The 72,089-nt window shown below is 40.2% G+C and overlaps 4 protein-coding genes and 1 pseudogene across 4 annotated transcripts; 4 read left to right on the top strand and 1 right to left on the bottom strand.

Moving 5' to 3' along the window:
- Nucleotides 1–209: 209 nt before the first annotated feature.
- Nucleotides 210–5,283, top strand: LOC139480530 (fucolectin-like; annotated as a pseudogene).
- Nucleotides 5,284–11,268: 5,985 nt separating this feature from the next.
- LOC139479356 (uncharacterized) lies at nucleotides 11,269–22,338 on the top strand. The gene is made up of 3 exons (XM_071262213.1): nucleotides 11,269–11,608; nucleotides 20,822–21,061; nucleotides 22,052–22,338. Exons 1-3 carry the CDS (start codon nucleotides 11,269–11,271, stop codon nucleotides 22,336–22,338), a joined length of 867 nt encoding a protein of 288 aa, XP_071118314.1.
- Nucleotides 22,339–28,241: 5,903 nt separating this feature from the next.
- LOC139480357 (fucolectin-like) lies at nucleotides 28,242–31,720 on the top strand. The gene is made up of 4 exons (XM_071263420.1): nucleotides 28,242–28,311; nucleotides 29,301–29,534; nucleotides 29,896–30,132; nucleotides 30,831–31,720. The coding sequence occupies exons 1-4, from the start codon at nucleotides 28,242–28,244 to the stop codon at nucleotides 31,118–31,120; spliced, it is 831 nt and encodes a 276-aa protein (XP_071119521.1). The 3' UTR covers nucleotides 31,121–31,720.
- A 5,548-nt stretch (nucleotides 31,721–37,268) lies between these two features.
- On the top strand, nucleotides 37,269–47,710 carry LOC139480134 (cystathionine gamma-lyase-like). Its single transcript, XM_071263162.1, has 11 exons — nucleotides 37,269–37,424; nucleotides 38,975–39,056; nucleotides 41,755–41,850; nucleotides 42,171–42,280; nucleotides 42,626–42,760; nucleotides 43,306–43,363; nucleotides 43,844–43,921; nucleotides 44,593–44,745; nucleotides 45,410–45,531; nucleotides 45,728–45,780; nucleotides 47,258–47,710. The coding sequence occupies exons 1-11, from the start codon at nucleotides 37,269–37,271 to the stop codon at nucleotides 47,403–47,405; spliced, it is 1,191 nt and encodes a 396-aa protein (XP_071119263.1). The 3' UTR covers nucleotides 47,406–47,710.
- An 8,849-nt stretch (nucleotides 47,711–56,559) lies between these two features.
- On the bottom strand, nucleotides 56,560–67,921 carry LOC139480041 (probable pterin-4-alpha-carbinolamine dehydratase). Its single transcript, XM_071263021.1, has 4 exons — nucleotides 67,826–67,921; nucleotides 65,203–65,340; nucleotides 63,637–63,717; nucleotides 56,560–59,605 (listed from the first exon to the last, which is right to left on the bottom strand). The coding sequence occupies exons 1-4, from the start codon at nucleotides 67,907–67,909 to the stop codon at nucleotides 59,504–59,506; spliced, it is 405 nt and encodes a 134-aa protein (XP_071119122.1). The 5' UTR covers nucleotides 67,910–67,921; the 3' UTR covers nucleotides 56,560–59,503.
- Nucleotides 67,922–72,089: the final 4,168 nt, after the last annotated feature.

Below are 72,089 nucleotides of genomic sequence, written 5' to 3'. Positions count from 1 at the left end.
TGTATGTATGTATGTATGTATGTATGTATGTATGTATGTATGTATGTATGTATGTATGTATGTATGTATGTATGTATGTATGTAGAATTAAAAAAAAGACAGAACGTTGTACTGGACCAGTGACGTATCAATACCAAGACTGCGTTACCTTGGAAGTGCGTCAAAACAAAACTAACTTTCCTTATCACTTTGTGTAGGCAGAGGATGGTCGGAACAAGAAGGATGCATGTTTCACCGCTGTTGTGCTGTGAAATATTGGGATTCATCCTTCACTATTTTCCTTCTGTCTACGGTAAGTCCTTCAATTACTGTATGGCATACTATTATTATTATCATTGGTTATCACTCTGAATCTTTATGTATAGATCTAAATATGAAACAAATGAGACAGTTTCACTCTTTTATTTCTGGTTCAGGTGGGTACATCATTCAAAGGGACTAGGCTATTTGACCATTATTGAACGATCATCCATATACCTTGAGCTCATGGAGTTCTTGGCCAAATTCACCCGTTTTGATTTTGACAATCCAAGCAGACATTCTGATTTATATGCATAAAGCAAAAGATCAACAAGAACGGGAGCACAATTGGTGCCCATGGGGATGCCTACTTCCTGCCGTAATGTCTTATTTCCAACTTTCACACAGATGTTCTTGTGAGGACATTTTACATATTGTTCTCTCAGTGAACTTCAGGTGAAATTCAGATGACTTTTGCTCTTTTTTGCAAATTGTCCTGAACCTCTGAAATATCGAAATGTAACTATATCTATCGTTACCAACAAATGGCCCATGTATCACGGAGTTAAGTGTTTCCTTAAGTGTGCCATGCAGGACAGTGGTTTACCAAGTTGAAAATCAAATGCTTTGGCATTATTAATTGAACTTTGTTTTTTTCTATACTAATCAATCATGTCAATGAGGTCCTTTGAGGTTTTGAGAATCCACATAGTATTAATTACACCTGTCTCAAATACTTTCTACGAATATATAGAATTCCTTCATTGATTGTATCAAAGGTTATCGTTAATATTTGAGACAGAGATTTGTTAGTACATTACGTTTTTCTGGACGCAGCAATATACATGTATCTCGCTTTGTATGGATATGTATTGAGCGTTGGAATCTAATATAAATGTGGAATGGACATATTCTAGGTTTTAGAGTCAGGTCAAAAGGTGATCGTACTGATGCGTGTTTTTCACAGATTTTTTTTTTAAACGCTGCCCACAATATGTTGGTCCGTATTGGAAAAACTGTCGGTCACCAATGACTGTATTGGAGCAGTGTGATGAGTCTTGGCAGCCACAAGTACTTGATTTTACATCATGACCTGTCTATTTACTTTAACTCGTTGCCTTAATTGAACAACTTGGATTCAATGGTGTGAAACGGTTGGAGGTGCGTGAAATGTGAAATAGTGTGGGACATTTTCCGAAACCGGAATAAGAATGTTACTTAATTTTAAGGCATCAACGCCTTTATAAGCAACATGCTGTCTTTGTCTGAGAGTCTGTTTCTGGTTTGGTCCAACGTTTCAGAGTAATATCAAGAACGATACTCTCTAGTCGATACTGTCTGCAGACCCATCCATCACTAATTATTGCTGGAGTCATTTGATTTCCTTCAACAACATAGAGGATGTCTTACTTTATGGAGTCCCAATGGTTCCTGAAGGAGAAGCAACAAATCTTCCAAATTGATGCATCATTTGGCCTTCGTCCTTTTTTGTGTCCATGGTTGCGTTGACGTCTTTGGCATACCAGACAGACCCAATTCATTGATGCTGGCAGTTAGTTGATTAGAAACACTGTCAACGTCTCGTATTGTGCCATAACATCAATCTGGCATTGCTGTACATTTTCTCTGAACATTGTCTAAGGTCGACTGCATTTAAGGCTATAAGATGGGGATGGTATATCTTCTCTGATTGGTTCATATATTGAATAATGAATTACGCAATTAAACATATATGAGCCACATCACACACAATAAGAAAACAAATGTATTGACCATTCACTATTCGCATGTTAATATAAGTGTCAGCATTTTCAGAATCTCATCAAAACCAGATTTTCACTCCGATATTTGACACCTCTGTGGGTGAAAACCTGACAACCCCTCCATAGAAGGTCATTGTAAATCTAACATCCATCTAGAATATAGAGCACATATAAGATATTAGACATCACTATAGGGTTAAACTGAAATATGGAATTTTTAACGACAGAAAAGCGACCGAAAGTTATGTTTGACACCCTTTGTAAATGACATCATAATGAGTCAAAGAGACCTTGTGTTAAATTTTGAATAACCCTGTTGAAAACATTATTTACCAAACTTAATGAGACTTGAATATATAACACAACACTAGATAATTATTATCCGAAGAAGCAGATTTCATTGGGCTTAAAAGGCAAAATAGTGAAGAAAATGTGAGGTAATCTTATACTTCATATGCAAAGCTTATACATTCCAAATTAGATGTAGAATTGTTTTATTAATGATATCAGTGTTGACAGGAAGTACTGGTCTAATATCCCGAACTATCAAGAAACACCTATCCCTTTCATTCAGCATATTGCCTTGACAACGTTGCCAGTGGAAAACCTGCTGTCCAGAGTGCTGTTGGGTTCTCCGGTGTGCCGAGTCGAGCCGTGGACGGAAATGGGGAACTTATCTTCGAAGGTTCATCTTGTACGTACAGCCTCGCAACCAGTAGTCATCCACTGCCGTAGTGGCGGGTGGATCTGCAGAAGGTCGTTAACGTTGAGGCGGTCACCATCGTGAACAGAGGATTCAGCAAATTTAGAGAGTATCCATCATTCACACTGAATAACATCACGATATATTTCGTATGATTATAAACCAACGGCCAATCGAAACTTTAACACAGCGTTAAATCACCCGTGGTGGCGGGTGGATCTGCAGAAGGTCATAAACATCGAGGCGGTCACCATCGTTAACAGAGGACTCAGCGAAAAGGGTAAATTTTCATCATTCACATTGAATAATATCACGATGTATTTTTTATGTATGAGACGTTACAATTTTTGGTCGACATTGCGCTCCTAAACAGTAAAGCATACATACAGGCAATATATTCCGTCCACATATACCATACATTTATTACCTATTTGATTAATAAAGAAACAAATGCTCATGGATTTTTTATGATAATGGACAGGCCTCTGTCGCGTCCATTTACGCCGTCTTACCAATATTCCAGCAACATCACAGTTGGGGACACCAGAAATTAGCTTCACACATTGTATCCCCGGTGTGACGAGCAAACGCTTCAATGACTAGACTGCCCCGCCTACCCGGGTTAATGTCTCGCATCAGTGTTTTCAATAAAAATTCGAAAAAGTGTAGTGCTTGCATTTATAACGGAATGTCCTTTGACCAAGCGTTTATACGAGGTAGGCGTTTTTTTATAGTTTTTTAAATAGTTTTTATCGTTTAAAATGTCTCTCTTCGAGGCTTTGTCTTTGCGTCGTTTGAAGTGGCGTTTATTCTCTTATTCGACTTACGGTAGGTTAAACGGGGTAGGCTCGTTTCAGGAGCAAACTGTGGAATCTGTATATAATCACTACAGTACTGAAAGTGCTTATTGCTATTGAGGATTTTTTGAAGATGGTAGGCATTGTTAGTAGTATTATTAAGGGTAGAGCTTCGGCCTTTGCTACTTCATGTTTAATGTTTTATTATTGTTTCCTTTTCGAAAGGCAACATATGTTCAAATGAAAGTAGTGTTCACTTCCGCATCTTAAGTCACAAGCTGTTCAATATTATTGTCAAAGGGAGACAAAATCAGACAACAGATGCCTTTTGCAGGTCGTAATATTTAGTTTTCGAATTTACCTTTCAAAGACAAGAATTGTTCTCCGTTTAAATGTAGCCTAATTCCCTAACTTCAACGTGTTCAGCTAACGCTGTTAATGCATACCTCAAATGCTAAACTGGTGCCTTTTGCAATTCAGGAATGTAAAACTTTCGTTTTGTTCGCTTCCCAAGCTGATATGTAAGTCGAGGGTAGGAACTGAGTCCAAAACTGGGCTTCAAATGCAAAGCTCACACGCCATGTATTGTTTGTGCAGGATTTGCATAAATAATAAGGTTTTGTGCATTTACGTTTTGTATATACATCAAATGAGTAAGGTAATTCCTATTTCTTTGGGGGTTTAACCAATTCCATTCATCTTCATCATCCACCGGCCTCTCATAAGAAGGTTGAGTATTACTACTAAAGATTTCATGATAATCATACTGATGTCTATTTGTGGTATTTGTGCTCAGTTTCACAACTAATGTCTCGTACAAATACAAATACACATTTCTTACACAATATTTCGGTTTCAGACTGGCGTCTTCACGACTTTGACATTGAAATATTCTCAGCTGATCCAGTTGCAAACCCCGAAGCAAACGGTCAGATGTGTTATTCCTTCTTTGGGGAATTTGGGAGTGCAGTTACAGAAACTCCTAGATGCATGTATCCTGTTGAGGGGCGCTATGTCCGTATAAAGAAGAGGCAACATCTGAATAGTGAGGACAGGCTAACTCTGTATGAAGTGGCAGTCCACCCAAAGATAAATGGTCAGCGAAACAATATTCCAAATGTTTAACAGTTGAAACTTGTCAATTGTTCAGATTAACAATTGTTAAGGAGTATTGTACCATTATACCACTTCTGAAGACACTTCAAAGGACACCCACAGTTGGAAGGCTGAGCGTTGCAATACCGACCAGCCATGGCAGATTAAATTCAAACATATAAAAAACGTCGGATGTTCTGTAACTTCTTTTGAGAAGTATTATTAGTAGTAGTCGTTATGTGGATAGTAAATGCGTCGATTTAACTGATTTCTGTCCCGAAACACTTGCTAGGGATATATAATCGTTTTGTAATACCATGTTGTATCATGTAATGATATCTGATGAATACCATATAGCCGATCAATACCAGTTTCGCAAATAGAAATACGAATTATTTCTTTGACACTTTCAGAAAATAACTGCAGTTTCGGTCAGCGGTCCCCATCCACCTTTGTGCCCTTCACAGAGATGTATCACACGACCAGACCCAAGCATGAAATCATCGGCAGCTTGAAGACCTGCATGATTGAATGTACGATGATGTGGGCATGTGATGGCTTTAACTTTAATATCATGGATAGCAGTAATGACAATGGAACATGTGAGTTTGTGTCTGTGTCACTGGCTAAACTGTACGGCAAACCGGAATGGACATATTATAAGGCCTTGTGTTCCGAAACTTGATGTATTAGTACTGCTGTTCAACTCTGGCATAACATGTGCATGTGGCAAGGTGATTAATCAAAACAAACAGATTGAGCACATGCAGATCCGGACCAACAACAGAAACCTATGATGTGGATATTGCAATGTGTTTCAACAAATTTACTGTTTGTTTGCCTTACACATATATTGTCTTCTTATATGACGAGGTAAAGTAAATAATTGAATCTGAAACCAAAATCCAGTAATTCACACTCGGAACATATATTGGGATACGATGACACGTCATTGGGATACTATGACATGCAACCAACCGAGCCAGACCACCCACGTTAGTAGCCACCTACGACCGGCATATGGGGATTGCTGTGGGCGTATATTTTTACCAGGAATCCCAACATGTGTTTACCTAATTACAGAACATTTTAACAAGACGGAAGATGTGATTAGCTAGAAAACTACAAATTTCGTTCAATTATTCGTCTTCACGTGGTACATTTTGAGTCATACACAATCATCGAAGTATACACTGTCGGCCACATGAACAAAGAATGACAAGACGTCGAGGCATAGGTTGCTGGAGACCGTCGTTCTTATCCGGATTCCCGACTCGTAGATCTGACAGGAATAGTGATTCATGATTCACACTGATTCTATGCCAGGTCGGAAAGGAGTATGGAATGAAGCCAGTGTGAATTATAACTATCTACCATAACTGACTGCAGCTGATTAGATGTGTAATGTTTGGGAAACAACAAAACTCATGTACATGTTATTATGAAATCTGAGTGTCGAATACTCTACAATCGTATTTGTGTAAATTCAATGAATATGTTTTCTTCCCCTCAAATTTACAACTAAACGAAAAAATGCATTTTATCAAATTGTTACGTGTCGACTTCCAAATTGAAACAATAAGTTAACTAACTTAAAGTTATGGTCATTTCTGAGTGTCAAATATATTTAGATATTTGTATTAATTCAGTGAACATATTTTTCTTCCCATTTTATAACTGAATGAAAAACTGCATTTTCTCATATCCTAATATTGTTTCAACCTCATTGACTTATTGGAGGTATGTCGATAATGATACTGTTTGCCATCATCCTTTGTCATCGTGTTTTGTTGTTGTTTATCAATGTGTAATATTGCCGCATAACATTGCCTTCCTAGTTATGCATCTCTTGCTCATGGGCTCATGGGCTGGAGCTGCAGGAATATGGCTTGGCATAAATGGAGAGTTGACTATTGGAATGTTGAATCAATCCCTTTTGTAATACAGTCCTGTGTAGAGTGAATCTTTATACGAAACAGATTAATCTCATTTATTGGTGTTAAAATGAGTAAATAAGTGGGAGGGAATTGGCTATATAATGGTTTTTAAACAATATCATATTGTTTATATGAATGACGCTTTAATTAAACGTCTTGGAAATATTACCTTGTTTCAAGCTGAAATTCCTATTCAGATGCATAAAGAAAAAGTTCAGCAAGAAAGAAAGCACAACTGGTGCCCATTGTGATGCTTACTTCTTGCCTAAAATTCTTTCCCCAAATTTTTTTCAAAGATGTTATCAACGAGGAAGTGCAGCATTTCACTTATATAAGTGAACATCAGATGGCATTTGCTTTCATTTTTGACAAATCTATAAGTCAGTCAACTCTGTCTTCACTGATATTACAGCTTCTACAATGCACCTACGTTCATAAGATATCTGTACGTAAGGCCCAGTTTGAAACCAACTAACAACCAACAAGCGGTATTCAATCAACAATTGTATTATAAAATAAACTAGTTTTACAAATCTGTACCAAATACTGCACAGCAATTACTATGGCAGTACACAACAGAGTGATAGTACACAATTCAATGCCAGTATAATAATATCATGGCAGTGGTCAGTATGAAATACCAAAATACAGTGGAAAGGGCAAAGGTCAGTGATAATAATATATTTTCATCCAGAGGCGACAGTGGTCAAGCTTCCAAGTTAGGCTAGGCAGGGAATCAGGCATGATGAGCGATCCTCACATGAAGGCTGGTACCGTAGCGACTAAAATGCGTGAGAGATACCTAATTTTCATACAATACAATACCATATCATTGTCCGCGGTATACCGAACCGGAAGTTAAGACACCCCACTCACATCTAAACGTAGTAACTTCCTGACGAGTGTCAAAACACAATACAATGAGCGTCTAAGAAATCTCAACAGAAACAATGTAACACAGTTACAATCACTGTCAAACAACAAAATACACTCCAATATAACAATATACACTGCAATATAACATTATACACTGCAATATAACAATATCATTGGCTAAAGTATGTTAATCTCATTAAGTAGTCACTGAAGAAAAAAGATAATGCACTTTGGTGGTTATACGGAATGCATTGTATCGTGACCATAAGTTAAATAAAAGAAACAAGAACTTTCCAATAATCTACTCTATATGGCCGAGTTGAGTGTATAGTTTTTTATAAATATTTCCGTAAAGAATTTTAATTGTCTTGTTTCGGTTTCAGCTCGTTCTGTTTCAAACTATATTACTTGAGAAGTATAAAAAACAATTAGATTAACTCCAGCACTTATATAATTACGTATATTAACTTAACAAAAGCAAATTTGACCCTAATGACCTATACAATCACCAACAGCACCAATGTTTTGTTTTGCATGCCTTTACTTGCTTCTAATAACGTATGTAAACCTTTCTCCTGTTTTAGCGGAGTTTGCTAAAGTAGGCGGTCAGATACATGCGTAGGTCTTCAGCAACCCATGCTTGCCGTAAAATGCGACTATGCTTGTCGTAAGAGGCGACTAAGAGGTGGTCAGGCTCCCTGACTTGGTTGATGCATGTCATCGATCCCAATTGCGTGGATCGATGCTCATGTTTCCAATCACTGGATTGTCTGGTCCAGACTCGTTAATTTACAGACCGCCGTCATATAGCTGGAATATTGCTGAGTGCGGCTTTAAACGACAAACAAACAAACAAACATTCGTTGTGTTGTATTTCATATTGTTTTGTGTTTCTGGGACTTCCAGATGATAGTGATGACTACAACTGCATTTTGTGTTATCAGCGACATTGCAGTTTGATGCGTTTATTACGTGGGATACGTCTTTGCAGTGAGTGTGTTTCGTGCCTCACAGGCTATATTGACTTTATTGAATGATTTCATTGTATCGTCGTGGTGAAGTGTGTTCATGTGCCCAGTCGCCCTGCTGTGTGCCAAGACGGGAAGGTAGACTCTTCTACACCCATAGACTTTGAGATTTAGTAACAATTTCTGTGAACGTAATTGATATATTATTGTTATGCTTTAAACTTGAACATCTTGTATAATTAGATCTACATACTGCTTTCTCTTGTCCATATCTTTACACTTATCGTTGTCTTTGTGCTTTAAACTTGAACGTCTTGTATAATTAGATCTACATACTGCTTTCTCTTGTCCATATCTTTACATTTATCGTTGTCTTTGTGTTTGTATAGATGTATTTGCACATGCTGAGTACCATTCCTACCACCTGATTGCTTCTATAATTTTATTATGCCATACTTCCAATGTACCTGTTGTTTGCCATGATGTATTGATTGGTATTCACTGATTGATTCCTTATCTGTTTGACTTGAACCGTGTTCCCGGTCAAACCAATTAAATTTTTTACAAATCCGAACTTTAACCTAATATCTAAACTCTAATATCTCTAGTTAGGGTAAATTTAGTATTAAATTATTAACTTAGTATTTGGTTATATTTCAGTAGCTTAGTATTTATTTTTTAGAGTTGGATTTAACATCATGAACTCCCGTTTGCTTGTGTAGTATTTAGCTCTGTAATAAAGTGTACAATTACCTTTCAGAATAGTTTACTGTATCATCAACTTCCAATTTCTGGGGATACTACTGTGGTATACTGCACAAAATATTTAAGTTATTTTTCACAACAACATCTTCTTGCTTCCTCACTGCCACTCATGTCTTAGGTACAGTAATTATGTATATATGTAACCGGCTTCTTGGGCACGACGTCTTGACGACCTCCTTGGAAAGGCCGTGGGTGCTGGAGAGAAACAAATAGGTAAGACAGATCCGATGCTGAGATCGATGCTGTGGATAGGACTCTTACAAGGGCTGACGAAATTTCTTATCACAAATTCGACAACAGCCACACCTTGTAGTGAATATATCTCTCTCCGAAGAACAGAACAAGAGGTAAAGGGCCGATCATGGTTATCATACAAGACTAAATCTACTCCCGCAATGGCTGCTTTGAAATCTGAAACAAGGAGCTGGAAGAAAACAAGAGGGTGATCCATAAAACTCACGGGTGAAGTGGCAGAACTCAACACAAGAAGTGAATCACCAATTTTCTTATCACCGAGGCCCCCACGTAAAGGGAATACACTCATGGCAGTCTCAAAGACGACCCACTCGGTTTCCTTCTTCTTCATTTAGGACAACAGTAACTGTGCTCAGGGACACTCTGCACAGTTACTACCACCTACTTTGCTACATTCCAGGTAAAACAATTGTCAGAGGCCTCCAGTTACTTAGACACCCAGGATGAGACAAGGATGGGCAACTGATGCCTATGGTCAACCCGGGGGCACGGGTGGCCCAGTCGTCTAAGGTGTCGCGATTCGCTGTGCAGTGTTGCGTCCCTTGGGCACGCCAGAAACCTATGATTGTGGGTTCGAATCCCGGTTCGCCCCGATTATGTTTCTAGGTTTGTCAGCACCATACCCGTGCTCGTGGGTTTCACCGAAGTGGTAAACGTCTGAGACCTAACTTATAACGACATGATATAACTGCAATACTGTTAAAAGCGGCGTTAAACCCAACTCACTCACTCTATGGTCACTGTGGTCCATCGATGCGAACAGATCACCGATGGAATTCTTTAAACTTAGCAAAATCCTTGTTTTGGAACAACCTAGGTTTTTAGTGCACAAAGTCCCGGTGGTAAACACATAGCTGGTAAAGACATGTCTGACCTTGTGGGAAGTGCTTCAGAAGTTGAAGTTGCCGTTCATTGGGTGAAAACCAAAGCACTGTTGGATACGGGAGTCACAGTCTCAACCTTCAGCGAGTCCTTCCACAGCGAATCACCTATCTCACCTCCCAGTAATACCCATGTTGGGAGTCGAACCTGGGTCTTCGATCTGACGAGTCAACGCTTTAACCACAAGGCTACCCCACCGCCCCGTTCCTGCTCTGGTTGGGACCAATGCACTGTTAAGTGTAAAGAACTACATGGAGAGAGGTTCTTGCCGCCCGGTAACCTATATGCCCAATGATATTTAGCACTTAGCTGCTGTGAAAAATTCCGGGGGAAAGAGTTGCTAAAATACTACTGACTACGCCAAGAAGTTTGAACTACATACTGATGCCAGTAGTCATGGACTTGGCGCTATTGAATGGACTCAGCTCATCGGCTCGAGTTATTAGCTATAAAATGGGAAGTGATGGAGAAAGTCAAGAATTACCTTTATTGGTACAGTATACACAGACAATAATCCATTGACTTACATTCTTACAGCGGCTAAGCTGGATCCTACAGGTCATCATCGTTTGTAAGCAGCATTATCAGCCTACGACTTTGACATCATTTGTCATCCTGGACAGATCAATGCAGATGCTGAAGCATTACCAAGTTTAAAGAGACTAACCACGAGGAGAAAGATATGGAAGTATCTGGAATATCTACAGACTAAGTAAAATCCATTTGTCACACTATCTATACTCTTTTCTGTAATCACTTAACCTCACTGCCGATGTTGTGGACATTGAAATGGACATGATATCCGCAAACCGCAGTCTCCAGATCAAACACCCAGGCCATGGATTGATTGTGTAAGAGCTGGTCAGAAAGCCAAACGAGAAGTAGTTCCTAAGTGAAAGGCCAACTCCTCATGGAGCTCTTTACAGACACATTAACATAGGAGAATAGAAAAGAAGAAGACAACTGGTGCTGGCATCCCATGTGGAAATGGCTTTACTTGGATGTCATTATGAAGTGGGTCATCCAGGGGCCGGACTCTTTCCTTACGAAGAGACAGATTTTTCTGGCAACCTGAGAGACACAGAAGAATGGATCCATGCCTGTAGAAGATGTCTTAGAAGAAAAGTTCCTTCCAATGCCAGAGCTGCCTTGGTAAGCATACAGACGACAGATAGCAGCCAGGCGTTCCAGAAGTTCAACCAGGAAGCCCTCTTGGATGACATCAGGGGAACACCTGATGAGCTACTAGATCCCGACCACGACAGGGAGAGGAGATCTCGGCCCAACCAGAAATTTGCCTCCAGTTGCGTCTTGGAACACGTATCGGGTAAATTTATTTCAAATATTGATGGTAACATAAATGACGAGGGCGAAAGGGAAGTTTTTTTAAATATTTTAGTATAGTCTGTTTCTGGTTAAGCCAGTTTCTGCCTCAAGCTGTAATACATGAGCAGAATAAAAAAACAATTAGATTAGCTCCAGTACGTGTATAACTACTAAAATACCAATAGCCACTTTCACCCAAATGCAACAACCAACATCACAAGCGCTCTTGTTTTGCCTGCCTTTTCTTGCTTTTTAATTTTGTAAGTCAACTTTTATCCCGTTTTAGCTGAGTTTGTAAAGCACTTGGTCAGATGCGTGTGTTGAGTTGTGCTAGTTTTGTGTTTCTTGGAAACAAGACTATGGTAATTGTTCTGACATCATACACGTATTTGCCAGCTCATTGCCACACAGTGAGTTAAAAGCGAATAAAGGAACAGCTGTCAACTCACACCCCAGTCGCGTGGTTTGTGTTTTTTCGTCCTAACCCATAGCCTTCCCCGCTACAGTTTGTCAACATGAAATTTCATGAAGTCACCATGGTCTCCAGCTGCAAGAGGCAGTCCATGTCCACAACTATCTGATCGCCGAGCTGATGACGCTTCATCTTCGCTGCCTCAGGTTATGGGCCTTCGCTTGGCTGATTTACGACACATACGTTCAAAACTGACGCTATACATCTGTTATAATTGTAATCGTGAAAATTGGTCGAAGTTACATTGATTTAAATGTTTGCAAGTATGCCCATATTAAACCTTCTTTCAGCTGCATCTATTGACTATTAATATGATATCTTTATGGTTGCCACAAACTGTTAAATATCCAATCGATTTCCTTAATGAATATGTAATTTTGTTTTCAAGGCACCGACGTAATATCTGTATCATGACTCACAGCATGGTTTACTTGATAGTCACACTAGATAAACATGTACATGGATATCCGTGGCACACATCTGCTTAACGACAGCACGTGGTATCTTTGTTTGTTTGTCCTGATGGAATATTTCAGAATGAACGATTTATCACTTTTACCCGAATCTTTACAATCGTTAAAATTGACAAAATATCACAAATAAGTGGTTTAACATCATTTATTGAGCATTCACGAATATTCGTTTTGATCTATTGTAGTTTTATTATGTGTGATCAATCTATGCATTTGTGAACTATTGGGGTAAACTGACAATAACGTACTGTGCGTAATGTTGTATGTACTTTTAGCTCAACGAGCTAAGACACTTTCGTCATGTAGAATTACACCTATGGCTAAATACACATAGATTACTATACGCCTGCGACTGATATCAATGTGCAAACAAAGGCACCAGAGAAATGAAGATTACCATCTTCAACAAGTACCATCTTTTAACATCTTATGCTATGACGCGGCTGGGGATCGAACACCGGACCTTCCGCTCTCTGTCACTAGACCACGGAGGCGGTCTGGTCAGTTTACGATCTTGTTACAGATGAAGTTAGGTAAATGTAACTTGATTAATTTCGTGTGTCCATACCCAGATGGCGTTGGGCGCTGCCCATCTCAACCACAGACATTACCTACATGCCGCCTTCGTATACTTACAATAGAGTTGATAGTCGCGCAAAACAGACCAAAAACAAACAAATATAACAATAACTCTTTGTCGATTGTGTCATTGATTTTTACCTTACATCTCATAGTTAAGATGATCCACCTCATATATTTTAATGATCCTTCGACATCTTGAACCCCAGTATTTTCTGTTACTGACAATGTTTAAGGATGCCACCAGCTATAAACGATTCATAATGACACGCTGTGTATGACAAGCGAGGATTGTTTACCTCTTTTGGGAATTCATCGTTGTATATAATCTATATCACCGTGGTCCGGATGGGATACTGCCATGTGCAGAAGTACACTATCTCCTTTGCCTACGGTTGATGATAACATGACAGCAAAGTTACCTTCCTTCAGGGGCATATGGCAAACATTCTAAATGTCTAATCATTTATAGTCATAGTTTTAGTCAAGTGTATTTGGCCCTCCATTTCGGACTTCGTTAGACAAACAACTGATGACCTAAACAATTTTATTAGTGATGCCCATTAACAATATCTACTTACGTACACAACACGTACATCGATTCTGGTCCTGAAAATTGATACAATTCAGCCAAACACAAAAGGACACTAGTACTGGTCAAGTACTTTATGTATTTATATGGCTTCCAATAACCTATCAATAGCAAGGCTGCATTACCATGGAAGAGGACTCAAAGCAAGCCGCGCTGTCCTTATCAGCCTGTGTGGGTTGATATCGGTGTAGGGGAGGATGCATGTTTCAGCGCTGTTTTGCTGTCAAATGCTGGTGTTCGTCCTTCACTATTTTCCTTCTGTGTGTGGTAAGTCCTATACTTACTTTCGGGCGTACAATAATTTTTCATAAAAGAACGTGTTTGCTGGACTGCTTAAACACCTCCTTCCAATAAGTACGCAATCAAATATATGTAAGCCTTGCTTTTTGTAGGCCCATTCATCTGCAAAGGTTCCTGGAGTCGTTTGATTTATTTTAACAATACAGAGTATACTGGTCTTGTTTTTACTTTATGTAGTCCCACTGGTTCCTGAAGGAGAGGCAACAATTTTTCCAAATTATCGTATCATTTTTCCGTCATTCTTTCTTGTAACCATAGTTGAATCTACGTCTTTTGTATGCTGGAAACAGACTCAATATATTGACATTGGTAGGTCGTTGGTGGTTGAGGTAGTTTGGTATTTGTCCGATTTTCTCACAATTTTCACGTCGAGAATCAAGTATCTGTACCTTTATCACTATATTGGTTGTCATTTTTCTCCCAGTTTTGGATGGCATCGCCTAGCCATTGCGTTTATCTACGTTCCCCAGCTACATATATGGGTACCAACTCACTAGACACACTTCCCTCCCAAACGTAGGGTCGTCCGATGTACGGCGTCATCAAATTTTGAAGGCATGTTCGAATCTCCAGAAATGACATCATGATAGAACAATGTTTCATCGTGAAATAAACCACGCATTTTTCTTCACTCTTTTTTGCGAGTTAATGCGCAGCTGTCTTATATTAACTTATCAATATATACTGAACCACAACAGAAACGTTACCCAATGTAACATTGCATGTAAAGTTGTCATTTAAATATCTGGGTAATTTTTGTCAAAGTTTCGAAAATTTAACATTACCTTGTCCGGAAAAAGTGAAATTTGATGACTATAAAACTGATCGCCCAAACGCATCACTGCAACGACCATGGTAACCCGATGCACGTGAGTTCCGTGCACATTGAAATGCACATGTGTTCCTCAATTTCTTGCCCCATAAAAATCCACCCAGATCGGTTAACACTCATTCGTTATTGAATTGCTACCGCATGCGAAGATTGACAAGAAATCAGCGACACCAAGCCCTTGGATGATTGCAAGCTGGACAAACCGCCCGGGATGAAGCCCATGCATTTCAAGTCCACGTTAGGACCATATATCGGCTCCAGCAACGGTACCAGACCACCAACACTACAGATGACCGACCACGTAGTGGAAGATCTAGTGTCACCACCCGACGTCAGGAACGTCAGATTGTGCGACAGCATCTTCAAGATCGCGTTGTTACTGCTGCGGAAACAGCTCGACAGACCATGGGGACACACCAGAGACACATAAGAGCGGACACCGTGCGTCGACGATTGACGAGCAGACACCTCCACTGTCACAGACCACACCGAGGACCCATTCTGACACCACATCATCGCCGGGACCGTCTTCAGTGGGCAACACAGCATCAGCATTGGCGCAACCAGCACTGAGTCCTCTTCTGAGACGAGAACCGTTACTGTATCTCAAAAGTAGATGGCAGAGAGAGAGAGAGAGAGAGAGAGAGAGAGAGAGAGAGAGAGAGAGAGAGTCAGTCTGGCGACGCCGTGGGGAACGTTATTCGGATGCTTGTCTTGTTGAGAGATACTCGTGGGTTTGTCCGAGCATCATTGTGTGGGGTGGCATTGGTCTTGCACAGATGGTCGGCCCTGTGGTCTTCCAGAACATCGGTCCAGAGAGAGGCAATGGTGTCACAGCAGCTCGGTACATTGATCAAGTCTTGAGACCACACGGCATACCTCATTTGGTACGTCGCCGCAACCACGAGTTTCAGCATGATAACGCCCGTGCCCACACTGCGAGAGCAACAAGAGATTTCCTCCGTCTGAACCATGCAGTGGCCTACCTTCAGTCCCAATTTAAATCCCATTGAGCACCTGTGGGACGAGATTCAAAGATGGCTGAATGACGTCCGACCAAGGCCGTCAACTGCAGCTGAACTGCGTCAGGCGTTTCTCAGAGTGTGGGCTTAAGTGCCTATGGCCTCCATCAACCGCTGCATCCATTCCACGTATCGACGTTGCACGGCAGTCATCAATGCACATGGCGGACACACGAGAAACATTTGTGATGCCATTTTTTCAGAGACTAGTGTTGTGTTTCACTTTAAGAACATTTGACACTTTAATGATCGGTTTGCCAAGTGCCATCTTCATATGTCTCAAAGTCTGTTTACATTGTTTGGACAAATAAGGTTTCTCATATATCTATCCATGGTGACGTTTCTTTTGCGGTTCAGTATATATGTCCTTTTTCAAAATCTCATCAAAATTAGACATTGTACTTCGATACGCTATCTCTGTGTATGAAAATCTGACATCAGTCCATAGAATGTTATCATAAGTAGGAATCCAACAACCATCTAGACTATAGAGTTTATCAAAGATATTAGACATCACTACATAGTTAAACTAAGATATGCAGTTTGACGAAAGCTATGTTTAACTTTGTGAGATTGTGACGATCTTTGTTGAGAACACGATTTACCAAACATAATGAGACATGTAACAAACTTATACATGTTTGAATGTGTGTGCTTATTCTGATATTTATGCATCCCAGTGATTGATGTCATTTATTGGGCTGAACTTCATATGTGACCCTATTACACTCCAACTTTGATAAAAAAATGTTTTATTAATAACAGTAATGTTGATAGGAAGTACTAGTCTAAAACTTCTTCTCTTTAACCTAGCATAATGCCTTGACAACGTTGCCAGTGGAAAACCTGCTGTCCAGAGTGCTATTAAGTTCTCAGCTGTTCCGGGGCGAGCCGTGGACGGAAATGGAGAACTTGACTGGGAAGGTTCATCACGTTCAAAAATCGCTTCCGGGGTTAAAATGTATTTTGTGTTCACTACACTAGTCGACTGTATGTATTTTCGAGCGTCTAGGGGCTCAGTGTCGACCTGATCGAACATTGTCACTTTTCATCGCCTCAGTTATTTACACATGGTAGAACTTTATCTTAAACTGAATGCGTTATGCGTTACCGGGATATAACTGAAATACTGGTCAATAGATCGGAGTTATATCCCACTTGCTCACTTCGTCAACCAATAGAAACAGATTATTGTCAAACTAGAATATTATACGCATGCAGTTTTCAATTATAATAAACATCAACATGAACATGTTTCTTAAGTTTCAGACTGTTAGTATAGTCCGTAAGATATTTACTAGCATTATTAATAAATGCTTGGTTTTGTGTTCGGATACACTTGATAAGATCGAGAGAAAGCAAGCAGGTTTTCGACGAGGTTACTCTGCCACTGATAGCATATTTATCATCAAGACTCTTATAGACAGGTATATTCAACGTAAACCTGTACGCTTTATGTGTAGACATTTCTACAGCATTCGATTCACTCTGTAGACACAAGTTATGGTATCTATTTAATTCAAATGGTGTCAGTAATAAAACGGGCAAATTGCTATGTAGTATTTACAAGTAAACAAAATGCCATGTATTCATACTCTTTTATCTGCCATACTAGTGTACGCCAAGGATGTGTATTAAGCCCTTTTTTGTTTCGTTTTTTATTAATGAGCTTGCTGTCCAAATCATAAGAAATTATGATAATGGTATACAATTACATCCTGAACTTATAAAATGTTTATTTATGTTACTATTTGCAGATGCTATAATCAAGTACTGTAAAGGGTAAACAAACTTTGATAAATCAGCTAGAATGGTACTGTGATATGTGGAAAGTTAATGTTAATTTCGATAAGACAAATATTGTTGTATTTAGGAAAGGAAATACGCTGTCAAAGAATGAAAAGTGGTACTTTCGGGGATATTTACTTCAACCTGAAACCTCTTATAAATATCTTGTTGTAATAGTTTCAAGTAAATTATTATCGAACCGAAATAATTATGCGTAATGCACTATATAATCAGCATATTGGTTAAGATTATTAAAAATGCCATAAAGTAGATTACAAAAAAATGTCATATGATTTTAGTGTATGAAAAAATATGGAGTTCAAACTGGGCATACAATGTTACATGTCTACTGTATAAATGTGGGCATGGTTACATCTGGGATAACCAATGTTTCTAAGAGAATCATGCCATGTTCATATTAAAAATAAGGAAGACACTTTTTCACATGTACTTTCAAACATGGAGATTTACTGTAGATGTTTCTATCAAATGTGAATATTATGGATATTTTATAATACATTTCTAGCAAATGTGAATAATATAGATATTCTAAAATGAACATATGCCAGGAGTTATTCAACTGATGTAAATGTAAGAAAATGCAGAATATGTTTAGCACAATTTTGATGCAGCTCACAGAGGCTAATGGTTAAAGTTGGCAGACACAAAAAAATATCAACATTTTTAAGATTATGCTGACATTGTTCCTTATTTGTCGTCAAAGTTGAATTCCCTTTTTTACTTGTTTGTTGTAAATGTGATTATTTAATTAACAAAATACCATGTACATCCAAATTTAAATTAATACAAATTTTTCTCTGTAATATCACATCTATATTTATATGTCATGCCATGTTATTACGAAATGGATCCTTGTAACATTTTTAACTGCTTCCAAATTGTCATGTATTCTGTACTATAGGCCTGTGGCCTTACAGTTACGTATGAATAAACTGAATTGAATATACATACATGGTCAATTAAGAATTGACTTTCACTTCGCAAGCTCCGACGTTCATACAGTTTGGCTCTCAATCAATGATGGTTCATACTCCAATGACCTCACACAAGGTGAAAGTCAATTCTTATAATTTTTCATCACAATTTCCTACCTCACAGGATGTAGGCCAAAATCTATACACAATTCATTTAATATGTGTGAATTCATGTTTACACTCACAGCCATACAACAACCAGCTATATCGCGGAATAAAATAGTTCCCCCAAAGGAGAGGTCACATGAGCTTATGGATACACAACTTGCTCTTCAGAAAGATCAGCAACACATGTATTCAAATAACGTCACCATTAGATCAGGACCCTTGAAGATCCGGGGTAGAATAGGTCTTCAGCAACACATGCTTGCCCTAAAAGGTGACTATGCCTTTGTCGTAAGAGGCGACTAACGGGATCGGGTGGTCAGGCTGGCTGGCATGCTTGATGCATGTGATCGATCCCAATTGCGTGGATTGCTCATGATGTCAATCACTGGATTGTCTGGTCCAGATTCGGATTATTGGCAAGCCGCCGTCATATAGCCGGAATATTGCTGAGTGCGGCGTTAAACAAGAAAGAAATAAACAAACCATTAGATGAGAAAGATCTGTCCAGATCTACCTCAGAAAGTCAGTCACAATGACAGCGCGTCGGTATACATTGACATCAAGTACGATGTCAAAATGGCCGACACGTGACGGGGGAGATTTCGGGAGTTGCTAATGAACCCATGAACATGTTTTAGTTATCATTGATCGATTGGTCGATCACTGAAAGGCGATTAAAGATGTGTCAAACAGATACTAAGGTAAAGTCGTAAATTGCTGTAGACAGTCAATACCAGCCTAGACACGGACCGAGTCGATACTACCATAGTTTGGATGTGCATTTCTTCTTCTTGTTCACTAAGATGGGTCATGGCGAAGATATTCGTGAACGATAGTGCAGTCAAACTCTGACAAGATTAAAGGGTCTAAATGATCAGAAAGAACGCTTCTGTACGTATTTGTGCAGGAATGTATAAGTAGTCCCTCAGTGTTAACGTCATTTCAAGAAGACGGTCTCGTTAAAAACGTCTGAACGTCAAATAGTGTCGTTCATACACTTATGAACGTCACTTTCGCGGTCAGGTGACTGACATCTCGTCCAATTGAAAAGCCGTATATCATGTAAACTTCAAATTAAAAAATCATATGATGTTGATGTTTATTTCCGGTGCTTATCTCATCGGTTGTTCAATATTCATGGTGCCTTTTGTATTTTGCGATTTCCAAAACAAGACATGTGGAGGACATTTCCCAGTTTGACGCACCAGTGACAAAAATGGTGTCAAGTGCAATTACCTATTTGACTTGACTGTGCATGTGTTTTTGATAGATGTCACAGACGGCGCAGGATACGCTTACCTTTTCGTGAACACCTGATATAGTCGGAATTGTAAAATCGACTCTGCGTTTGGCAGGGATCTCTTAGGAATATGGAAAGGGTTTTGTCTTTATATTTATGAATATGGAAAGAATTTTGTCGTTTTTAATTAGATATTAGTAGTATTCAAATGCCCACAGGGTTCGCTTACGGAACGTCACTGCTCACATAAAGTTGCATACACATTCGTACTTATCAGGAAATGAAAGTTTTGCACTAACCTAGCAGAAAATCATGTTGGTTGTATCGGTTGTTTCCAATACATGGGGGGCGGTCGGGTAGCCTGGTGGTTAAAGCGTTCGCTTGTCACGCCGAAGACCCGGGTTCGATTCCCGACATGGGTACAATGTGTGAGGCCCATTTCTGGTGTCCCCCGCCGTGATATTACTGGAATATTGCTAAAAGCTCCTTAAAACCATACTCACTCACTCACTCCAACACATGGCTTGAAGAGCGACTCTCAGATACGTCTGTATTGCTTTTGGGAGATTTGCACAAATATCAAGCCTTTGTGCTTTTTCCTTTTACATATATATCAGACAAGTAAGGCATTTTCAATTTCTGTTTCACTTCACTTCACTTCACCTTTAACCGATTGAAGTCGAGTGTTATTGCTGAATACTACATGTTTGACATCATAATCATACTTATCCTTGTTTGCAGCTAGATTGCGATGCTCAGTTTCGCAATTGTCTCGTACAAATACAAATACACATTTCTTACACAATATTTTAGTTTCAGACTGGCGTCTTCACGACTTCGACATTGAAATATTCTCAGCCGATCCAGTTGCAAACCCTGAAGCAAATGGTCAGATGTGTTATTCCTTCTTTGGGGAATTTGGGAGTGCAGTTACTGAAACGCTTAGATGCATGTATCCCGTTGAGGGGGGATATGTCCGGATAAAGAAGAGGCATCTGAATGGTGACGACAGGCTAACTCTGTGTGAACTGGCAGTCCACCCAAAGATATATGGTCAGCAAAACAATATTCTGAATGTTTAATAGTTGAACCTTGTTAATTGTTCGGAATAGCAATTGTTCGGGAAACGAATCATTGTTATGGAGTATTGTAACTTTAATACTTTAAAAACTTTAATACATAGCATAACGTTGACGCTGTCAACCGGCCTTTCCATTTCCGTGGAAATATAAGGCCAAGACACCCAAGGAAATTTAACTGAAGTAGCAAACTGTACCTATTTGATTTATTTAGTTGGCATTTTAACAATCTCATAAACGATTTACTTAGACTTGATTTCTGCTAAAATCAGATGTCACTGATATTGAGATGAAGCAAATTTTAGAATGCACATATTAGAACAGAAAAAATAAATTACCATTTGATAGTTATTAATATATAAAACATCAACGCCGGAATCTAACACCTCTCGATTTTCCGATAACACAGATTTCATTGGACGTGACAGGCAAAATAGCAGTGAAAATTATATACGTAGATCACTGAAAATTAGTGATGACACCAGTTGCTCGTGAAAAGGGTAAGCATGTCCCGTCCTACCGGTAGCACCGCCACACACTCACACGATTTGCATAAAAACATATGTATTTGTTGCCTGACGACACACAGCAGTACTCCTGCCAGGAACAAACCAGGCAATCAAATTATGGACCAGAAATCCAGCAAAAGGATAGCGCATTTACTGATTTTGTTGAAACTAAAACCTGTATGTAGTCATACTGTACTATGTTTCTTCATTGTAACATCTCTAGTACCAAGTACCAAACATATTAAAGCTATAACTTAAGTTAAGTTATGTTAATAATTGACATTTGTCGACACGGTTTGCAATATAGAAGACATTATTTTTAACTAAAGATAATAAGTATGGATGGTATAACAGGTATTACATAGGTGTGTGAATTTTACTGATTCTTTTCCCAAACTCTCACACTCAAATTATTTGATGCGTTTCACATGAAAATATTTCTTTGACACTTTCAGAAAATAACTGTAGCTTCAGTCAGAGGTCCCCGTCCACCTTTGTGCCCTTCACTGAGATGTATCACACGACCACACCCAGGCATGAAATCATCGGCAGCTTGAAGACCTGCATGATTGAATGTACGATGATGTGGGCATGTGATGGCTTCAACTTTAATATCCTGGATAGCAGTAATGGCAATGGAACATGTGAGTTTGTGTCTGTATCACTGGCAAAACTTTACGGCAAATCGGGATGGACATATTACAAGGCCATGTGTTCCGAAACTCCAGCACAATACGTGTAAGAACTGATGTATTGGTACGGCTGTTCATCCCTGGCATAACATGTGCAATGGCAAGGTGATTAATCAATGCTGTTGAGATATGTCCTTGCAAACATACAAGTCAGCTGTGTATGGTCAGCACTGCCAGTAACATAACACCCTTATTGAACAGATGAAGTTCCGGACCAACAACAGAAAAATGTTTCAACTCATTTCATGTATTTGTTTCAACTGATTAATTGTTTGTTTGTTAGTTGTTTAACTCCTCACTCAGCAATTGTCTAGTTATAAGACATGGATCTGTAAATAATTGAATCTGAAACCCAAATTAAGTGATTGACATCGATCCACGTAATTGGGATAAAATGACATGCAATCAACGAAGTCACCGAGCCTGACCACACGATGTAGTTGCCTCAGACGACCGGCATGCGGAGGTTGCTCTGGGCCTACATTCTACGCGGAATCCACACGGGTGTTCAACTAATTACAGAACGATTTAAAAAGGGGCGTTCGGTAGCAGAGAGGATGGAAGATGTGATCAGCTAGAAAACATGTTACACAGATGATAATTTGAAACATGCATTCAAATATTCATTTTCACGTGACATGTATATGAAATCATACAAAATCATCTAAATATACACTGTCAGCCACATGAACTAAGAATGACAATAGGTTGTATAGGTTGCTGGAGACCAATCTCCTTGTCCAGATTCCCGATGGGTTGATCTAATAGGTATATTGATTCATGATTCAAATCGACCGTGTTCCAGATCGGAAAGGTGGTTGGAATGAAGCCTGTGTGCATTATGAATTCTTCTCATCTAATGTGCTGTGCAATGTTAAGGAAACAGCAAAACTCATTTAAATGCTGTTATTATATCTGAGCGTAGAATATTTTTCGATCGTAATTGTATAAATTTAATTGATATGTTTTTCCCCCGTCAAATTTACAACTAAACGAGTGAGTGAGTATGGTTTTACGCCGCTTTTTGCAATATTCCAGCAATATCACGGCGGGGGACACCAGAAATGGGCTTCACACATTGTACCCATGTCGGGAATCGAACCCGTGTCTTCGGCGTGACGACCGACCGCCCCTACAACTAAACGAAAGATTGCATGTCCTCATATTGTCCAGTTCCAAATCGAAGCAATAAGTTAACCCAGAAATCTGATTCAGCGTGAAACCAACAAACAACAAAGACATGTTATACAATTAACAATTGGATTATAAAATCGACTTGGTTTACAAATCAATACACATTACTACACAGTGATTACAATGGCAGTACAAAATAGAGTGGCAGTATAAAACTCAATGGCAGAACAATTACAATGGTGGTACAAAACAGAGTGGCAGTACAAAACTCAATGGCAGAACAATTACAGTGGTGGTACAAAATAGGGTGGCAGTACAAAACTCAATGGCAGAACAATTACAATGGTGGTACAAAATAGAGTGGCAGTACAAAACTCAATGGCAGAACAATTACAGTGGTGGTACAAAATAGAGTGGCAGTACAAAACTCAATGGCAGAACAATTACAATGGTGGTACAAAATAGAGCGGCAGTACAAAACTCAATGGCAGAACAATTACAGTGGTGATACAAAATAGAGTGGCAGTACAAAACTCAATGGCAGAACAATTACAATGGTGGTACCAAATAGAGTGGCAGTACAAAACTCAATGGCAGAACAATTACAGTGGTGGTACAAAATAGAGCGGCAGTACAAAACTCAATGGCAGAACAATTACAATGGCAGTTTAAAATATAATAGCAGTGGTAAAACCAATAAAGTCAGTGATAATAATATTCACCGAGAAGCAAAATGTTCAAGCTTCTAAAATAGGCCTGGGCTGGATATCCAGGGTAAAAATATGATCTGCACACAACCGCTGGTCTCGATGTAATGTTAGATGCCATTGCCCACTTAGATTCTACTGAATCTTAACAGAAGCCATATATTACAATTACAACATTGTTGTTGTACTGCATTACACTGCCATATAACAATATCCGTATAAAGTTTCAGCTCCAACGACTTATTTGAGGCGTGTAGTGAATGATGCTGTTTGCTACAATCATTTTTCACGATAATTTTGTTGTCACTAATCTGTGTGTAACCATCGCTATAGAACCATGCCCAAATCCAGTTGTGCATCGCTTGTTTCATTAAGATACTAGCACCTGTACCGACAAGTGAAATAATAAGTCAACTCTATCTTCGCTGACATTACAGCTTCTCCAGTGCAACATACAGATATTTGTTCGAAGTTGTAAGTAAACCTATTTTTATTTAAACAGTTAAAATTGAATTTTGTGTTAGCACGAACACAGAAAGATGATGGTTGTTATACGAAATGCATTGTGTCCTGGTCAAACCTACTTTGTTTGGAAATTTGATGTAGTCCCACTGTAAATTAGATACCTCTAATTTCAATTTGTAATTTCAAATGTATAAATAAGAGGTATCTATTCTACAGTGGGACTACATCAACTTTCAAAACACATTAGGTTTATCTCCATTCTACCATGACGGCAACAGCGTTTTGAAAACGGTGCTCTCTTGCAACGCGTTACAACACGGGATAAAAAGGTCCGCAATCTTAGAACATTCCGAAAAGTAGTCACAGGTAGTAATACATGTAACAAATATTACTTAATTTCAACATTAAAATATCTACATTCTTGAGTAGTTCAAAATAAGTGAAAACACATAGTTCTTTCAAAAAGAAGTTGACAAACTCCAAACTTAGTCCAAAGACAGATGTTTTAATTTCATCGCAACCTTCTGTGCATTGTTTGGAAATCGAATATGCCATTTCCCATTGTAGGGGCAACAGGTTTGTAGAAATAGTTTTAAGAATGCTAAACGAATATATTTTTTCAACAAACTTTAAGAATTAACCTTCTACTTTTTATTTTACACGTGTAAGTCTTATTAGTTAGTTAGCAATTACCCCCAGAAAAAAATATTAAAAAAATATCAAAATAAATGCCTCTCCACCCCGAACTTGGATGCGGCAGAACTTGATCTACATCACGGTTACTCATACAACTGTCAATATGGCTGCCAATGCTGTTTACATTGCCTCAGACAAGTTGAACGAAGCAAGATGTCAACCCCGATCTATGATGTGGTTCAAAATGTACCTGTAGATTTACTGGGAATGAGACCACCGGTACAATGTGATTACCAATGGAACTGGAATATGACTTAACAGCCGCTTTTCATGCTTTTCGGCTATTTTGACACGAGGTGTCTGCAAAATTTGACCTGTCAATTTCAAGATTTTACTGATTCAAAGCCAGTGATTCGGCCTTTCGAAGGGATGAGTCTTTCCTGATGGACTTGCAAATCCCCTCCTGCCAAATCCTTGGGGTGGTTGTTGACGGAGATGGCAATGAATATCAGACACATTAAGGTTTGTAAACAACATGTTGTCATGAATAAAGATTCTTCAAACACATTTTATAATGTCATATTTTACTTTCATTGTCGGTTGTTTCAATGACGAAATTGCCTGTTCCGAGTTGGTTCGCTTCGAAATGTCCCCAAAAGTTTCATAAACATTTGTATGCAAAAGATATGCCTTTGTTAATTTTTGTATTCTCATCATCGAAGCAGTCCGGGTTACGACCTCAGAACATCATATCATCGCCAAAAACATCCGATACCAAACTTCCGTATATCCTCTATTAGACTATTACTTTCGCGGGAGCCGTTGACCCGACATGCATTAAAGACCTGGCTTGTATTAGCGACCAAGCATGTAATAGAGCAAATGTCGATACGTTTTACAGTTCTTATGGGTGATCGATTGTCAGCCATTTCTTATGAACCTCTTTTTAACCAATCAGATTCAAGCATTCTTCAATGTCATGTAGAATATTCAACGATTGCAGACGGCTTCTTATCATGAAATGTTTCACGATATTCCACGAAGTCACTAAGCCATGGCCTCGAACCACAAGAGGCTGTCTATGTCCACCACTATCTGATCGCCGAGCTGATGATGGTTCCTCTCTCCTTCCTTAGGTTATGGTCATCGTTTGGCTGCTTAACGATACACATGTTCAAACTTGACATTGAACATATTTTTTTATTTGTCGTAAATCGTGAAAATATTTCGGCATGATATTCATTTATATTTTGTAAGTATGGCTATAGTAAAACCATCTTTTCAGCTTTATTGGTAAATTAATTAATGTGATCTATTTATGGTAGCAACAAACTGTAAAACGTTCAGTTAATTTACTCAAAGAATCTATATGTTTGTCAAGGTACCGACGTAATATCTGTATCATGGCTCACAGCAACGTTTACTAGATGTTCACGCCAGATACACATGTACACGGATATATGTGGTATACAACTGCTTAACGACACCACGTGGTGTCTTGTAGATGTTTTGTGAGATCAATCTAGTATGCATTTTGGAGATATTGGTGTAAACTGATAATCACATGCGATGCGAAATGTTGTAATGTACTTTTAGCACAACAGACTAATCTACATTCGTCTTACATAATTACACCTGTGACAAAATTAATATACAGTACCCGTATCCAACTAGCATTAATGTGCAAGCAAAGACACAAGAGAAATGAAGATATATCATTATCCGCCTCTGACTTGCTGTATCGTGCAAACAAATCACCAGACTCGCGATTCACCATCCCGGAAGACATCAATAAGCCATTGGCACAATATAGGTGACAGAAGATTTCGTTTTAATAAAGGATCCAATGTCGTCTTATCTCCCTTGCCTACTGTTGATGGCACACCCATTGCAGTAAACTAACTTTCCTTCAAGGGCATATGGAAATATTCTAAATGTCTAATCATTCATAGTCACGATTCATAATGACACGCTTTGTATGACAGCGAGGATTGTTTACCTCTTTTAATCGTAATCGTAAGTGAAAATCCAACATCCATCTAGACTATAGAGTATGACAGCGAGGATTGTTTACCTCTTTAGGAAATCATCGTTGTACATAATATATATCACCGTGGTCAGGAAGGGACCGCATAAAGAATGCAGTAGAATAGACAGCACTGTATTAATATAGCAATATAAATGTCATTTTTCAAAATCTCATCGAAATCTTACCTTTTAATCGTAATCGTAAGTGAAAATCCAACATCCATCTAGACTATAGAGTATGACAGCGAGGATTGTTTACCTCTTTAGGAAATCATCGTTGTACATAATATATATCACCGTGGTCAGGAAGGGAAACAGCCATGTGCAGAAGTACACTATCCCCCTTGCCTACTGTTGATGACAAAGTAACCTTCCTTCAAGGGCATGTGGGAAATATAATTCTAAACGTCTAATAATTTAAACTCCAAGTTTAAGTGCATGTGTCCCTCCATGTCGGGCTGTATTAGTCAAACAACTGATGACGTATGCAATTTTGTCAGTGCTGCTCATTAAACAATAGCTACTTCTTCGACTTCTATTTCTCAGGAAGGTAGTTATCGGAGCACGAGAAACGTCCATCGATTCTGGTCCTGAGTATTGGCAAAGGTTAAACAACTCGTTACATGCCTTGAAAAGTATAGGACTTAAATAAATATTTACCATGTTGTATAAGACCCATTTCGCCAAACCCGCAAGTGAAATCGTATTGAGTAAATACTGCATTCGTTGAATATCACTATATTGCCAAAACACACAGAGAACGATGCAAACAGTCGTTATCACAATGGAATTAAATAAACAATTAACATGTTGTATAAAACCCATTCAGTCAACCAAAGGCAAATAGCGTTGCTCAAGTACATCATATATTTATGTGGCTTCCAGTTACACATCAATAACAAGCCTGCGTTACCTTGGAAGATTCAAAACAAAATTCTCTTTTCTCATCAGCCTGTGTTGGGTGACGAAAGGTGCAGGGCAGGATGCATGTTTCAGCGCTGTTTTGCTGTCAAATGCTGGTGTTTATCCGTCACTATTTTCCTTCTGTGTGTGGTAAGTCCTATAAATACTTTTGGGCGTACAACAATCTTTCATAAAAGAACGTGTTTGATCGATTGCTTAAACACCTCCTTCCAATGTTGAAATAATTAATTTCGCAATTAGATATATGTAAGCCTGTGGGTTCTTACTTTTTGTAGGCCAAAAGTTCCTGGAGTCGTTTGATTTATTTCAACAATACAGAGCAGAGTAGTCTTGTTTTTACTTTATGTAGTCCAATTGATTCCTGAAGGAGAGGCAACACATCTTCCAAATTAATGTATCGTTTGTCCTTCATCCTTTCCTTTTACCATGGTTGCATCGACGTCTTTTGTATGCCGGAAACAGACTCAATACATTGATATTGGCAGGTCGTTGGTAAGAAAGACAACGTCTTGTATGTTGTCATTACATCCATCTGGTATCGCTGTGCATAATAATGAAACCCAATGATTTTCTGTGGACATTGTATGATGTTGACTGCATTTAAGGCACTTAGGTGTATGCCAAAGCTTCTCCAATTACAGGACAGTTTCGTATGTTGAAATAATGACTTACACAATTGAACATATATGAACCAAACAAACCACATAAAGAATGCAGTAGAATAGACAGCACTGTATTAATATAGCAATATAAATGTCATTTTTCAAAATCTCGTCGAAATGTTACCTTTTAATCGTAATCGTAAGTGAAAATCCAACATCCATCTAGACTATAGAGTATATTAAAGGTATTAGACATCACTACAAGGTTAAACTAAGATATGCGCTATGTGAATTAAGCAATACGACAACCAAAAAGGCATCGTGATGAGGCATTGCTTTCAAAATGTTTGATATGTCTGCATATTTGGAAATTCATGACTGACGAATCCCTTTACAGTCCAAATGTGAGCAAAATGTCTTTTATTAATAACAGCAGTGTTGGCAGGAAGTACCGGTCTAAAATATCGGAGATTAAGTGTTGACACGAGGTACTGTTCTAAAATCTCTTTTGTTCAGCATATTGCCTTGACAACGTTGCCAGTGGAAAACCTGCTGTCCAGAGTGCTATTGGCTTCTCAGCTGATCCGGGGCGAGCCGTGGACGGAAATGGAGAACTTGACTTCGAAGGTTCATCTTGTACGTACAGCCCCGGAACCAGTAGTCATCCACTGCCGTGGTGGCGGGTGGATCTGCAGAAGGTCGTTAACGTCGAGGCGGTCACCATCGTTAACAGGGGATTTAGCGAATGGGGTAGGCATGCATTGATAGAGTGGATACATTGGCTGGATCACACATCAGCTGTGGTGACAGAGAGTGTGAGAGTGGTTTCATGCTTTGAACTGCGAGGGGAGAGGAGAATCGAAGGTTATTCATGTCATATGTGTTTGCCTCTTTGCTGAAACCAGCGAGCGCAGGTATGGTGCTGTCTTGATCATAGTAAATGTGGGATTCGAACCCCTTATTCTCAACGACTGGTTCATATGTGCATTTTATTCACTGGTTTGTGTGGGTTCATCAATAAAAAGACCAGTGTCGCGATTCCCATGCAATATGAACGTTTAATTCAGTTTTCGTATGGTTATACGATTGCGATACAGTATTTTGGTTTCAGACTGGCGACTACACAACTTTGACATAGAAGTATTTTCACTTGATCCAGTTGTAAACCCTGAAGCAAATGGTCAGATGTGTTATTCCTTCTTTGGGGAATTTGGGAGTGCAGTTACAGAAACTCTTAGATGCATGTATCCCGTTGAGGGGCGCTATGTCCGGATAAAGAAGAGGCAACATCTGAATGATGAGGACAGGCTAACTTTGTGTGAAGTTGCAGTCCACCCAAAGATATATGGTCAGCGAAACAATATTCTAAATGTTTAATACATAAACCTTGTTACTTGTTCAGAATAGCAATTGTTCGGGTAACGAAACATTGTTATGGACTATTGTACCGTTGAATGCACTGTAATGTTGACGTTGCAAGCCATAATTGTCATCTCATGGTATATATGAGGCCAACACATCAAAGAGAGTACAATTAAAGTGGGAAAATATTTGATTAATATATATGGCATTTTAACAATCTCATGAACAATTAGGGGCGGTCGGGTAGCCAAGTGGTTAAAGCGTTCGCTCGCCACGCCGAAGACCCGGGTTTGATTCCCGACACGGGTAGAATGTGTGAAGCCCATTACTGGTGCCCTTTAACGGCGTAAAACTATACTCACTCGCTCATTAACAATTTGACTTTATCCTTGTTAAAATCTAATGTCTCTGAAAGTGAGATGAGATATTTTGGAATGCAGGTATAAGTAGAGATAATTTGAATTACTGTTTGATATCACACATATTAAACGTCGCACCAGAGAATAACCCGTCTCGATTATCCGATGAAACAGATTCCATTTGGCGTAAAAAGCAAAGCAATTTTGAGTTCATCGTTTCGTAAAATCAGTGCGGAACACACACAGATGTAATAATATCTGATACAACTAAATGAAGATCAGTTACATCAAATGAAAATATGAATTACTTTTTTTACACTTTCAGAAAATAACTGCAGTTTCAGTCAGAGGTCCCCGTCCACCTTTCTGCCCTACACAGAGATGTATCACACGACCAGAGCCAGGCATGAAATCATCGGCAGCTTGAAGACCTGCATGATTGAATGTACGATGATGTGGGCATGTGATGGCTTTAACTTTAATATCCTGGATAGCAGTAGTGACAATGGAACATGTGAGTTTGTATCTGTGTCACTGGCTAAACTTTACGGCAAATCGGGATGGAAATTTTACAAGGCCTTGTGTTCCGAAACTCCAGAACAACACGTGCAGTAAATTATGCATTGTTACTTCTACTCAACTCTGGCATAACATGTGCACGTGGCAAGGTGATTAATAAATGCTGTTGAGATATAACTGTGCAAACAAAGAAGTCAGCTGTGTATGGTCATCACTGTCAGTGACAAAACAAACTGATCCGGACCAACAACAGAAACCTAGGATGTTGATATTGCAACTTATGTCATGTAAGTGTTTCAACTAATTAATAGATTGTTTGTTTGTTGTTTAACGCCGTCTGTAAAAAGAAGTATCCGAACCAATAAATCCAGTGATTAATATCATGAACATCGATCCAAGATTAACCCTACAATAGCAGTCAGTGGCGCAACTTGGCTGGTCTTAAGGGTGAGCAAATTAAGTGTTTTACGAGGACGCAAAGCGCCCGAGCCGGCTGGGAGCATTTGGGGTCATACTGATGTGAGTGAAGACTCCGATTTTCAAGGTTGACAATAAATATTATGTTACCGTGTAAAGTATGCGTTAAAAATTTACTGCATAGATCGTAAATTGAGGTTTACTTTTTTTAATTAAAAAATGGGTTTTTGAGTTGTTAAAAAAATCTGCTTTTTCTTTGGTGTAAGCAGTTGCTTCTCTGCTGCAATGATGGTTTACCCCCTGGCAGTAGAAGTGTAGGGGTTATTATGCCAACATTGCTAACCCGCCTTTTGCTGAGACCGATCCCCGTAAAGTCTAATGTTGTCCACCTTTATAAGTGTGATCAGGGCACACGGAGACCCGTAAAGATCCGGAGTAGAATAGGTCTTCAGCAACCCATGCTTGCAGTAAAAGGCGACTATGCTTGTCGTAAGAGGCGACTAACGGGATTGGGTGGTCAGACACGCTGACTTGGTTGATGCATGTCATCGATCCCAATTGCGTGGATCGATGTTCATGATATTAATCACTGGGTTGTCTGGTCCAGTCTAGATTATTTACAGGCCGCCGTCATATAGCTGGAATATTGATGACTGCGGCGTTAGACAACAAACCAATCAACACGGGTGCCAGGAATGCAAGATTCGCCTTGATTGACATTGTTATATTGGAATTTGAAAGTATTTTGACCGTGTAGGGATCTCTGAATAACATGTCGCCCCATCACATAGTGCTGAGAGGGTTTCAAGTTTTATTACCACATTATAATCCGCCTTGATCCCCAGAAACTGTCCTGGAAAGTTTCCTTTGTGAGATGAGATAGAATTGTATGAGTGACTGCAAAATTATCTACTCTACACGAGTATAGATCTTGATATCGTCTCGTCTTGATGTTATCACAACAGTGGTATCTATAATGGTCAGCGATATTTCAGAATATTGCGTTGGTCTAATGAAAGATCTTCTACCCACTTGACCCAAAGTACATCTATTCAAAGATACCTCACTGAAATTAACCTGCATATTATTATAAGGGGAAAATGCATCCCAAAACCTTAGAAAAATTATACCAAAGTCAGCCTTTAATGTGATGGTTATAGCTTTAAAAACGATGGAGACAGTCGGAGTGTCGATGCAAACAAGCAGGAAATCAATTATTTACCATGATTCCCGCACGAAACGAGCGATATTGCCGTTTATTGGCAATAAGTCGTACGCCGTTTGGTACTGCTACAGTCGAGGATGTTGAACGACTGACGCAGTATGTTAAGCAATTGTCGTTGCATGCTTCTAATACTTCTCGTGTTTTTCAAGCGCACGTTCGTCAGATGACGTCATTTATGACTAAAACAAATAAACGCATTTTATCCGCTCTCGCGGGTATTGAAACAAACCCTAACGATATTATACAAGTCACTGAACAAATACAAGATGTGGAGAGATTTATTTTTATTACGATGAAAATCTTGTTAGGTCGCCTCACGTTCCTAACTACAATTCGACAAGAAATTGATGAAAAGTATTTTGGCATTCAACAGATGGTTAATCAACGATTGAGTCCATCTTTACTCCCAGTTTCGGAAGTAAAGAAAGCGTTACAAATGATTCAAATGCGTTTCAATGCAGAATACCCGTTGTTTCACGTTGCACATAAAGATCCAGGTTACTATTATTCGAGAACGCACTGTTTACTGTGAGTGTTATGAACGATTGTCAGTAGGGTACAGTGAGAAGATCAGAATATAACATGGTTACGAATTTGAAATATTTTATCATATTTGTTATCCCCCTTTATAGATACCGAATTACAAGGAGAAAGTTCATGTCTACTTATTACATTATTACACTATCTCATTATGGTGACAATATTGAATTAATAACTTTTCTATAGAGACAAGACCTGTATATGGAATTGGGTGTTCTCATATGATGCTCACTTGGATACATTACGTTACATTATTCTATTATTGTGTATCTTCTATATTACTTGCTACGTTCAATTACTATCGGTGTTTTAATGTGTGCTCTCAGTCCATCACATACTTATATATGTTGTTCGTTCTTGTGTTATTAACTACAAAGCATTTACTGAATGTGTAAGTTAGAATTTAATAATAGCTGATACGACTGTACTGTTGAAGCAGTCCATGGGATTTTGCGATTTGTTCATGCTTATCAATGTACTTTTAATGTTATATTGGTCTACGCACGTGAACCTGTAATGAGTAGTCCAGAACTTCGACTCAGACCATTATGATACTTATATGCATATGCCAGAAGACTATTATTGTTTATATAGTCTTATTTTTACTTCAGAAGTCTGAGCTGCAGATGTCACATTTTTATATGTATCAATATTTGTATAGTTGGTATGGCACTATTCACTTGTTGATCATGAATTACCAGTATTTTTAAGTGTTGTAGATTATGGCCGTACCCCATTCTATAGGGCGGGGAGTCAAGCACTTCCCCCGCTGTCGTCTGGTCCACGCCAAATCATTAATCTGGCTTCTGGCTACACGCTTGCTGTCGAGGATGGACGCTGTCCTATCTCCTCTGCCGCTAACACAGACCGCATGCCACCGGGGGTTATCCGTATCTGTCGGCACTCCCGACGTCTACATCTACAAGTGGGGGCACGGGTGGCCCAGTCGTCTAAGGCGCCGCGATTCGCTGTGCAGAGTTGCGTCCCTTGGGCACGCCAGAAACCTATGATTGTGGGTTCGAATCCAGGTTCGCCCCGATTATGTTTCTAGGTTTGGCAGCACCATATCCGTGGTCGTGGGTTTCACCGAAGTGGTAAACGTCTGAGACCTGCATCACTTCGGGCTTTCCTCCCACATTAAGCTGACACGCCGCGATATAACTGGAATACTGTTAAAAGCGGCGTTAAACCAAACTCACTCACTCACTACATCTACAAGTGCTCACGATCCCCGCATACAGAGCCCGTGTGCGAAATACGCATCAGTCGGAAAGCGCACGTTAAATCTCCAAAGTAAGTAAGTTAGCATACAGAGAAGAGCACATAGTTTATTCTAAAAAACACACAATAGTGGTATACAGGCTGTGACTCTATCGGCCTAAAAGCATCTGTACATCTTTTGACAGCGACCAGTCAACACTCAAGCAGTGTCAAGAAAAGTATACCTCTCGCTTTGTCACCCCAGCCGAGGCGCAGTCTGTGTGAACAGGCCTCAAAAACGTCAAAAACGTTGGACAGCGTCCCGCTAGTTGACTTTTCGAAACAAGAAAGGAGCCAGTTGATTCGATTGGGACCAGCGACACATGAACTTTCGTGAATGGTTGTGCCATATTTTGGCCATGTGCAGTGACATTTGACGTTTATGAATCACTCTTAATTAATTTTATATTGTACTTGAATACTATATCGTGATATTTATGCTTTGTGGTTATGAGAAGGAACATAGGATCATTTCTCATATTTTTTAGCATGTAAATGCATTTTGACTTTTAGCTTATTCGCTGTTTTCCGCTGTTCATAAAAAAATGAAATGGGTTACAATTTAATATATAGCATGATCGATCTTGTTTTACTTCTCTTGTGTTTATCGTGATTGTAGTTTAACATATCAGACCTGACCTAATGCTACCTCCATCCGAGCTGTGGACAGCTTTTGTCCTCATGCGGAGGATGTTATAAGATAAAAATGCATCCCACAAACCTTATAAAAATTATACCAAAGTCAACCTTTAATTTGATGGGGTTATAGCTTTAAAAGCGATGGAGACAGAAAGTCGGAGTGTCGGCGCAGGATATTTCCGATAGTGTTTCCGCCAATTAATCAATAGACATCTTTTAAACGGTTACTTGGTTCCAGTAATTTTCCGATCACAACACAAACACGAGCTCATGGTCTGATATTGTTTTAAACCACTTAAAAACGATCTATGAGGACAAGTGACAAAGACCAGTCAGGCCCCAACACTTTAAAATGATACCGTCAACATAAGGAGAGGACAGCTCGGTTTGCAGTCGATTGAGTCGAATCCCAGTCGTTCTAAGTTCTCCCCATTAAGTGACGAGCCTGGCCGGTCTGATGCTGTCGTGTATTGATAGATGGAGTGAGAGTAATTAAAACTAGTTTGAGTATAAACATGTTGCGTTTCTTTATTATGCGTGTATAAATGCTGATGGAGACAATTCGGAGTAAGGTCTTAGGACCAGTCACTCCTTGACTGGGCTGACAAGGCGAACTGCAAAGTCATGGCTGAACTGACCATGGTGACAAGGAACGGCAATTCTTTTAGTAACTGTAGTAGGGTCCCACTTGACACCCGAAAGCAGTTACGACAATATCGTCATACTAAAATTTCTTAATTAATATGTCTTCAAATTGAGCGGTCGCCAAACTGCCTGACGGCGAACTGTGAGTGAGTGAGTGGGTGAGTGAGTGAGTGAGTGAGTGAGTGAGTGAGTGAGTGAGTGAGTGAGTGAGTGAGTGAGGATTAACGCCCCTTTGAACAGTATTTCAGTTATATCACGGCGTGTCAGCATAACTTAGAAGACCGAAGTGACACCGGTCTTAGGCATTTACTACTTTCGTGAAACCCACGAGGACGGTTATGATACCGACAAACGAAATCACGGCGAATCTGGATTCGACAATAGGTCTGGCAGGCCTACGGGGCGCAAATCTATCAGAGTAAATTGCGGCACCCTACACTGCTGGGCCACCGGTGACCCCATGTCCAGGGAAAACAGATGCATGCGATACTGCAAGACTCTGAACTGTGCAACGAGTCACGATTGTGATAACGGACTATCCTGTTCTGAAACAGCAGAACAAAGAGTTTTCCAAATACATTTTAAAATAACAGTTTTGAGTTATCGGGGCATTAGATTGTGTAATGGCTCCTATCTCCGAACCAAACAACTCAAAACCCAAATGTAGACCCCTTAACCTCACCAACACATATCCACATGTATCTTAACGCATTCTCTAAATACTATTACAAGTTGTTCCATCGTTGTGTGTTTCACAACCGTAACAGTTTAAACTATATAAGTAACATTGAAAAGCAGTGACAGGATCGGATGTTCTCATCAAAATTAAATTCAAACTAAGATAACAAAACTCAAATCTGACAATTCAACTCAAATTGTCAGAGCATTTTTCAGAGTAAATTTGACGTGTGTGGAATGGTATAAAACAAAGCGTAAAACATACGATTTTACTTTTTCGAAATCTAATTACCCTGATAAATCATTAAGCAAAATGAATAAGTGAAATATTACAAAGCTAAGACCTCCTGGGGACCATGAAAACAGTATCAAGCATTTCGACACCAGATGATTGCTGATAATAGACCATAGCAACACAAAGGTTCCGCAGGGATCATGAAGTTGCATGAGACATAACCTGAACTGATGATGTACTTAGTTATTCAAAGTCAACTGTATATATACATGTATCTCGTAACAGGTGGCACGTGAAAGAGAAAACATGAAATCATCATGGCGTGTCAGCTTGATGTCAGAGGGAAACCCAAGTAATACATGAAATAGTTTGCCATGTACTTTCGACTTTGGGGAAACCGACGAGCACGGGTTGTACAACATTAAGTAGATACGATATGTACACACACAAACGTTTAAACTGTATGAGGGCTTTAATACTAACTTGACCTATAACAATTTCCCAAGTGTAAGTAGGCCAGGGAGTGCTGTGTCGTGAATGCATATTGTCGTGTTATCGCCCAATACACGCATTCATACATACAGATCGCTCGCAACGTGTACGGAATGGAGCAGTCTGAAGAGTTTGGCGAAGGTTTTGACAGTTTCAGTACTGATGCCATCCATACGGGGGTGGATCCCATGCAGTGGAGTCACAGGGCTGTTGTTCCACCAATCACCTTGGCAACCACGTACCAGATAGCAGAACCCACGCGTGGAGCGGTGAGGGGCAAGTTATTGTGACTGTAGATATGATGGCCTATATTGTCCCACACCACGTGTACAATACATGGTTATGAGTAGCGGTACGGAGAAAGTGATCAAATGCAACCATTATTCATTATCTGCATTGAACACGATGTTCTAGACGCAAACTGTATGTACATCCATATCTTAATATCTTAAGACCTGTGAAGATCCGGGGTAGAATAGGTCTTCAGCAACCCATGCTTGCTGTTACAGGCGACTAACGGGATCGGGTGGTCAGGCTCGCTGACTTGGTTGATGCATCTCATCGATCCCAATTGCTTGGATCGATGCTCATGATATCAATCACTGGATTGTCTGGTCCAGACTCGATTATTTACAAACCGCCGTCATGTAGCTGGAATATTGCTGAGTACGGCGTTGAACAACAAATGAACAAACAAACAATAATATCTTAAACATGCGACTGCAAGAAAATATTTATTTTTTCATATGGTATTAAAAGGGTGTCCATATATACTTGTCATTGTAACACCGGCAAGATATATTTACTACATCCATAAAACAGCTGAGTAACGGTACGCTGAGTCATACTTCAAAGATAATGGACTTTTTTCGTCATGTTGGACAACCTAGTTTAGTACACTTGCATCATGGTAGATATATCAAGATGGACTAAATATTTTCAGGATCAAGTGTCCATGTTTTTAAGGTTACGTGATTTGTTTGTTTTTGTTTTCATAATAGATTATTCCAAATTCATTTGAACAATTTTTTAACCGCTTGGTATTCTGACGTTAAAACAAATGTTGTGGGTGACTTGCGCCACTTAAAGTGACAGGGTGCACGGGTGGCCCAGTCGCCTAAGGCGCCGCGATTCGCTGTGCAGAGTTGCGTCCCTTGATTGTGGGTTCGAATCCCGGTTCGCCCCGATTATGTTTCTAGGTTTGTCAGCATCATCCCCGTGCTCGTAGGTTTCACCGAAGTTGTAAACGTCTGAGACCTTCATCACTTAGGGCTTTCCTCCCACATTAAGCTGACACGCCGAGATACAACTGTAATACAAGCGGCGTTAAACCCAACTCACTCACACTTAAAGTGATAGCACTGTGGCGGATCTGTTCTCCGACGTTTTATATCCTTCCGTAAGCTTTACGAATATACAAGGATCTGATGAAATTTACTTTTGATATAGAATGATTCTTGGTGGTCGTTGCGTTGTGTCAATTTAAAATGTTTAGGGTCACAGTGCTGTCACTTTAAGTGCCGCGGGACACACAGCATGTTATGGCGCCAAACTATATCAGTGGAATTGACTACAAGTCAGCCTCATCGCTCACCGGACGAATGTCAAGTAATCTGATCTCAAGGGCTGTTAAGAGGTCTTGTATAGGTTAAGTGGTTGGTCATGTTCACATCTAAAACAGACCAATATTAAAGTACGTACAGATAGATACCCAACACATTTTGGGAAACCTAGAATTTATAAATCACACCCTGTCTCTTTCCAGCAATGTTATCCATGTTGGGATTTATTCTGTGTTTAACTAAAACCACAATTTCAGAGATTTTACTACACCCGAGGAAACAACCCAAGCCGCAGCTGTCTGGAAGAATGCCTTGCAGCACTGGAAGGGGCGAAGTCAGGTTATTCTATTTACGTTGTGATTTACGTTCTTCAGTTATGAACTGATCAGCTAAATATACTGAATAAAAGAGGAAGGACTGATATGTTTTGGGATATTTTGTTGTAGCGAAGACAGGGCAAACAATTTAATAAAACATCCCCCTAAACATTCCTGATCCATAACTTTTTTCTTCAGTATGTAAAGTACATGCGATCCCACTCAAATGCTTAATATGCTGAACAACAAATGTTCCTGTGACATTGAATAAGATTTAATGCAAAGTTATGTTTTTTACCAAATCTGAAACAATTTCGGTTCGCAACAGATTAAAGACTCCTGTAAGTGTTCAAATGGTTGTTTAATTTGCCATACTGACTTCAGAAAATGCGTGATTTCATAAAAAAAAACATGAACATGCCAAAATGTCAATTTACAAATCAATAGCGTGTACGTCCACCTCTGGTTGCGATGCAAGCAACACATCTTCGTCTCATGGAATGAACCAGACGTCGCACAAAGTCCTGTGGGATATCTTTTCATATCTGCCGTAGCACGTTTCGAAGTTCCTGGAGTGTCTGTGGAACGCGTGGTTGACGTCAAAGGCGCCGATCCATCTCATCCCACATGTGCTCGATTGGTGAGAGATCAGGGGAGCGAGCCGGCCAGGGGATGACATTCACGTTGTTTTGTTGAAGAGAATCCTGAACAAGTCAAGCAATTTGAGGCCGGGCGTTGTCATGTTGAAAGGTGATGCCTGGGCCATGACGACGCAAAAACGGTAGAACAACATGGCCGATGATCTCGTCGCGGTAGCGCTGTCCATTGAGATATCCCTCTACCACTATCAAACGCGTCCTCTGTCTTGCTGTAATCCTACCCCATACCATAACACTGCCGCCACCGAACGGATCTTCTTCCGAGACACAATGATTGACGTAACGTTCACCTCGACGTCGGTACACTCGAATCCGTCAATCGCTGTGGCTGAGGTGAAAACAAGACTCGTCAGTGAATAGAACTTGTCCCAACTGCATGGCCGTCCAGCGTAGACGCTGTCTGCACCACTGTAGACGTGCTTGACGGTGGTTTCCTGTCAAAATGGGACGTCTGGCGGGTCTTCTGGCGACAATCTCTGCACATCTGAGGCGACGAAGTACGGTTTGTGAAGATATTCGTCGAAGGCCAGGGCTGCTTCTTGCAGTCACTGTTGCTGGCTGGAATCGAATTCGTAGGTGTGTTGTTCGAATCCAGTTGTCTTGTCGATTATTGGTTACGCGTGGCCTGCCACTCCGAGTATGGTCTCTGACTGCATTCGTCTGTTGCCAACGTTGCCATAGTTGGTGTTTCTGTGGACGTTAAATTGTCTTGCAACATCACGTTGGCTCCATCCCGCTTCAAGCATGCCAATGGCTCGCATACACTCATTTTCGGACAAGCGTGGCATTTCGTAATGTTGCATAATTGCGGAATTTTAAAAAAAAAATTCCGAGTGGTTGTTGTCAGCACGATGCTAAACAATGCATATGGAATCCCGTTAACGCACATGTGTTTATACCCATTCTTGGGTAGTGAAATGCATGGGGCTTGCATAAAAGTCAACTTTTGCATGGAATGCATGCTTTTCTGTAGCAGTTGCGTTTTTGTGACCTGATTCCATACATGTACTACAATATTGAAAACCAGACTTTACTTGTTTGAAAAATACACTAAAATATTGGTGTCACAGGAACTTTTGTTGTTGAGTTTATTAAACTTTGACCTATCAAATTGTTCAGGATGTAGGCGCTCCGGTATAGTGTATGTTTGAATTCGTATATCATTATCAGTCTGTTGTTCATATATCTAGTGTCAGTTGTAGTCTGTCTCCCAGACCCTGGAGAAAAAATTAAAAAGGAGTCCAACTCAAGTTTAGGATGATTTGACAAGTTTCGATTGCTTTAGCTCCAGGAAATTACGGATTGTATTGGGCGCCATTTCGATTTTATTTTTTTATTTTTTTTTGTAGATATATAGTTTTAAAGGGAAGAGAATATAGGGGCGTCAACTTTTGTGTTATGAGGAACACAACGTTTCAGAGTATGTGCTTACTCCTTCATCATCATCCACCTGATGAAGGAGTAAGGATATACTCCGAAACGTTGTGTTCCTCATTATAAAGAAGCTGACATCCATATATTCTCTTCCCTGAGTGTACTACTTCTAAATGCCTCTCAAAGACCTATATTTTGAATACGACAATTTTATTTCTGGGACTAAATGTCTGTCTATGTCGGTCTGTAATTACAGGATCATGCATGTCCACCATTTAGGTTGGTATTATTTCATTGTTCCTTATGAAAAAATGACAAATCAATATTCTCCTAAAAGCCTTTATAAATCTAAAAACTCTAAATGACTGCCAGGTGGGTGGAACGTCTACCTGGAGAGCCGTGGTCAGTGGTGCCATCCAAAAGACGATGAAAGATGGTATTTGTTATAACCCTGCCTGGCGCCCGGCATTAAGTGGGTAAAGGAACGACTGGTCGGCTCGGAGTCAGTATATTGTGTATAGCTGAGTGGGCTTGCACTATAAAACTGGTTTAGTTCGGACTAGTACAAGCACAAGCAATTTGTAAACAATGATGATCGATTCCTGGAAAACACCAATGGCCCCCTACACTTAAAGTACATATTGAATAAGGTCCATTTCCCAGGAAAATACCAATTTCAAATTCCAGCTTACTGCTTCGCCTCTGGCATGGCAGCTACAATGACAGCTACCCACCTCCTCACATCCGGCGACAACGTGTTGTGTTCCGCTGACGTCTATGGGGGTAAGACAGAGAGAGCTATTTGAGATGCGTGCATGTAACAGAAATAGTTGTACAGGTAAAGCAAGATGTCTTGAATTGAAATTGATTTAATGTTGTTAAAGTGGAGACTACTTCTTTTAAATTAATGAACTATGATTTTTTATTTGGTTTAATCAATCAGTATTGGTTACTCGTCAAACAAGATTCGATTATTTTGAAAAATATCGGTTCGAAAAAATACCTCTGATGAGCATGAAAAAATTAAAAATAATATATCCATCAATTTGTAAAATGCTAAGTTATGTTCATTTTATTTGAAATGTGTAACTAACTTATTGCAGGGACATTTCGATATTTCAAGTACTGTGCAGTCAAGATGGGAATAAGCACGACCTTCGTTGACTTCCTTGATTTAGACAAACTTGAAGCGGCACTGGATTGTAAACCTAAAGTAAGTCACGGGGAGACTTATACGACGGTAAAAGCTTAATATTGTATCTATCAACGTATCCCAACAAAAAAGATAACATTTGAGTCCGGACCAGGGCCACAGCATTGATCTAGAAACGGAACAATACCGGGCTATACATCTGTCCTCGTTCCTCCATTAGAAGAAGATACAATAGAGCTGTTCTCATTTAGTGATCGGGGAACACAATATTTTATCACACCGTGACCCCCGACAATTTGCATACATAGTTGAAGAGTCTTGTTTATATATAGTCAAATATATTTCGCTGTTGATGTATTATTGTGTGTTTGTGATTGTATGTAAGTTGAAGTTTTCTTTCGTCAGATGGTTTGGTTTGAAGAGGTGACCAATCCAACTCTGAAGATCACTGATATGGAGGCGGTGGTTGCTGTAGTCAGGAAAAAAGTCCCCGATGCACTGATTTGCGTCGATAACACATTTCTCACACCATATCTCCTGGTAAGCATATTATATTTATGTGCTGCAATATATATGCAGGTTTTCTGTTTCGTTGACTTACGCCGCACACAGCAATATTCCAGCCATGTGACTGCGGTTTGTAAATAATCGAATCTGGACCATACAATCCAGTGATTACAGGCACCTACGCAATTACGACCTAGTCTTATTCGTAATCATCAGGGGTATATATGCAAGTACGTACAGTGAAGCCTCGTTTATCCGTACAGTACAATTACCCATGAACTCGCCCGCGTTAACAATTCCGGGATTTACGAATCATGGATAGATGTAATGTTCGTTTCGTAATGTATAGAGACGTTTATTTCATGATCGCCCTTGAGATTTGGTGTCCATATTAACGGGGTCCGGACTAACGAAGTCTCACTTTATATGAACCGCGACGACCTGAATCTAAAGTGACGACATGTTATTTTTTGCCTTTGATAAATGTAAAATTACTCAATGAAATGTCAACGGATGAATATAGCGCCCAATGATTATGGTGGCAGACGTATTAGCTGTCATTTTGTGTATCATTTCAGAGACCACTTGACCTTGGTGTGGACATCGTAATGCACTCAATCACCAAGTACATGAATGGTACAACATAAGTCTGCTCAAATATCAAACACTGAATAGAACCTATATTTCAAATTTTAAACAGATCATAACATAAAAAGGGACACATAAATAGATAAATAAATAGTCAATTTCCGATATAATGAAGTTGGATATATCAAAATGTCGATGTCAGTGTTGATAAAACAAATAATCAACGCTGATATACCAAATTCACCATTCGAGATACAGCAGTAGTTATAAAACGAACTATTTATCAAACAAATATTCGTTATATTCAAACTTCGTTTCAAAAGAATTATTGAAGTTTATACTCGAATGTTATATTCTGTTCGTGAAGCGGATAGTGAGTTATTGTATAATGATATCTACATTGTGATCTTTTGACACATCGTGGCGGTATTTCTGATTAAACGCTGCATGATGAAAATATGATTGGTCCTTTATTACAGATTGTCACAGTGTTGGAATATATCGCTTATGTGGGAGGGTTGTTTGCAGGTCACAGTGATGTTCTGATGGGCTCTCTTGCAACAAACGATGCAAACATAGCCCAACAAATCAAGTTCTTTCAAATGGGTATGTTACTTACCAAGTGTTATTGTGATCTTTCCACGCATTGATATTTTGTTGGTTTGTCTGTTTATTGTTTTTTTCCTGAAGGCGGTATGAAAATGATAACGTCTGGGCCTGGCAAACCCGTGGTTGAACAAGGTCGTTATATGATGACACCCAATCAGTCGAGTTTGACCACCTGTTCCAATATTCTCATCATTTATGGCAAGCGATAGTTATATCCTAACCGGTGACAAAGGGCCGTATCGACGCCACACCCTTCATAACCAGAACAAATACATCATGGCAAATGTGAATGAAGCACTGCGGACATTCAGCGATGTGTATGTACCCTTTGTTTTAGGAGACAATATATAACATTTACTTAAGATTAGTTAAAAGCAGGTAATTGCCATTGCCATCTACATGTAGATACTCTCAATAAAGTGTTCATCTGATATTGTTTTCTACGGGCATTTTTACAAGTCACCTGGACTGATGAGTCATTATGCCGTATCTGACAAAGAAACATTAGTTATTAACATAACAGATCAGAGCCCCGTTGCAAAAAGCAATCTTACCACTGCGGAGGCTGTGAGGCTATTGTAACGTTTTAAAACAGCCATAGCACTAAGATCGCATTCATGTACGGGACCCCGGTTTGTACCTTCGTAACCACCCTGTCTACACTGTAGCTCTTGGAGCCGTCCCCTCCCCATTTGACTGCTTCATGGTACAGCGAGGACTGAAGACACTTGCCATCAGACTGAGGGAGCACTGCAGCAACGCCAAAGTCGTTGCAGAATATCTGGAGAACCATCCACTGATTGATAAAGTTCTTTACCCCGGTGCGTAGAATTTCTGGATCTTGATGACAATATATATGAACGTGCTGATTTTGCATATTGCACATTGAACTGAACACGTAATGTACATATTGAACTGTTCTTGTGTTGTACATATTGAACTGTTCCTGTAATGTACATATTGAACTGTTTTTGTATTGTACATATTGAACTGTTCTTGTGTTGTACATATTGAACTGTTCCTGCAATGTACATATTGAACTGTTCTTGTCTTGAACATATCTAACAGTTCTAGTATTGCACATATTTAAATGTTCTTGTGTTGTACATATTTAACTATTCTGCTATTGCACACACTGAACTGCCCTTGTAGTGTACGTATTGAACTGTTCTTGTGATGTACATATTGAACTGTTCTTGTGTTGAACATATTGAACTGTTCTTGTATTGCACATATTGAACCGTTCTTAATATTGAACATATTGATCTGTTCTTTAACAAATGTTATAAAACGTCTTAGATTATAAGAATGTAGAATAGAATAGCAAAAAAGCCACTGTCCAAAATCCCCTTAAACGAGAACATGACATTGGCCATCATGTGAAATAAAAGTACAATATATTCAGACTGGAGAGATATTAGTTCGTAGTTGTTAAAGCATTAAATGATGTCTTGTTTGTTTTTCCTGCATACGTTTATCTTTCAGGCTTAGCTTCTCATTCACAATATAGTCTGGCTAAGAGGATTCTGAGAGACAACGGAGGGATGGTGAGCTTCTACGTCAAAGGGTCGGGGGAACAAACCAAGACATTTCTGAAAAATCTCAAGGTACAAAACAGAGAAGATACTCATTCGTTAAATCATGTATCCAAATATTCTTACTCTATGGTATGAAGTTATCAAATATTTAGCTCTGTCTATATATTCATGTATTGCTCTAATGAATAGTTAATATAAAGCATTTGCAAGTAAGTATAATGTGTGTATACGAAGCACGTTTGAAATATCTAAAATGATGTTGCAGATAATCAGCCTTGGGTTCAGCCTTGGAGGCTATGAGAGTCTGGCAGAGTTACCGTAAGTATTTGTTCTTAAAATGAAGTGTCTAATGTGAGTGTTTGTCCCATTCATTGTACGCGTGTGTGTATTTCAAGTAAGCAAGCACTGATACCGATATACTGAACGATGCCTGTCGTCAATTTCTTACGTAATACATCATATTCCATCGAAAAAGCATACATAGTTGTAGCATAGTGAAATATCTGCATACTATTTTGTCATGATAAAATATCTGTATGCTAGTTTTGTTCTAGTGAAATTTATGTATGCTAGTTGTCACAGTGAACTATCTCTTATTTGTTTTGTCTTGATCAATTTCCTCTAAACCGGTTTAAGCATGATACAAAACTAGAATGCTATTTTTATCATGATTTAAACACCGGTCTGTGCTTTTTTTGTCCTGATTATAATCAGGTATGCAATTCTTGTCACATGATCAAACGGCTGATGCTATGTTTGTCAAGAACAAATATTTATGTGCTAGATTTGCCGTGTGTGGGTACGTGATATACAAGTATACTAGATTTGTCATATAGATGAGTTGCGATGAATTACAGTGCCTGTATCTTTTGCCGTCTCCACGTACGGAAACACACATGTCTGCGGGTGTGTTGTCCTAACATGAGTGTACGTTAGTTTTGCCATCTACACGTACGGAGACTCAGATGTCTGCTGGTGTGTTGTTCTAACATGAGTGCACGTTAGTTTTGTCGCCAAGGCGTCCGACAACGCCCACGTATGCCAGTTTTGGTTCGATCAAATACATATTATATACTTTAGCTTTGACGTCTAGGTGTAAGACGACGCACGCGTAAGCTAGTTTGTTTTGATGAAATGTATGTACATTATTTTTGTCGCCAAGGCGTCGGATAATGCACACGTATGCCAGTTTGGGTTTGATCAAATACATATACACTTTAGCTTTGACGTCTAGGTGTAACACGACGCACGCGTACGCTAGTTTGTTTAGATGAAATGTATGTACATTATATTTGTCGCCAAGGCGTCGGATAATGCACACGTATGCCAGTTTTGGTTTGATCAGATACATATATACTTTAGCTTTCACGTCTAGGTGTAAGACGTCGCACGTGTACTCTAGTTTGTTTTGATGAAATGTATGTACATTATTTTTGTCTTCTAGGTGTCGAATAATGCACACGTATGCCAGTTTTCGTTTGATCAAATACATATATACTTTAGCTTTGACGTCTAGGTGTAAGACGACGCACGCGTAAGCTAGTTTGTTTTGATGAAATGTATGACTTGTACATTATTCTTGTCGCCAAGGCGTCGGATAATGCACAAGGATGCCAGTTTGGGTTTGATCAAATACATATATACTTAAGCTTTGACGCCTAGGTGTTAGACGACGCACGTGTACGCTAGTTTATGCGATCAAACATGTTAACGTCAGTTTTGTCCTCGTAGTGCACGATGACGCACATGTATGCATGTTGTGATGAAATACCTGTACGTTTGTTCTGTCCTCCAGGTGTACGATGACCCACGGTCTGATGACAGACGAGGCGAGGGATGCCATCGGAATAACCAACACTCTTGTCCGACTGTCGGTGGGACTAGAAAATCCAACTGATTTGACAGGAGATCTCGACAGTGCCCTAAAGACGGCCATATTGTAATAATTATCTATATGTTGGATTAGACACAATATCTATATTCCTCCTACCGAACATTCTAATCTGAGGGTCAGCGTCATCTCCAGGAAACTTCATTAGTTTTGAGACAGCATAGTAATTGTGATCTACCATAAATTCCAAGCAAATGTTTGCAATATTCACATTCATTGCCTTCAATATAGTGGTATACAGATCCTAAAATATCTTATTCCCAGATTTCATCATCCGAATGTAATGCTCAATCGTTTCTTGTAATAAATATTAATATTCATATGCAAATTAAAATGGTAAATGTAAGAGGAAATAAATACTAGTATGTAAGCAATAAATGGTATTGTTATAAGATCTTTTGTGTTATGATGTCTTCAACCATAGAGATAAACGTCAAATACCCGCAACATTTCGAGTCTTCCTGACGCGGCCAATACTGTCCAGACGGCGCTCAACCAAACTCACTCACATTTGTGGGTGTGTATTGACTGCAACCCATGTGTCTCCCCTTGGGGATTCCGGGTATGTGAATATAGAAACCCGGCAACATGCGTGTCTCCCCGTGGGGATTCCGGGTATATGAATATAGAAACCCGGCAGCCTGTGTGTCTCCCCGTGGGGATTCCGGGTATGTGAATATAGAAACCCAGCAACATGCGTGTCTCCCCTTGGGCATTCCGGGTATATGAATATAGAAACCCAGCACCCTGCGTGTCTCCCTGTGGGGATTCAGGTTATGTGAATATAGAAACCCAGCAACCTGCGTGTCTCCCCGTGGGGATTCCGGGTATATAATATCGAAACCCAGCAACCTGCGTGTCTCCCCGTGGGGATTCCGGGTATATGAATAATATATTTATAGAAACCCGGCAGCCTGTGTGTCTCCCCGTGGGGCTTCCGGGTATATGAATATAGAAACCCGGCAGCCTGTGTGTCTCCCCGTGGGGCTTCCGGGTATATGAATATAGAAACCCAGCAACCTGCGTGTCTCCCCATGGGGATTCCAGGTATATGAATATCGAAACCCAGCAACATGCGTGTCTCCCCGTGGGGATTCCGGGTATATGAATATCGAAACCCAGCAACCTGCGTGTCTCCCCGTGGGGATTCCGGGTATATGAATATCGAAACCCAGCAACCTGCGTGTCTCCCGGTGGGGATTCCCGGTATATGAACAATATATTTATAGAAACCCGGCAGCCTGTGTGTCTCCCCGTGGGGATTCCGGGTATATGAATATCGAAACCCAGCAACCTGCGTGTCTCCCCGTGGGGATTCCGGGTATATGAATATCGAAACCCAGCAACCTGCGTGTCTCCCGGTGGGGATTCCCGGTATATGAACAATATATTTATAGAAACCCGGCAGCCTGTGTGTCTCCCCGTGGGGATTCTGGGTATATGAATATAGAAACCCAGCAACCTGCGTGTCTCCCCGCGGGGATTCCGGGTATATGAATAATATATTTATAGAAACCCGCAGTATGTGTGTCTCCCCGTGGGGATTCCGGGTATATATATATAGAAACCCGGCAACCTGCGTATCTCTCCGTGGGGATTCCGGGTATATGAATATAGAAAACAACCTGCGTGTCTCCCCATGGGGATTCCGGGTATATGAATATCGAAACCCGGCAACCTGCGTGTCTCCCCGTGGGGATTCCGGGTATATGAATATCGAAACCCAGCAACCTGCGTGTCTCCCCGTGGGGATTCCGGGTATATGAATAATATATTTATAGAAACCCGGCAGCCTGTGTGTCTACCCGTGGGGATTCCGGGTATGTGAATATCGAAACCCAGCAACCTGTGTATCTCTCCGTGGGGATTCCGGGTATATGAATATAGAAACCCAGCAACCTGCGTGTCTCCCCGTGGGGATTCCGGGTATGTGAATATAGAAACCTGGCAACATGCGTGTCTCCCCGTGGGGATTCTGGGTATGTGAATATAGAAACCCGGCAACCTGCGTGTCTCCCCGTGGGGATTCCGGGTATATGTATAATATATCTATAGAAACCCGGCAACCTGCGTATCTCTCCGTGGGGATTCCGGGTATATGAATATCGAAACCCAGCAACCTGCGTGTCTCCCCGTGGGGATTCCGGGTATATGAATAATATATTTATAGAAACCCGGCAGCCTGTGTGTCTACCCGTGGGGATTCTGGGTATATGAATATAGAAACCCAGCAACCTGCGTGTCTCCCCGTGGGGATTCCGGGTATGTGAATATAGAAACCTGGCAACATGCGTGTCTCCCCGTGGGGATTCCGGGTATGTGAATATAAAAAAACCCAGCAACCTGCGTGTCTCCCCGTGGGGATTCCGGGTATATGTATAATATATTTATAGAAACCCAGCAACCTGCGTGTCTCCCTGTGGGGATTCCGGGTATATGAATATAGAAACCCAGCAACGTGCGTGTCTCCCTGTGAGGATTCCGGGTATATAAATATAGAAACCCGGCAACCTGCGTGTCTCCCGTTGGGGTTTCCGGGTATATAAATATAGAAACCCGGCAACCTGCGTATCTCTCCGTGGGGATTCCGGGTATATGAATATAGAAAACAACCTGCGTGTCTCCCCATGGGGATTCCGGGTATATGAATATCGAAACCCGGCAACCTGCGTGTCTCCCCGTGGGGATTCCGGGTATATGAATATCGAAACCCAGCAACCTGCGTGTCTCCCCGTGGGGATTCCGGGTATATGAATAATATATTTATAGAAACCCGGCAACCTGTGTGTCTACCTGTGGGGATTCCGGGTATGTGAATATAGAAACCCAGCAACCTGTGTATCTCTCCGTGGGGATTCCGGGTATATGAATATAGAAACCCAGCAACCTGCGTGTCTCCCCGTGGGGATTCCGGGTATGTGAATATAGAAACCTGGCAACATGCGTGTCTCCCCGTGGGGATTCTGGGTATGTGAATATAGAAACCCGGCAACCTGCGTGTCTCCCCGTGGGGATTCCGGGTATATGTATGATATATTTATAGAAACCCGGCAACCTGCGTATCTCTCCGTGGGGATTCCGGGTATATGAATATCGAAACCCAGCAACCTGCGTGTCTCCCCGTGGGGATTCCGGGTATATGAATAATATATTTATAGAAACCCGGCAGCCTGTGTGTCTACCCGTGGGGATTCTGGGTATATGAATATAGAAACCCAGCAACCTGCGTGTCTCCCCGTGGGGATTCCGGGTATGTGAATATAGAAACCCGGCAACATGCGTGTCTCCCCGTGGGGATTCCGGGTATGTGAATATAGAAACCCAGCAACCTGCGTGTCTCCCCGTGGGGATTCCGGGTATATGTATAATATATTTATAGAAACCCAGCAACCTGCGTGTCTCCCCGTGGGGATTCCGGGTATATGAATATAGAAACCCAGCAACGTGCGTGTCTCCCTGTGGGGATTCCGGGTATATGAATATAGAAACCCGGCAACGTGCGTGTCTCCCTGTGGGGATTCCGGGTATATAAATATAGAAACCCGGCAACCTGCGTGTCTCCCGTTGGGGTTTCCGGGTTATATAAATATAGAAACCCGGCAACCTGTGTGTCTCCCGGTGGGGATTAAGGGTAAAAATATAGAAACCCAGCAACTTGTGTGTCTCCCCGTTTTGATTCGGGTAGGAGTATAGGAACCCAGGAACTGCAATTAAGATCGATGACATGCAACCAAGTCAGCGAGCCTGACCACCCGATCCCGTTAGTCGCCTCTTACGGCAAGCATGGGTTGCTGAAGACCTATTTACCCCGGATCTTCACGGGTCTCAAGTGAAGTGGAGCGGGGTGGAGTACAGGGGAGTAGGGTGTCTGAGATATTTCCCACCCACTTTGGTGAACCCCCACGAGCACAGGTTTGGTGCTGACAAACCTAGTAACATAACCACCGCGAAACTGGATTCGAACTCGCGATCATAGCTTTCTGCCACGCATAAGACGACAAACCTGCAGAGAAGTTAGCAAACTGTGGAAGCTTAAACGACTGGGCCACTGGTGTCCCTCTGCTTACGGGGAACAGATGCTTGCGACCCTACTTTGGCATTGAAATGTGCAACTGGACACGATGCAACCAGGATGGAGCACTACGTTGTACTATACAAACCGAACACAGAGTTTTTCAAATACATTTTATCATGACGGTTGTGGGTGATGATCATATGACACTGTGTAAAGGCTCCGAACTCCGAACTCCGAACAAAACAATTCAAACCACAAATGTAGACCCCTAAAACACCCCAACAAACATCTGTATGTATCCAAACGCATTCTCTAAGTACATTATATCACAGGCTGTTCTATCGTTGCTATTTCCATGACTGTGTCATATACAGGCCGCCGGGGCATGGGAGGAGTACTGCTGTCAGGAAACAAACAAACAAACAACGGATGGCACATTACAGAGTTAGTGAGTGAGGGAGTTGGGTTTAACGCCGCTTTGAACATTTGTCCAGTTATATCACGCCGTGTCAGCTTAATATATGAGGAAAGCCCTAAGTGATGTAAGTCTGACCACTTGGTGAAACTCACGAGCACATGTATGGTGCTGACAAACCTAGAAATGTAATCGGAGCGAACCAGGGTTTGAACCCACGGTCATAGGTTTTGGAACCACCAAGGCACACATCTCTGCATAGCGAATTATGGCCATCGGTGACCTCCACATTGTCCACGTAATGTAGGAGGGCGGGCAAGTAATGATCGAACGTTTTCCTATATATACGTCCCACTTTGGTGAAACCTCCGAGCACGGGCTGCACGACATAAAGCATTTAAGATATTAACACACCCAAACGTTGAAACAGTATGAGAGCCTGAACCTGACCAGGGGCGATCGGGGAGCCTAGTGGTTAAAGCGTTCACTCGTCACGCCGAAGACCCGGGTTCGATTCCCGACATGGGTACAATGTGTGATGCCCATTTCTGGTGTCCCCCGCCGTGATGTTAGAATATTGCAAAACGCGGTGTAAAACCATACTCACTTACTCCATGAACCTGACCTCCTCAATTTCCCTAGTGTAGATGAGATTAAATGGGGTTTAACGTCGCGTCCAAGATTATTGCACTTATATAGCGACGTGCATGCACGTGTATGTGTGTGTGTGTGGCTGCTTGTACTAGTTCGGACTGATGCCGATTTATAGTGCTAGAACACTGAGATACCATGCCGCAGTTTAACATGAATACCCCACTCAGACACAGTATACTGACACAGAGCCGACCAGTCCTTGTTTTAGCCCCAACAAGTACCATATTTTAACGTCTTTTGGTATGACGCGGCCGGGGATCGAACCCCGGATCTTCCGCTCTCCGGGCGGACGCTCTACCATTAGACCACGGAGGCAGTCTTCCCTTGAGTCAGTGAGTGAGTGAGTGAGTATGGTTTTACGACGCTTTTAGCAATATTCCAGCAATATTACGGCGGGGGACACCAGAAATGGGCTTCACACATTGTACCCATGTCGGGAATCGAACCCGGGTCTTCGGCATGACGAGCTAACGCTTTTACCACTAGGCTACCCGACCGCCCCCCTAGTGTAAGTAGGCCAGGGAGTGCTGTGTCGTGAATGCATATTGTCGTGTTATCGCCCAAGACACGCATTCATACATACAGATCGCTGGCGACGTGTACGGAATGGAGCAGTCTGAAGAGTTTGGCGAAGGTTTTGACAGTTTCAGTACTGATGCCATCCATACGGGGGTGGATCCCATGCAGTGGAGTCACAGGGCTGTTGTTCCACCAATCACCTTGTCAACCACGTTCCAGATAGCAGAACCCACGCGTGGAGCGGTGAGGGGCAAGTTAATTATGACTAATTGTGCGGCCCTATATCTCGCAATTCAATATATCGATCTAAATATAATTTGTAAAGGTAAAGTGTAGTCATTATTCATTATCTCCTTATATTTCGTGACGAAACCCGGATAGGTACATACATATCGTAGTATCTTAAACATGTAACTGCTGTCAAATATGTCTTATCTAATGTATTATAACACCGACAAGATCCATAAAACAGCTGCATAACTGTACGCTGAGTCATCCTACACAGATAATGGACTATTTTCGTCATGTTTAGTCTACACCACATGCAACAATATAAATACCAGCACACACACACACACACACACACACACACACATACACACACGCAAGCACGCACGCACGCACGCACGCACGGCGTGACGAGCGAACGCTTTAACCGCTAGGCTACCCGACCGCCTCAAAACTTTGAAGATCACTGATATCGAAGCCGTGGTTGCTGTAGTCAGCGAGGACTGAAGACGCCAAAGTCGTTGCAGTATATCTGGAGAACCAGAGTTTGCGTATTGCACATTGAACTGTTCATGTAATGTACACAATGAACTGTACTTGTATTGTAATCATTGAACTGTTCTACGCGGACCAATGATCGATTGTGTGAGCATCAATATTCCAAGACATTTACCCACCAGCATAGTTTCCATACTCAGAACCCTTAGCACACACAACCACCTACAGTCACAATGTTCGAGGTAAAGAATTGAATACTGCCAGAGGTGACAATCAATGAGATAGTTAATACAAACATTATATCTTCTCTCTGCGACTTCAGACAATGTTCACAACGTCTAAGATTACAAGAATGAAGCATAGAGTAGCATAGGATCGACTGTCCAAAATCCCCTTAAACTAGAACATGACATTTGAACAGATGGGTTGTCATATACAGCAGACATTGGAAATACACTGATGAGCAACCGAAACTATACATCTCTCTTAATTTTAACATAATTATGGTCGATATTCAATTGAAAATATATTAAGTTAGTGATATTTCTCGTTTTTCCAAATAATGAACTGTACTGGCGCTTAGTCAGCACTTAATGAATGCTTATGCGTGGTTTTATTTTTCAAAATATAGTTTGATAAAAAAAATCAATTATACAAATGTTCATAGAATACACAACAGCTGATGGATCTCATAGACATCTTACCTTTGAATATCAATATATTTACTTTTTTCGGCAAAAGATTACATTTCAAACATGGTTGGGGTCATGTGGTTGCAGATTAATTTCTTTCCCCAGTTTTCGCTGTACCAATACCCTGCCACAGATATTTTTTTACAAACTGTTGCAGGAATGAGTGACATATTAGACTTAATCAAATAGACGATAGATTCATTTTCAATAACACAGAAAAACACTTGGTATACTTTCTATTGCCATCCAGTTTAATTACAATACTTTGAGACAGGGGAAATATGAAAATAACGAAACCAGACATCTTGTCTGGCTGCATCTTCCCGAGGCAAGGGGAGTAACTGACTGTAAAAGTCCAGTTTCCACCCTTGTCGAACAAGGCGGGAATTATGGAGTTATATTGTGGCTGGACTAACGAGTCTATACATAGTCCAATCAAAATCGCGGATACAGACTAATGTCGAAAACGAGATACCTCCAAAAAATGCATTGATACTTCAATGGGAAACCTTTATGAATTATTTTCATGAAGTGACGTTTCTTTTGCGTTCAGTCCTTATATGTAATCAATATAAGAAAAACTGCTTTGTCATTTAGTATTGTTTTTTTAAGATCATTGTTGTTTACTACACCATGGGGATAAACGTCACACATCCGTATCAGCTCTAGCTTTCCTCACACAGCAAGCTGACAGGCCCTGCTATAACTGGTATACTGTCCACACGGGGCTTAACCGAACTTGCGGTTTTATATATGACAGCCACAATTATTCCAATACGGAGTGAAGCATAGGTGTAACAACACTTCACACATGTCAGGTATGTGAGGAGTAAAATCTATTTATGTGCATGAGGGAGAGCACTCGGCAAGATTTCTGTAAATAATTGAATCTGGACCAGACGCTCATTAATTGTTAATATGAACAACCTACCACACCGTCGAGGAAAAATGACACGCTATCATCCACGTCACCGAGTCTGATCACCCAATCCAGTTAGTCGCCTCTTACAAGCATTGGTTACTAGGGACCAAAACTAACCTGTATATCCCACCATGTGAACATTTTAACAGGCCACAACTATTGCCCACTTTATGAGGTGAGGTGAAATGGGGTTTAACGTCGCGTCCAAGATTATTGCACTTATATAGCGACGTGCATGCACGTGTGTGTTTGTGTGGCTGCTTGTACTAGTCCTGACTGATGCCGATTTATAGTGCTAGCTCACTGAGGTACCATGCCGCAGTTTAACATGAATACCCCACTCAGACACAGTATACTGACTCCGAGACGACCAGTCCTTGTTTTAGCCCCTTAATGCCGAGCGCCAGACAGGGTAACGACAAGTACCATCTTTTAACGTCTTTTGGTATGACGCGGCCGGGTATCGAACCCCGTACCTTCCGCTCTCCGGGCGGACGCTCTACCACTAGACCACGGAGGCGGTCCTGCCCATTTAATGAAGAGTGGTGACTGATATAAATATTGTGGACAACATAAACATAGGCTCTTCAAGTACCTGTCGTTCCAGAGATTCCAGGTAAGAATATAGGTCCCCAGCAATCAAGGGACGAGTAAATTGGTCTGGTGGTCAGGCTCAGTGACTTGGTTGATTGTGAGTCTCCTTGTCCCAGTTGCATGGTAGGATGCCCTTGATGTAAATTACTGGATTGTCTGGTCCAAACGTTCTTTTCTTTATTTGTTGCAGGGACCGTATATGGTCTCTGGTATGTTCTTAAACGCTGCACTCAGCAATATTCCAGCTTTATGATGGCGGTTTGTAAATAAGCATGTCTTGACCACACAATCCAGTGATTGACATTATGAGCATCGATCTACGTAACTGGGATACAATGACATCAATCAGCGAGCCTGACCACCCGATCTCATTAGTCGCATTTTACAGCATGGGTTACTGAAGACCTATTCCAACCCGGATCTTATGAGATTATTTACAAACCGCTGTCATATAGCTGGAATATTGGTGAATGCAGCGTTCAACAACATACAAACCCGACATTCCCTAGTGGCGTGGATCCTTGCTCATATCGACAACGGGTCCACCCTGGCCAGCCTCGACCATTTACAGGCCACCCATAACTTTGTCAACAAACAAAGGCTTAGCTGACTGTACCAGATGGGCTGTACCAGATGTGTCATAAAACATTAAATAATTCAACACAATGATCACAAGTCAGCTGTTTATTACCTTCATATTTACATACAATAACTTTCAAAATCAATAAACAACATGTGTATGAATTTGACAACAATCAGCGTAAATGCTATACATTGAAGACACCTCTGAGATTCTAATCATGATCATATGATTACATAGTTCAAATACAAGACAACTATGACCTCATGTGAATGTGTCCTTCAAGTACTTCATGACTAGAATATGTTAATATGTATGTCTATCTGCACCCCGATTGAGGTCCCATGCATTAAACTTGCACACTGTCCCGACTACACAAAACCAGGTCATCTGAGCATATGCAAACTACTAAACAAACATCATTTACCCAACCTAGCAATCTGACATGACCCACTTCTGTTAAGATAATATATGACATTTTAAATAGTTTCTTTTTTTCTGAGGTGAAGTGCAGTAGGGTTTAACGTTGCATTCAAGATTATTGCACTTATACAGCAGGTGGCCTCATTATTTCAAAGTAATCTTTTTTCATCAAAAGTAGCTGTGCATGCTAGAAATGTCTTCTGAAAAGCAGTTTCAATAAAAAGATCATCATGTTCCAATGACTGTATAGTACATCCTCTCTATTCATCATCATCATCAATTGAGTTTAATAAACCAATTCAATGCAGCCACATCTACCACCCTAAGGCACAAGGTACACATACTCACAACACAGAATATATATTGCCCTTAGTCCAGCATTACCTGAAATTACATAAGCTAGTCATCAGATCATTGACGACAAATGACTGTAGATATGTCTCCATATGAGAACTGTGTCTACACAGAGGCCTTGTTAGTCTGAACATCTATGCTCATGATATACTAAAGCCTGCAAGATTCACAAAGCATAGCCTGTCGTTGTAGGACCGTTTGGATTGTTGCTCCTATTATCAATCACTGGTTTAAAAGATCCAGACATGATCATTTACAGGCAGTCATAAACATGTATATGGATTTAGGCTGAATGTGCCATTAAACATATATCAATCTGTGCCTATAGCATGAATATCACATACAACCAACTGAGGTTATTATGAAACAGGGTTTTTTTAAATCTAAAGTTAATTTGACAATTCTTTAACAAATTATCTCTTTGTTATTAATGTGTAAATCATATAACAAATCTGTTATATTTATATAGGAATGAATGTTTCACACTAGCAGGGCTTCAATAAATACAAGCAAGGAGTTTCACATAATGATTTCACTGTATTGTTTCTAGATGCATACAGAGCTCCATATAAGCTGCATATCTGCGTAAAATATGCATCAGAAATGCAGAAATGTGCAGTAAAATAAAATCCAAGCGTATCAAAATACGCAACGAACATTACAGATAAGCTACAAAAATAAAACTTGAGAGTATCATCAAAAATATTGTGAAGTAACCCTGTGTATTCAATTAGCAAATGAGCAACTTATTTTGAAATTATAAACAGGCATTCCGTCAACCTTGCCAAACTCCATGATGACAGTTACATCATGATCATTTGCCATCACACTTTCTTGTGGAAGTATCGTGGTATTTTTGAGTCCTATAAAGCTCTCGAACCCACACGACACCAGTTTGCAGGGACTAGATGAATAGTGTTTTTAAATATTTAACTTAAATACCCACATGTGTAAAAACTAGTGGGTAACAGAAATTTGAATACCCAGATAGAATTACTGATACCCAATGATTTTAAAATGCATGGGTAAAATACCCACAACACCAAAAGCTTATCTGGAGCTCTGTGCATACATAGACATATTAATTCAGAATTTCAGACACACCACATGATAGACATGGTAGTCATACGGAACACAACCAAATTAATATAATTTCCTCTTCAGGAGAAAGGTCACTTATGTCACTTTGCCTAACAGCAATGCAGGGTCTTACTGAATGAGTAACATTGTATCATATATAAAAATTGAGAATGGATGCAAAATATTTGCTTTTCATGACCAACTAATAATTAACACAAATATAATTGTAGCCATCCTGGCATGCAACTTGATTTCCCTGTCCGTGTCCAGTCTTCAAACAATCAAGTTTGTGTTACACAAGCAAGATCCTGGTGATAGTTTATTTATTTACGGTACAGTGGTCATCCTGGACCCCCATGGAACATGCCAGGGTCCACACAAAGAATGACTGAGAGTTCCCAGGGTGCCGTTGTAAAAAGCGATCTTTGCGCTAGCTCCCATACCTTACCAGAGACTTAGGACAGTTGTAGCTTGAGGGTTGTTTTGTACAACGGCACCCTGGACTCATGGCCCAGAAAAATCCCTGCCAATGCTATCCAGGCTTATCAACTACAACAAATCACCAAAGGATGGTCGAAACAATGTCATGGTTGAATAAGTGAATCTTGACTAAAATTATACTTTATTATTATTATAGTATAATACACTTTCAGACCAAAAGAACGAACACATGCAACCAGCGCCATGTTCACTGAGAAGAAGTTCATTGCACATGATGCAGTTGGTAAAACTAACCAGATGCATATGTCACATATGAATTTGAAATTTCTTGGATCCAACATACTTAACACTTTCGTTATCTCATTCAAACCAGATCCCTTACCCCAGTAATATTTCGTTGAACAAGCCGTATGTGAGAACAAAAGATCTGATCTAATGACTGACCAGTTATTAAAACAGTTGGTCAGGATGGATACATAATTTGTATGCATTTGAAATATATGGATTATCTTAATCAAAATTTGGATTTTAAAAGAAATCACCTGATTCATAGCAGCTTCAACCTTGAATAAGATATGTCTATTATGCAAATGTCATGATATGCTAATAATTACACACATTCATTAACTATATTCTTTGAGGCTATACTTCATATTGACGATGACCTATCTATCAACTGTCTACAGTCTAACCAGGACTAACATGGAATGTATGTCGGTGGCAGTCCCAGCTCTGTTAATCCTGCATGGTTTTGGCAGCCTTCTCCATGAACGTAGCTAGTTTGACATCTCTCTGTGACAAACCACTCACATCGTGACTGCTCACAGTTACCTGGACCTGTGAGAAAACAAGGAAAAAATTAACCATTCACAAGCCAAGTAATTCTGGTTGTAACTTTCTACTGACATTTCTCACAATCACAGTGACAATGAGGGCAATGTTACTACTGCAACAGAATTGCAGTAGCTTTACACTCTTTGGATGCCATTTATACAGTAGTGTGACAGCATAATGACTACATTACCCTTCCCAAAAGAATGCCTTGTAACTATGGGTTCTTCAGTGAGGTATTATCTGATATACGTGATCTCTATTCAGTTTGCTTCTTTGGCTCAGGATGAATGAATGCAAGATTTCAACAGTATTTTTTATTTACCGTTTTCGCTGTAGTAAGCGCCCTGATCCAATCAATGCCCCTGACCAACTTCAAGACCAATCTGTAAGTAATCCTCATAAGTGCCCCGAAAGAATGAAAATTAACGTGACTATCTGTAACATCTTGTGTCAATACAGATATCTTTTACAAGAGCAGAATCATAGAAAGGGATATACAAAATTAAGGCGTGTCAGTTTCGTCGATGTTTATGCTAAGCTTGTTCACTACCCCACCCCATCTTTGTTTTTACACCGAATACAGCACATCAAGTCGGCTTTATGTGAGAGGAAAGCCCAAAGTGATGAAGGTCTCAGACCTTTACCATGTTGGTGACACCAATGAGTTTGAGAAATGAGTATGGTGCTGACAACCCGCGGCCAAACATCCAGGATTCAAACCTTTACAGAGCTCCAGATAAGCTTTTGGTGTTGTGGGTATTTTACCCCATGCATTTAAAATCATTGGGTATCAGTAATTCTATCTGGATATTCACATTTCTGTTACCCACTAGTTTTTACACATGTGGGTATTTAAGTTAAATATTTAAAATCACTATTTATCTAGTCCTGGTGTCGTGTGGGTTTGAGAGCTTTATAGGCCTCAAAAATACCACGATACTTCCACAAGAAAGTGTGATGACAAATGATCATCATGTAACTGTCATCGTGGAGTTTGACAAGGTTGACGGAATGCCTGTTTATAATTTCAAAATAAGTTGCTCATTTGCTAATTGAATACGCAGGGTTACTTCACAATATTTTGATGATTCTCACAAGTTTTATTTTTGTAGCGTATCTGTAATATTTGTTGCGTATTTGATACGCTTGGATTTTATTTTCCTGCCTATTTCTACATTTCTGATGAGTATTTTATGCAGATACACAGCTTATCTGGAGGTCTGCTTTAGCTTAGCCTTAGGGATTAGTTAATATCTCTTATGCATTAGATGTCACGATGTCAGACATGAACACAAATCAATCCTAAGGTTGTTTGTAGTTTAATGCCACACTCGGCAATATTCCAGCTATATGATGGTGGTCTGTAAATAATCAAGTATAAGAAAAGTAAAACAAAACTAGAATCTTGTGCATATCTGCAAAATTTTCAATCATGTGCCAAGCAATTAAGTGCTTGCAAAGATTACCCCATTACTATTGGTAAAAATATTGAACGATGTGAGTGAGTAAGTGAGTTGGGTTTAACGCCGCTTTTAACAGTATTCCAGTTATATCACGGCGTGTCAGCTTATTTAATGTGGGAGGAGAGGCCGAAGTGATGCAGGTCTCAGACATTTACCACTTCGGTGAAACCCACGAGGACTGGTATGGTGCTGACAATCCTAGAAACATAATCAGCATGAACAGGGATTCGAACCCATAATCATAGGTTTCTGGCGTGCCCAAAGGACGCAACTCTGCACAGCGAATCGCGGCGCCTTAGACGAATGGGCCACCCATGCCCCCAATATTGAATGGAGAGGTAGTATTGTGTGCTGCAGGTCCAATGAGCTGGTACATATATAACTGAACAGAAACACTGCCAAATATCAACCAGGTCACATACCAACACCAAATACAAGGAACGTGATGCATGTGCATATTGAAAACCTTGTTGCACCAGACAAAACCAGGTTGCACTCTTGTCCCATAAATGCATCTAAATGAATATAATCTCCGATCTCTGAGAACTGTGTCATGATTTTCAATACAGTTAGCACTTTTGTCACAGTACTTATGTGGCATTGTCATCAATGGCAACTGTCATATAATGCATAATGATAATCATTATTTGGATTATCTAAATATCCTAACGTGATACGGTGGTCAGCGTCAGTAAGAGATGAAGCCACAGTACAGTACGTAATCTTGAATTACCCAAGAAAGAAATGACAAATTAGTGTAGTATGGTAAATAAAGCTTAGAGGCATCAAGTGTGTTTAAAAAAGCAAAGTTGCATAGACAAATATAAGGTAGCTACGGAATAAATCGCAAAGAACAATGAAGAACGAAGTGTGGTTTATTTCACGATAAAACATTGTCCTATTTCTTGAGATTTGAACATGCGCCCTCAGCTTGATGACCTTGTATATTGGACATCGTTATTTTTGAGAGGGGAGTCTCCCACTAGATGTATCATATATCGCTGTGTATAAGGCAAGTTTTTCGTTCCTTGAATTAGGGGGCTTTCAAGGGGGGTCATCTTATAAACAGGGTTTAAGAGTTTTGATGTTTTTTTCCCCCCAACACAAAGACATTACTATGAGCATGTAACACCGGAAATACCATGTCAGCAAATCCATAATGAAGTACGCAAACTAATCATGTAATTACACTGTCTGGTTATAAAAAAAATTTCATTATATATCTGGACTTATGTTTGTAATCTATTTTATTGATTTTATTCAAAATTTCATTCAATATTGTTTATATAAATTTCGGCAACATCGTTTTTGCTAATTGAGCCCTGTCACCACATCACACTAATTCCATCGGTCTTTAACGAAACATTCATGGGGTACTGGGCAACAATTCTGTCCCCGATTCCACACATTGAACTTCATACAATAATAGTGAGTGAGTGAATAGGGTTTTACGCCGCTTTTAGCAATATTCCAGCAATATCACGGCAGGGAACACCACAAATGGGCTTCACACATTGTACCCATGTCGGGAATCGGCTTAAGATAGTATCAGCGCTAAGATTGCTTTGTGCAAGTGGGTCCTGGACCTTTTAATTACTGGACTCTACAGTGTACTTTCATGGAACATATATATGGAACATTAAGAAGGAGCATGTAAGACATCTTTCTACAATGTCTCACATTTATACTGCTGGAATGTCTTGAGGGAACTAGCACCATAACCATGTTTACCTTGTTTCTTATTTATCAAGGTCAAAGTACTAATGCATGCATAAGTAATAAGAGATCCCTATATATCATGTATATTTCATCACCTGTGTCAAGCAGGGTCACTGACATGTTCAAACATTATCCGAACCTGATAATTATCATAATAAGTATAGGAATCCCTGATCAACTTACATTAACAAGGAACCAGGTTTACTGCTGACGCAAACCCAACCAAGAGTTATGTCCCTTGACATGACTATTTTTCTACTGCATTCAACCAAATAGATTTTCAAGTCACTATTTTGGCCTGCCATTTAAATTACTTTAATTGCTTACCAAAGTTATCTTGCTTTGTTTGCTCAGCTAACTATTGGCAAACAGCCTAGGAATCTTGAGAACAGCAGTCAGCATGGTCAGTGCCCAAAACTTTTGATACGACTTGTCCAAACATGGCTTCTTAGCTTCCTTTTCAGTAGATTTTAGGGCTAGTAATATGGAGTGGTATTAATCCATAATCTTTTCTTAATCCATGTTGACAATGTTTTTAGAGGGACACCAAAGTCTTTGGCAATTTGTGATTTAGTTGATGACCTGCTCAGTGCTGTCACTGTTTCATACTTAGTCTCAATCGATTGTACTGATAATTTATGTTTTTTAGGTGCAGAAACATCTGATTCAATTATCCTCTCGGTCATACCAGGCCCTTCACCAGATTGCTCAGTCATAAAATAGTGTATTGATTTATAAACAAAAAGGCAAATTCCATGATGTTTCTGCAATTCTGCTTTAAGTCACATTTTCTGCAAAATTTTCTGCTATCACAGAATGGCAGAATTCATCTGGGACTGATGTACAACTCACCTTGTTGTACACATTAAACCATTCGGGGTGATGGTCCATCTTATCAGCCAGGAGAGCAACTCTCGTCATGAACCCAAACGCCTGAAACATATATGCATGTACATGTTAAGACGAAATAATATGTTAATCAAAATGATAATATGGGATTATTCTTTCGTTTGTTTGTTTATTAATGCCGCACTCAGCAATATTCCAGCTATATGACAGCGGGCTTTGAATAACCTAGTCTGGTCCAGACAATCCAGTGATAGACATGTGGGATAACATGCATCAACCAAGACTGCAAGCCTGACCACCCAATCCAGCTCTGCTTCTTATGATAAGCATGGGTAGCTGAAGACCAATTCTAACCAGGATCTTCTCGGGGGCGGATTCTTCTGATGACACTGTTAAACCGACATTGTGTGAAATTCAAGTGTAACATAGGATGAGAGGGGCATTTGTATTTCTTCAGGAAAAAAACCATTATCTCGGTTTGCATGACTTGCATCTTCAAGAGGCAAGGGAGGTAACCAATTATAAAAGTCCAGTTTCCACCCTTGCCAAGGCTGAAATTTCAAGACTCGATCGGAGAGCCCCATTGGCTTTTGCAAATTATGTCCCTTCTAATGTCCCTCCTATTGACCAATCAGATTCCACCTCTCATATCACTTGCATTTGCTTCAAACACCCGGCGGCTCCCGGTCAAGACGATCTGATCAAGTTATTGGAAGTACAGTTCCACATTAACATCTCAGACACTCAGAGGATATGGATTGTAGCACAACATTTGAGCATGTTGATTAAAACATGAAAAGATTTGGAAAATATTGGTCGACACAGTTCACGGTAAACATGCTTTGCAAATCCTGCAGTCAACCAAATTTCTAAACAGCAGTTGCTGTGTTGTTTATGATTTTGATTGGACTATGCATAGATTCGTTAGCCCGGCCAAAATATAACACCAAAATTCCAGCATAGTTCGGCAAGGATGGACTTTTAGATTCAGTTAACTCCCATGCCTCGGGAACATACATGACAAGTTAATCAACAACATTGTGGCGGCATGTAGCCTGTGCACTGTGCATAGGTCACAAATCAGGTAAAGCAACACTGAGAAACATTGAGTTGCGAGCTTATGTTCAGATCTCTGGAAATTATGTCAGAGTTATGAAAGGTAGCTATTGAGGATACATTTAACACACCGCTTGTGTAAACAGTGAGGGTACGATGACACACACTCATTAAGCATGACCATTGCATGCATAATGTGGCCTCCTAACCCAGATTCCCACATAACTGAGGTGCAACTAAAGCACAGGGCACTACAATGTTTAATAAATTGTTTATTTTATGAGATCTGTTTACTCAAGATAGTTACTGCTGAGGTAAGTAGCAAGGGAATTCCTGTGACATGTCTAGGCCATGTGTTACTTAATATCTTCTAACCTTTCAGTATGAGTTGATGACTACCTTTAACTGCATTATAGATAGCAACAAAGTAGTTTTTTAATGACTTGAGGCAAACAGGGTATGACTGCCAACTGGACTGTAAAGTTCCCCTTTAAAAGTTGTAAATCATCAAACCTGGTTAAAATTCTTGAAGAGATATTCCTTATAGAGGGCATCCCTTCCTTCCACCATGGACCAGCCAGCATCAGTCAGGGGACTCAGGGCAGTACTTCTCTCTTCATCCGACAGCTTCCCACGCTTTGCCTCAGTTGCCTGTATAGAAAGAAAACAATGATTCATTACCTAACAAACAAAGAACATCATGATATTCTTTATAATGAATGAATAAGGATTTGTTGTGCAAAATTGCACTCAGCAATATTTGGCTATTTTTTTGTTCTTTATTTCCTTACATTCAGTTGGTTGGTTGGTTTGTTGTTTAACGCCGCACTCAGCTATATGATGGCGGTCTGTAAATAATGGAGTCTGGACCAGACAATCCAGTGATTGATATCATGAGCATCGATCCACGCAATTGGTATTGAGGACAGGCATCAGCCAAGTCAGCGAGCTTGACCACCCGATGCCGTTAATCGCCTTTTACGATAAGCATAATTCAGAGGTAACTTAGCATTGTATTTAAATGTAACAGTGTATTAATACTAAGCATTAAAGCCCCTTCCTCTTTGTAGGCCCTATTATCAGTGAATTACAAGCTACCTCCACCAAGCCTTCACATTCATTAGCCTATACTGTAAATCTTGTAATTAATGTGAGCAAGAATTAAATGCAAAAAATGTGAGTGGTATTTCCTTGCAGTATTAAACATCGCACTTATATCAACAATAAGACATTTTGGAAAGCAGAAATACCAACTTAGACTTAAGCTGAAAACAAACAACTATGTATTCCACATCACTGTTTATTGAGCAGCACTTGTAACAAGTATATAAACAATGTCATTCAAACACTAATTACATCCTGTGAATTGTCACTGCTAGGGTCAAGACAAGAGTTCTACCCACGCAACACGGTGTATTTGTTCTTTGCGACTGCGTCAAAGGCCAACACGAGCCAGCGTGCATGTAGTGTTTTAGTTCCCTACTCAGCGCTAATAAGCGGTGCTACTTGGTGTGTGATTGGATTAATGTAAGGTTGGATTAAGGTGAGAATTCTCCTGTAAACCTGACAGAGCACATTTTCTTCAGATATAAATCCACTGATGCTTGAGAGGAGGGGGATGTCGCATTCATATTGAGTCACATTTTTGGCTAGGGACCTGGGGTCGCATTCTGTTGGAGACGCATTAATTTCACGATTTACAGTATATTAAGTCAATATGAACTGATCAATTTTCAAGTTCAACAAAACGGAATTTAACTGACATTTACTGTGGACGTAGGGCTGAATTTCGAAAATCAGCCTGAGCATGCCTAGGTTAACCCCTACTGTAAAATGTCCATTGATCTGGTACCATGATGGGTACTACTCAACTTTTGAAAGATATATTGAGATGTTTGAGATTGAACGTCTACAACTACAAATGTCCCTGGATTGTAAGCAAACCAAGGCCAACAAGTGCTAGGTAATTAAATGGGAATGTTTATATATACTAACAAGTAATGATGCTGTCAGTGTTTCAGTTCCATGCAAATATTGACGGTAACTTATTTGTGCACCAACATTTCTCAATTCATGGCTGGGTAGTAGGCCTACATATTTCTTTTTTTAGTCAATTTAACAAATATTCATCTTCACTCTACATTATTTATATGACCCTTGAAGATCCGGGGTAGAATAGGTCTTCAGCAACCAATGCTTATCGTAAAAGGTGACTATGCTTGTGGTAAGAGGCGACTAACGAGATCCGGTGGTCAGGCTTACTGACTTGGTTGATGCATGTCATCGTGTCCTAATTGGGTGGATCGATGCTTATCATGCTTATGTAGCAGGGTGTGGAGTCATCCCACAGATGACATCCTTACCTTGTCAGCTTGCTGACGGGGTTAACCTCTTTGGTCATGTAGACAAGGCGTCCAACCTCTGATCAGAAGGTCCGTGGATCAAATCCCATCATGGGACTCAGTCATTTTTTGGCCGCTACACTTATGATGTCAATCACTACAGTGTCTGGTCCAGACTCGATTATTTACACATTGCCATCACTGCCGGAATATTGTTGAGGGCAGTGTTAAACAACAAACAAACATTAATTATAGATTGCTAGGCTAATCGAATTCTTTTGCTAAAGATTCTACTCCAACTCATTTCAAAACAGCAAAAATTTTATCATCATGTACAGTGTATATGTATTTCCATAACAGGTGGACTAATTTGGCTTGTTCAGGCATTTTCACATGCAATGATTTTACGGGCGCATCAGTTAGTATCTGACGACACTTTTTGAAGTAGGTCACAATGATAAACATGACAATGTGACGCCATCAATACATGAGTTCCATATTATGATGCCAATGCATAACTAACAATGTCGTCATTATTTTGACGAAAAAATGCACTTTCGTCAACTAACTAAACCACATGGCTCCAGTAATTTCACGCAGCTGCGAATCTAGGGTAAAGCATCTGGCATATTTCATATGCGTCCTTCACAGAATCTGTGTTCCACTGGGTGAGCGCGATGCCTTTGAATGATTTTTCGTGGCTTTAGACTTATAATGCACCAAGAAATGGTTAACGTTGGTCCAGTGAGATGAAGAAACCCGAGTGGGTCCAAGTAGGTATCACACAAACTCACCATCTTGTGCACAAATGTCAGGGAATGTCGCGGTTCCAAACGGCAAATCTTGGAAAGGACAGTCACGAATCGATAAGAATTCATGACACGCGACTCTTGTTTCCGGAACACAAGAAGGGAGACAACTCCTTGTGCCCTATTTCATAAATTAAGTGAAGCGTCTTGAAAATGACTTTGCTGCGAAAGGTCGGCATCGACGAGTCCTAGTCTATCCTGTAAACGCCCTATCACGACAAGCATTGGCGAGCCTGTCAAACAAAACATGATCTTATTTGAATGCGGAGTTGTTATACATTCACCACTGTCCATTATGATGTGGAACTGTGAACAAAACGGAAACATATAAATCAAAGTTCACCATGCACCTCGGGCCACAGCGTAGACCAGAGGGTCATCGAGAGTGCGCACCTGACACATTGCACGCATCAATTCGAGGTTAAAGTGCTCATATTGTACATAGACACGTAATACAATGAGCTCTCTTCTTAAATCTTTTCCCAATCCCATGATTTGCAAACGTCCAAATGTGTAATATATTCATAGAAGTGTCTTTATTTGAAAGTATATTATGCTGTGAGGCAGTTACAAAATTTCAACAACGGGGACCATTTTCCATACGTGTATGTATATGTACAAGCAAATATATTAAGTAGGTTGGAAATTGTGTTAACTTTTATTCTGTTATTATTTATTGATATTGACATATAAACAATTTCCTTTTGTTTGCTCTGGTGCTCTCACATTTCGCAAACCCCCATATTTGCTTGAGGGAAAATCAGGGTATCATATCAATCTTGTGTTCAATAAATTCTACAATTAGTCATTTTTTGTGCAATATGTTGAATGTGCACGTCACTGAAATGCTGTGTTGAAGACAATGACTATATTTTCCAAGATGTAAACCTCATTCCCCTGTATTAAGATGTGAATATGTGCCCTTGGAAATTTAAGTGTTTCAAGAAGAATCACAATTTTGAACAATAAAAAAACATTGGTTTCTTGAAAATTATATTGTGGCACACCAACTGGTCACCATTAACATAATTACAATTCAGTCAGCCATAACAGCTATGATAAATTACTCGTTGTCCCTAGAAACTCATAATCTGGGTCCATCAACTCGGTGACAGCCATTTTACTATGAGCTCGAGTGATTGAGTATTGTTTTACGAGTCTTTTAGCAATATACCACTAATATCATGGAAGGGACCCCAGAAATGGGCGTCACACATTATTAACATGTGGGGAATCGAACCCGGGTTTTCGGCGTGACGCTTTAACCACAAGGCTACCCCACCGCCCCTGTGAGCTCGAGTGTGCCCATCCCTGTCACTGCTACTGATAATGTTTATCGGTTTAACATATCCTGGTGTCTGTTTGTGAAACACATTGTACGTGAAGCATGTTTACTGTTTATTTGTCCAGTTTGTTTGTGGAAGAGTACATTCAGCACTGGCTTCGTATGATAAACATTGTCAAAATATATCATAATTCTATATGTAATGTGAACACGGAACTGTTTCCGACGCATATTACCGTTTGTTGACGCCCTAATATGTTTCCATCCCCGGTAACTGCATGTAACTGGTGACCCTCATTATTAGTATTAGTAGTATTAGTATAAGTAGTAGTGAGTGAGTGAGTTTGTTTTTTTACGCCGCTTTTAGCAATACTCCAGCAATATCACGGCGGGAGACACCAGAAATGGGCTTCACACATTGTACCCATGTCGGGAATCGAACCCGGATCTTCGGCGTGACGAGCTAACGCTTTAACCACTAGGCTACCCGACCGCCCCATTAGTAGTAGTAGTAGTAGTAGTAGTAGTAGTAGTAGTAGTAGTAGTAGTAGCAGTAGTATTTAATATAAGGTCCCAATTCTCTTCTTGTGAGTTCTCGATGAAGTTGTAGATCAGATGTTGTTTGTTTATGAAACTCGTAACTAAAGAGTGAGTGAGTTGGGTTTAACACCGTTTTTGAACAGGGTACAAGTTCACGACGTGTCAGCTAAATGTTAAAGTTGGAAGAAAGTCCTCAGCGATGCAGGTCTCAGACGTTTACCACTTCGATTACCCAGCGTCATATCTCCTTTCTCTTTTGGTGAACAACTTAGACCCTATTGCTACCATAGATTCGTTTTAAGCCCGATTCGAATACTATTGCGAATCCGTCCAAGGTATTTATCATACAGAACGGAGATGGGTAGGGTATTTACGTAGTGATCACACGCGGCGCGAATCCATTGTCAGAACCAATAACCAGCGGATCGATATCCTATCAGAGAAGACAGCCGCCGTGGTCCAGTGGTAGAGCGTCCGCCCGGAGAGCGAAAGGTCCGGGGTCCGGCCGCGTCATACCAAAAGACGTTAAACTATGGTACTTGTTGTTACCCTGTCTGGCGCCGAGTGGAGTTTTATGTTAAACTGCGGCATGGTATTTCAGTGTGCTGGCACTATAAATCGGCATCAGTCCGACTAGGACAAGCAGCCACACACACACTCGTGCATCCACGTCGCTATATAAGTGCAATAATCTTGGACGCGACGTTAAATCCCATTTCAACTTACCTCACCTATCAGAGAAAGGGACGCAACTGATATATAAGTTTATCATCACAATATCTGCAGCATGTTTCTTGATTTAGACATCTTAAAACCTACTCTAACTGAACACATACACTGTCTGGAAACGTTTTGAGAAAAGGGAGGATTACAATCAATTTTATTGATGTTACTGAAAGGGGTAACAACAATAGGTTTCGTACAACTCTTTTATACGCTACACAACAAAAATATGATTGTGTAAATTGTTTGTGTGTTGTTTAAAGCCCCTATCAGCAATATTCCAGCTATATGACGGCGGTCTGTAAATAATCGAGTATGGACCAGACAATCCAGTTATTGACATCATGGGCATCGATATACGCAATTAGGATACGATGACATGTATTAACCAAGTCAGCGATCCTGACCACCCGATGCCGTTATTCGCCTCTTACGACAAGCATTTGGTCGCCTCTTACGGCAAGCATGGGTTGCTGAAGACCTATTCTTCCCCGGATCTTCACGGGTCCTTCGAGGAAGGTTGATAGGTCGGGTCTACCCGGACCTTCACAGTTCGGTTGCGTCCGTAATAGACAATTCATATGATCCAGATATCCCTTCAGGGCTGACGTAGTGTTGGACGAACAGCGGGTAATCAGTACACGTGCCGTCGACGCCCAGTCGACCAGAACACATGGCTACGTGATGCACACTTGTTGTGTTTAGACTGCCTATCGATTGGAAACACATGTGTACAGATCAATAGATAAGAGAGCATATCTACAAATGATGCAGTTGTTTTCATTACTTGTTTAACTATAAATTTGTTGCAAACGATTAGGTAGGTGGCCAAAATAAACATTAACATACACTTACAAATTGTTGTGACTTTTTTTTTTGTGTGTGAATATGATTTGGAAAGTAGAAATAAATCAATGCTGGTTGGCTCGTTTCTTGAAAGCCAGTTCAACGAGGTTATTATGACGCCCGTATCGTTCGACTTTGAAGGTTCTAATTTTGAAGGACGAGATGGGATTACGGCCTTTTTTGCCCACGGGATCTCCACATTTCAGGAATGAGTAAAACTTTTGGAAATTGTTGGTTGATTTGTTGTTTAACGCCGCACTCTGAAATTAACATATTTTATAGAGAAAAAACAGTTGTTAAAATATAGTTATTAAAAATGTGACAACTACATAGGACATGTTTCTTCTTATTTACTTCCTAGATATTCAAGAGACATTTCATTTTGAAAGCCTTCTTCGTGAGGATATGCCTCCACTAAGGGCTCATAGAAGACCTGTTTATTTAGCTTCTGGGTTCATGATAACACAATATCAGATGATAATACCTATATTTGAATTACACACATGCATATTATATTATCTTTTTTGCCTGTTTTGTTTTGTTTGTTGTTTAACGCCACACTCAGCAATATTCCAGCTATATGACGGCGGTCTGTAAATAATCGAGTCTGGACCAGACAATCCAGTGATTAATATCAGGAGCATCGATCCACGCAATTGGGATCGATGACATGCATCAACCAAGTCAGCGAGCCTGACCACCCGATCCCGTTAGTCGCCTTTTACGACAAGCATAGTCGCCTTTTACGGAAAGCATGGGTTGCTGAAGACCTATTCTACCCCGGAATCTTCACGGGTCCTGGAAATTGTTAAAATGAGAACACGACTTTATTCATGCCAACAGTTGTTTGAGACC

Source organism: Haliotis cracherodii, unplaced genomic scaffold (genome assembly GCF_022045235.1).
Source record: "Haliotis cracherodii isolate W230 unplaced genomic scaffold, xgHalCrac1.p SCAF_4, whole genome shotgun sequence".
Classification (NCBI taxonomy): domain Eukaryota; kingdom Metazoa; phylum Mollusca; class Gastropoda; order Lepetellida; family Haliotidae; genus Haliotis; species Haliotis cracherodii.
This window is presented reverse-complemented; position numbering and strand designations above follow the sequence as displayed.

Bases quoted from the DNA above. Each gene is read 5' to 3' on its own strand.
- LOC139479356 (XM_071262213.1), top strand. From the start codon at position 11,269: ATGGCTTTACTTGGATGTCATTATGAAGTGGGTCATCCAGGGGCCGGA. The intron at 11,609-20,821 runs GTAAATTTATTT...ACAATATTTTAG, and splicing joins CGTCTTGGAACACGTATCGG to TTTCAGACTGGCGTCTTCAC. The intron at 21,062-22,051 runs GTCAGCAAAACA...TGACACTTTCAG, and splicing joins AGTCCACCCAAAGATATATG to AAAATAACTGTAGCTTCAGT.
- LOC139480357 (XM_071263420.1), top strand. From the start codon at position 28,242: ATGCATGTTTCAGCGCTGTTTTGCTGTCAAATGCTGGTGTTTATCCGT. The intron at 28,312-29,300 runs GTAAGTCCTATA...TCTTTTGTTCAG, and splicing joins CTATTTTCCTTCTGTGTGTG to CATATTGCCTTGACAACGTT. The intron at 30,133-30,830 runs GTCAGCGAAACA...TTACACTTTCAG, and splicing joins AGTCCACCCAAAGATATATG to AAAATAACTGCAGTTTCAGT.
- LOC139480134 (XM_071263162.1), top strand. From the start codon at position 37,269: ATGGAGCAGTCTGAAGAGTTTGGCGAAGGTTTTGACAGTTTCAGTACT. The intron at 39,057-41,754 runs GTTATTCTATTT...TTCAAATTCCAG, and splicing joins ACTGGAAGGGGCGAAGTCAG to CTTACTGCTTCGCCTCTGGC. The intron at 42,761-43,305 runs GTAAGCATATTA...GTATCATTTCAG, and splicing joins TTCTCACACCATATCTCCTG to AGACCACTTGACCTTGGTGT.
- LOC139480041 (XM_071263021.1), bottom strand. From the start codon at position 67,909: ATGAATTCTTATCGATTCGTGACTGTCCTTTCCAAGATTTGCCGTTTG. The intron at 65,341-67,825 runs GTGAGTTTGTGT...CTTTCTATACAG, and splicing joins TGACATTTGTGCACAAGATG to GCAACTGAGGCAAAGCGTGG. The intron at 63,718-65,202 runs GTTTGATGATTT...TATATGTTTCAG, and splicing joins TCTTCAAGAATTTTAACCAG to GCGTTTGGGTTCATGACGAG.